This window comes from Conger conger, chromosome 15 (genome assembly GCF_963514075.1).
Source record: "Conger conger chromosome 15, fConCon1.1, whole genome shotgun sequence".
Lineage (NCBI taxonomy): Eukaryota > Metazoa > Chordata > Actinopteri > Anguilliformes > Congridae > Conger > Conger conger.
In genome coordinates this window covers 25,480,489-25,541,326 of record NC_083774.1, presented here as the reverse complement: position 1 = coordinate 25,541,326, position 60,838 = coordinate 25,480,489, and the positions used below count along the sequence as shown (strand labels likewise).

The window sequence follows — 60,838 nt, the reverse complement described above, 5'->3', positions numbered from 1 at the left end:
AGATAGCTGCTCAGGAGCGGGTCAGAGAATACCGACACTCAGCCCACGGAAAAGCACCCAGAACAGACAAGCACGACTGCGGCTCCCCTCACATAATCCGCTGTCGTGCTGTTTGCATTTTCTGAGAAGTACTCTTTGTTCTACGTGGGCGTCTTGTTATCAACATGCGCGCGCGCGCAGGCAGGCACGCACGCACCCGCCCTCCCCTGTACTGTGTTCAGACAGAGGCGAATACATAGACTCATGCGCAGAAATTCAGTTGTAATTAGGTCCTCCTACAGAGTGATACGAACCTCTATAGCTGACTTTTAATGAAACGTAGAAGCCATTTTGGAAATAGAAATATTAGCAATTATCATTTCAATTTCCCTAGTTATTCACCCTCCTCAAAAAAGAGTCAGCAATGCTTCCACCCACAAAAGTAAAGAAGCTCTAGAACTTCTCTAATTTTATTTATCATCTAATGTCTGGAAATGTATCATTAATCTATCATTGATGACTGATGATGGGTTGTATTTTGCTTCAGGAGGAAGCATTGAAAAAAAAGACTGTTTCTATGTGACTTCAGTCCTGTCCTTTTTCTACAGAAGTACAGCAAGTTCTTCACAGTAACACCCTTTGTATGGTCCAATATGTACTCTAATTTGTTTTTAGAAATATAACTGTTCTAGAAATGTAACTGTTCCCAGTGCAGTACTTTTACACCATATCCTGTGAGTTTGAATTACTATGGCAACAGGACACAGTTTATGTCTGTTCTACAAGGCGATATAGTCAGTGCTTTGAAGACACAGAGAGGATGTTCGAACCCAGAGCTATTTGTATGTGTGTGGTGGGGGTCACACAATATCCACAATATCAATAATGAATAGAATTCTTACAGATATGTAAATCACTCAGGTGCAATGAAATGGAGATACTAATAAGTTGGGATGACAGTACAAGTGTTAGTTAGCTTCCACAGTGAAATGACAATAAAATGTCTTAACCAGTTCGCATCGTTTGAAGTAAACGATGCCATTGTCATGAGAGAGACTATTTGAAAGAACTAAATGAACAGACAATACAGTGGGGTCTTTGTTTCAGTGAGTGATCTCGTTGTATAGTTGAAGGGGGAAAAGTTATCTAGGGGGAACGCTAGTAAACAAAAGGTAGTTATCCTTGTGCTTTATAGATATTATTATCAGTCTCCACACATTTTCACAGTAAGAGAGTGGTTCTGATGTATTCCCAAATGGGTCAACATTATTAAATGAAAGAATTTGAAAACCATTAAATATATGGTCGCCTACAGTAACAGCTTCATACCATTTTAACAGCTGTGTCCAAAAATAGTCCTGTGAAAAAGAACCAATACCTACAACCATGCCTGACATCCTTTGTCACTTTTGAAACCACCGACTCCGTAATGAAACAAAACGGTTATATCGCAGCTTTCGCATTTAACAGTGCATGAAGATAGTGAGAAAATATACTTAAAGGGAAAATTGACTGCCAGATGTGTGAAGTATTAATGAAATAGCTTTGTGACGTGCCCTGTAAAAGCACTCGGCTGGATTTAGAGAGAGGTACTGAATCCTCGAGTGGTGACTCACTGGTGTCTCACTGGTGTCTAACTGGTTTCAGCATCATCCAGGGATAGAGCCTTTCAGTTGGATGGACTGGAAGGATTGGCCATTGCCCTGTGCTGCTTAATTTTAAATGGAAAAATTTTTTGCTCATCGGTCTACGTGCAATAACCCATAATGACAAAGTGAAAACATGTTTTTATGAAATGTTCCAGATGTATTAAAAATCTAAAATTTAAATCTCTCATTTACATAAGCATTCAGACCCTTTGTTGTGGCACTCAAAATTGTGGTCAGGTGCATGCCGTTTGCTCTGCTTATCCTGGAGACGTGTCTTGAACTTCATTGGATTCCACCTGTGGCAAATTGAATTGAATTGATTGGACATAGTTTAGAAAGACACACACCTGAGTATATAAGGTCCCACAATTCACACTGCATGTCTGGACAAAAACCAAGCCATGAGGTCCTATCTGTAGACCTGTGGCAAGGTATAGATCAGGGCAAGGGTATGAAACCATTTCTAAAACTTGTGTTCCTAGGAGCACAGTAGCCTCAATAATTGTGAAGTGGAAGAAGTTTAGAACCAGCCGGACTCTTCCTAGAACAGCCAAAACGGAGTAACCAGGCAAGAAGGGACTTGGTCAGGGAGGTGACTAAAAACCCAATGGTCACTCCAACAGGAGACTGGTAAGATCAGTGAGAAGGATAAATGCAGCCCAATTCCTTGAAGAAAACCTGCTTCAGAGTGCATGCCACCTCAAACTGGGGGCAATGGTTCACCTTTCAGCATTTTAAATTAAACCTACAACACAATAAAGGGTGAAATGAGTGAAGGCAACAGACAAGATGGCAATAAGGTGGCCAATAAAATACTTTTTCCTATAAATACTACTACTATGACTACTACTACTACTACGACTACTACTACTACTAATAGTAATATTAATACAATATAATAATAAAAATATATTGTTGTTGTTATTATTATCATCATTTTACATGTCAGCCTGTGCCAGCAGGCAGACAGGAATCCTCTCAGGTGGTGAATAAGCCCTGGTGCTGCCCGCCCTGGCAGAGCCAGAGCTGATAGTGTGCCTGACATGGCCGCCTGGCGTGTGGGCGGTTTGGACTGGCACAGAGGAGAGGCTGTGGACTCATAACCAGCCTGAGCGCAGAGAACACCGGGCTCCACTCTATTTTTAGGGCCTTGTTCCTTCCTGTTCCACTCAGGAGCGAACGGCTCAAACTGAGGAAGGATGGGCCCGTCTGTAGGTGGTGAGGAGAGAGGCCCTTTCCATCTTTAGATAAGAGGGAGACTTAAACATGAGCGGGCCTTTTAAAAAGAGAAGCTGTTGTGTATACATTCTTATCCTGCTTATACAAATTAACCTTTTCTTTTTTTGTCAGGCAAAACACCCCCAGAATCCTGAAAGGTAATAAAGAATAGTTTCCTTTTAAATGTAAATGAAGAACTAACATCATTGCTCAAAGATCTTCCACTTACCGTATAATAATGGTATATAACATGTAAGGAACTATTCCCCAGAGGCAATGACATCATTAGTGATTGCTGCACACAGTGATGCTATCTGCAGCCGCCCAGTTTTTTTAAACCATAATAAGCACTGGGCGCTCCTAGTACTGCTCTTGTGCTCAGTTTTTGAATTGTGTTTTTGTACTTTAGAAATAACTGCTGATTTGTACACTGCAGAAAGTTAAAGCAGAAAGCTGCAATCAAACATTTTGAAGTTGTGTCACGCTGACATAGTACAAGCAAGGTTATCTGCATCTATCTGTACTTAAGCCCAACTGTAGGCAGGACGACAAGAGAAATACAGAGAAAGACAGGGAAAACAATTTGCACAGGGGAGAGATAAAGGACAAGAATGGTTCAAAAACATTCTGCAGCCCACATGCACGCACTGTCATTCCAAAAGTGACAATAACCTGAAAAGTGGATAGACTATCAATACAAGAAACCTGGATGCTGTTCAAATAGACTAGCTTTTACTTATTTATTAATGTATTTGTTACTAGGCCTTGAAAATGACTTTAACTGACAAAAATATTATGAAGTTCAGATTACAAATGACAAATAAGCACACTGCCAACTATAACATTTCAGGTCATCGCCAAGCAGGTGTGCATACTTCAGGTGTTCGGGTCAGATTAGAGAAGACACAAAGAAGATGAACTCAGGTGCATGCCCTGCTTGGACATGACCTGTGATTCTGAATTACACAGGAATTATTATACTTATGAGCTGCAATTATGCAAGATGGCTCCATCCCACATTTGGCTGATTGGGTCAAAAATTACACCATGAATATGAGGTGAAAGTGCAGACTTCAATTTGATGGTACATCCATATTAGGTAAACCATGTAGGAATTGCAGCCCTTTTTATACATACTCTGCCATTTTAGGTAACCAAAAGTAATTGGATAATTTTCATGCCTCCTTTACATGGTACAAGACATGTGCGTCACAAATGTAGTTAACATCATTGGAAAAAAACAACAAATGCCCCCCTTATTGTACCCTGTTTGCGTTATCAGTTCCGGTAAATATTTGAGCGGGCGAATGAGAAGAGAACAGTGTGTACTTTCTACAGGTGATCCTGCTGACAAGTGTTTTGTGCACACAGTTGGGCCCAAGTCTGCCACTCAGGTTCCCTTGAAGAAGCTCAGGTCTATGGCCTTGTTAACAGACACAGGATGGCTCAGATTATACAACTGTGGGGAGAACAGCCGGCACTAGCTGATGGGTAGAGAGTGGACAACCGTCCTTTATCCCAGGGCAATATCAGTGGCAGAAGTGGTAACACTGCCAGTAAATGTAACTGCCTGTATCGGTAGCAATAACAGTAGCAATAACTACGGCAGTAATGAATGTAGTAGCAGTAGAATTGTAGCAGTAAAGGTGGATAGCATGTACAGTATGCAGCATGTAGCTGCAGTAGCAGTAACTAGAAACAGCAGTAAGAGTGAGTAGCAGAATAGTATAATTAACACTAGCAGAACAGATCCAATAATATTAATAGTACAGTAATTAATAACATCACCACTATGAGTCACTTCAGTAGAAGCAGTAATATTGAGGTAAGAGTAGCACAAGTGTAACAGTAGCAGTATTAGTGGGACGCTGGATGCTGGGTTGCTCTCACGGTGGAACTTTAACCCATTATGTACGAAGGCACCCAATAGAAAACCCATAGAGAGGCCTAGGAAACACAATGCATTCCAACGGTCATGTGTCTTGAAAAACGGTCATATGATCAAATACTGGTGTCGCGTTAGTGCCTGTTAAGGGAGATGTAACACGAAGGTCACATTCGCCCATGAGGGGTTAAACCTGCTCACCAGATTCAGAAACACAGACAGAATGAACCAAGAGGCACAGTTTCAGAATCAAGATATGTAATCCTTTCCTCATATAGGCACTGTATAATATGATGCACTACCGCCCCTGTGGCAGCTGGCTCTGGAAAAAAAATAATAGACATTTTGTTTGCTCTGGGAACAGGCTGGTCCTTTCTGGCCATGTGTAAACTGGCCCTGCTAAGCACTGTGCATTGTGCAGCCGCCCAACAGGGTTCCTGTGAGGCCGCGAGTGTACGCAGAGTTCAAGCTGCGTTTGTTGTTTGGCGTAAAGGGCTGAGGGCCTGAGGGCCGCAGGCAGGTGGAGACGTTTGCCAAATACGGGGATGTGGGGGTGGGGGTGGAGGTGGAGAGGGAAGGGAGTGGAGGGTAGTGATGGAGGAGAAGCTTCAAGAAAGAGCAGGAGGCCGGGAGTGGGCCGCTGGCCAAACTTTCAGAATCACCAATACATGGTGTTCTTCAGAGGGGTCGCAACACAACATCCAACGCATCATTCCACAAAATGGCCGCTTCGGTGCTTTCGGGCTGAAATATGCTTTATTGCACAGCACAGCTTAAAGAGCAAACCAGCACAATGAAGACACATTCTGCCATGCCCCGTTCTTAATCACATAGTTTTTGTCCTTCCCCTACCATCGCAGAACAGCATGGCTTCCCTCTACCCCCAACACACCCCCTGTGGAGTTAAATATCTCCCATCATACCCTAGTTTTACACTAAAATGATGAACTACACCCACGTATGTGAATAATTGCCCCTTGCATTAAAGGCGTAACCTTTTAGGAAGTGGCGAAAGAATCAAACGAACGCAAAAAAGCACAAGGCGGAATGAAAAATTAGTTGCTTATTTATGAATTTATTTCCAAATGTAAACTTCACTAATTCATGCATACAAGTTAAGACAACGTTCAATATTTTACAATTTTGTTAATTTTTGTATTTGCATAGGACATAGTCACAATATATTGTCTAAACGAGTAAAAAATAATGTCATAAAAAGACACAGCAGAGCAACAATAGACCAGCGCATTAATATCTGCAGAATATATGGAACTGTACAACTGCAATACTTCCAACGTAGTGATTTGGTTGATTGAGAAAAATATGATACACTGCAGCTTTGATGTGTTTATGGAAAAATAATAAGGAACTGGCCAAAGTTCATCAAAGGTTATCAAACAGAGCAGGTAACAGAGGTGCTAACAGAGGGAAAGCAGCACCATCGAGTCACTGAAACAGGCATCGCATGGCCGTGTACAAAATAGAGAGATTTAGTAGGAAGGCAAGTTTTGTTCACAAGGAGGACAAATGTCTTTGTTTCATTAAAAGTCTATGATGAAGGTAGTATGGTTAAACCAGACGCACTCCCCTCCTAACCCCCCAGTGCTAGAGAGCCATACAAGGTAATCTCCAGTGCTTTCATATTAAACTGAGCAAAAGCCAATCAAACCAAAAAAAACCAGGTCAGGTGACATTACTGTCTAATCACTTGATTTGATTTCAAGTAAGTGTTGAGTAACAATGACAACCAGCTGACCGTGTGGTTCTCCAGGCCCGGGGCTGGGGGCCTCTGGTTTAAACGTAATGTACACGATTTGTGATCCCTAAATGATTGAGGACATACTGCCATCAAAAAGGTTTGCTACAAATGACTGCATAACATGTCCTATAGAAAGAGGACGGCATGTAAATGACAAAATGTAAATACGAAACCACTGAAAAAAATGAAAGAACAGAAGAAGGTGAAAACCTTACCCTTTCGCTAAACGGACGAAGACGCTGAGAGATCGGCATTGAGCTAACAGCAAGGTTTGACTTCAGCAACACCTGCTTCTACGCAATAGAGCATTTCGCATCTGTTTGGTACAGGGAACGGAGGCAGGTACTATACTTTCAGTAGGTCAAACCAAGAAGTGAGAATTTGTTCACCAGCGCGCATTAAGCCATGCAGAGAGTTAAATGACTGCACAAACTAGCGCCACAAGATCCCCAGCTATCTGCAACACAAGAACACAGCGCCGTCTGAATGAGGTGTGCAATGACTATGTACACTCAATTACACTTAGATGAACTCAATGAGGTAGAGGCCTACGCCTCCATGCATTTACTCTATTACTGGACAAAAACCCACAAGCCCTTCAGTAATCTGTGAACAAATACGTACGGATAATGAAAGCCACAAAATAGCTGAGGTCCAGGTTTGCGCAGAACCTGTTATTAAAAATCTTTGTTAAAAAGATGAAGTAATTATGGGCACCCCTTAGCCTGAAAGCACAGGAGCGAGTTTACATTTCTGCTGAAGTTTGGCCGACGGAGAAAACGTAACTGCAAAAACACAAGGCTATCCCTCCGTTGGAAGAAAAACCCGCATTGTCAAAAAAGTTGAGACAGCCCATCTCTATGGTGGGGGGGGGGGGAGATCGGGTAATCCAATTGCTGTGCAAAGTTTTGTGGCAATCATCTAGGGACAAACAGATATAAAGTGGTATTTGAACATTCATCCATTCCTGAAGCCTTTGGTTAACAACTCACACAGCCCGAGCACTGACGCACGGCATCTGTTTCAGTCACTTTCACACCTGCTGAACTGGCTTCACTCGTTAGGCCCTGCTCACAGGCAGCCGGTTCTCCCTGTCACCATTCCCCACTCAACCATACGCAACTGTGCTAACGCAAGTTCTGAAAGGAAAAAGGCTTTAAAAAGTTCCATTCCACAGACTGACATGTCAGGAAGCAGCTTTCCTGATTCCCTTTTTTGGCAGGATTTGAGGGGAGGGGGGGTTGTTTGAACATGACAGTATGTCATATTGTTTGTATGTTTGTATGTTTGCTTGTTTTTAGTCAAAGGACCAGCCTACGAATCATAAACAATGCTATTTCAGGGAAATGTACATACAAGGAAGAAGCTATCTAAGTGGAAAACAAATTAAAAAGAGCAAAAGCGGAACTTGTGAAGGACTAGTACCCAGTCTATTTCTTCTTTTCATTTTCAATTTTCATCTTAAAATAAATCACAGTCAAAAATACAGTACAAGTAAAAAATAAATAGATAATATTCAAATGAAGGTCCAATACATTGGTTTGATGTAAAGCAGCGAATATGTCAAAAGCAACCGCAATCCTTTGGAGCAAAGTGGCCATTTGCTTGCAATATAGAGCGCGTTTATATTTTATATGAAATCTTTGCTACACCTGACTGCATTACATATTATTCCTACACAAAATAATTTTTTTCAAGATGACAAAAATAAAACACTAATACAAAGCATTTGGAAATGCAAGGATGATAATTAAAACTATACTTTCTTTAGTTAGATAACAATAAATCAGTTAATTAGCTAATATCAAGCCAATAGCAGAGTATGAACGTAAAAATACTTGCATATTCAATACACAAAAACTTAATTTTCATTAAATCCTGTACATATACATAGAAATATTTTATATACGTGATTATATACACTATATAATCACACATACAAAACTATACATTTGTTTTGTAATGTCTTCAGATATATTGAATCTGTCTGTTCATTTGTCACTTTAATGGAATGATCACTCTATGCATTTTTTTGTCACACAAGTCAAAGCTCTATCACACAGCTCCACATGCTATGAACATGTTCACACACCATTCGCAGTTCATCCCCAACATAATCTTTTCAAACAGTCGTTAATAAGATTTCGTCAACATGGTTAATGACAAAAATCATAAAAACAAAAAAAGCATAATATCATAAAACAGATCAGTCCAGGGGATAGACAGACCCATTAAAAATGAATCAAAGCAAACTGTACATGCAAGTAAAATACACCACCCCCCCCCCCCCCCCCCTCACCAAAAGCGTTGCGAATCCAGTATGTCCCCCTTGTAGTTTACAAAATAAGTCAGTTATCTGAGCACCCTGAACAGTTACATTTCAAATTTATGTTTGATTTCCAACGGTCAAGGAAAAAGAGTGTCTGCTGGCCTGTTTTTTAAGTGTATTATGACGATACGGATATCAACATTTCAACCATGTAAATTTCTCTAAGCTGGCTTGGAGCAACACCTTGAATTTCAGAAAGATGTGAGCTATCTAGAGGGCAAAAACTGTCACAATGCTGTGGTCTCTATGGTCATGCAACTTTCAAAATGAAACAGAGAAAAGCGCAAAGCTTTTAAATTGTTAAATACACCTATTACAGAAAATGTGGGTCATTTCCCTTTTTGATTTATCCCCCTGTGTTCTGTCCCTGTTGCAGGTGCTTCAGGGTTCCATAGAAGAAGAGCTTACATTTAATCTCTGGAAACAAACAGCATTTCAGTGTCTTCAAGTGAATGAAGTACATTTATCTTAATCTCAGTATCTTTAGATATACTTTGCGTCTAATGCAAGAAAATCATCTGAGATTTCTAGCCAAACAATTGAAAGAGCAACACACAAAATTAAAATAGACAAAACAAATAAAATAACATATTAATAACAATAACTGAAATAATAACAATAATAATTTTATGTGACCTGAAAACAGCAAGAAGTATCTGAAAATCACCCCAAAGTAGCAATTTTTATCACGGATGAAAAAAAAAAAGAATATACCCACAATTCCACAAAAATACTCGTCAATGTTGATTTGTTAGCCAAGCATAGAATAAACACTGTGGTTTCACAACCAGACAGATCCCAGGCAGTTTACTATGGCCTCTTTCATATTTCAAAACTCAGGTAGATCTGTTACAGTTAGAAAAAATGAAACAAACCATAAAAGAAAAAGAAAAAAACACAGGTGCATGAATGATTCAAACAGTCAACAATTATGTGAAAACATGAAAGAAATCAATATGATTCCAGTAACTATTAGAAGATACTAATCACCCAAAAACACAGCTCTGTAAAGTGGAATATGTCCTCTGTCAATGCTTAACAGTGTATTTACACCTGTTTACTGAGAGGGAGAACTAGCTAGCATGTGCTAGCATGTAAAACTACTGAAGATCTGAATCTGAATTCAGGCATAAGCCAGTTAGTTACTGTACTCATGATGTGTCCATTTAAAACCACAGGTCAACAGGTTCTGCAGATTAAATAGCATCTATCCGGGAATGTGTGACCATAGGGGGTTACATAGAGGTGATTTCCGGTTGAGAGGAAAGAGACCAGGTATGGACACTGGCTCAGGGACTGAGGTGAAGCCACAGATATTCTATTTATCTCACCAGATATTTTGCTGTGAGGTTCGAAACATTGGGAATTCTGATTCACTGGTTCACTATACTCATGACCGGGGCATGAGTCAAAGAACATCCAAAGCTAACATAGTAATGCGGACAGCACTGGAACACGCTGTTACAAATTGGAATCTTCCGGAAACAAAATGGTGGGGGGGGGGGGGGGGGGTGCTGAATACCTGGAGTCAGTAAATAGAACATCTGTGGTGATGTGGAGGACAGCTCTCTGTGGGTCTGCTCCAACTGACCAGCAGTGAGGCAGACTGAGGGCACCACAGGGGAGCCGTCCGTGACAGACTTTGCACTGCATGTACAAGTTAACCCAGAGAACAATCTGAAAAATAAGAATAAAAACAGAGGTAGGGGCATGTCACTGTCTTGAGTATGCCCTACCAAAATCAGCCCTGAGGTAAATGTGTCTTATGGATTAAGATGAAGTAAGAAGCAGCCTGCACATTAAGCAGCTCCTATGGTTAAGGATTATGGAATGAGTAAGCTGTACTCAGAAGAGTACTCCAAAAAAAAAAAAGAACAAAACAACAAATTTCCAAAATAAAATGAGTGGTCCTGCTTAGGCTTTTGTTCTACACAACAGTTTCATCCATAAAGAAAGAGCTACAGTGCTTTCAAGTACACCGTGTGCTCTAATAACTCAAATACGCATATTCACCGGGTGCCGGGGGGCGTGAAGTAGTACGGCAAGAGGGGTTGGCGAGTGCGTGGGCATGGCCGCACTGTGGGGAGAGATGAAAGGGGGAGCGGGAGGAGGGGAGGGAGAACAGCGTGGCGGCTCCGTTTCAGAACTCAAAGCGTGGCGTCTTGGTCCAGTTGAACGTAACAGGAGTTATGTGGGAACTGCCTCATATGTGGTTTGCCGCAGAATCACCACTGCCACAGGGGCAGTATATTTTTATGAAGGGTGTTTTCTTTAAGGGGCGCTTGATTATGTGCCCTCTTTTTTCGGTGGCTGGGGAAGGGAGGCTCACGTTCGCGGGGGAAGAGGGTGGGGGTGGGGGGGTGAGACAAGGGCAGCCATTCACAGGCGTACACCTGCTTCCTTCTGCCCCCCCCCGCCCAATAACGGCCCCCCTCCCACTGCAGCTGGGCTCCACTCCCAGCTCTAGATGCTCCTCTGTAGGGGCCACGGCGTAGAGAGAGGCTCTGGGACCGGCCCCTCCAAGGCTCTGGGACCTGCCTGGGGACCCAAAAGCAGGAGAGCCCAGCACAGACTTCAGGAGCGATACTAGAGTCTGAGTATTTTTGTTGACATTGACAGCGTTGGTGTTGAAAGCCTCGTGTCTTGAAGCCAGTGCTTCCTTACTTCAGCTTTGTTCCTGAAGGGCCTTTACTTTGAGCCAGCCAGGCCCACCTGTGTGTAAAATAACCCAATTTTCCCACAAAACTTAGCCCGCTTTTCCCTTTTTAATTCAGCTGGACAAAGCTCATTTTGGAGCAAAAGCTTTTTTTGTTGCGGTGGTATAAACCCCCGTTTGTAGCGACGGAGAGGTCTGAAAGCGGGCGCTTATTGTATTCTGCGGCGTGATTAAACTTTTACGAGGGGCCTCCCCAATAAAAATGGGACAGACGGCCCCCCGTCCCTCCGCGCCCGCGACTCACGGAGACTAGCGCGGCGCTGCGCTAACCGCTATCAGCCGAGCACACGGGAAACGTCAATCACACCAAACAAGGCGGGACGCCTCCCCTCGCGTCGCCGGGGTAACCGTACGCGGGTGCTGCTGCGGTCACGTATCGGACCCAGACCACAGCGGTCGCGAAGCTTCGCTCGGTCGGTAACACACTACTCGACCGATGAGGAGCAGGGTTTTTGTTCCTCTCGTGGAGGAACAGCAGGGGCGAACACCAGCGTCCCGCGCATAGGGGACCCCAGCGCGCGAGGCTCCCTGTCTGCCACAACCACAACCCCAGCCCTGACCGGGAGGGGCGTACCCTTTCCTTTTGTCTGTTACAAACGAGGGGCGTGCCCCGCAGCATTTCCACGGGATCGTGTGACCCGCGATAAACCACAGCCCTTTATCTGGGCCCCTGTCTCAGGCCCGCAGCCCTGCCCCTCGCAGATAGCCGTATAATTTGGGGGCGACTGCAGTCTACGCCGAGTTGGGACAGTGACCGTTGTTCCAGCTCAGCTCTCCGGCTGTCCTTAGCAGAGCTTCACCCTCGCGAATAAGAAAACCTGAATAACCCTGTATGCTGTGCAGGACCTGGGCGGTATCCAGAAGGAGCTAGGTCTGGCATAGCCCTCTTCAGCGTTGCCGCCACACACGTCTGTTTAAGCTGTGACACGTAGACTACACTGGCAGACACAGCCATGGAAATGTACGCTTTCCGAAGGTGGGGCTCACCGTGTGCTTCGGACCTTACCCACGCCAGAATATGACCAGTCCACTCAAAAGGACGAGTTTCCACTTGGATCCATGCATGTGGGTTACCCACTGCACTGCTGTATCATTACTGAGATACCATTTTCATCCAGGAAACGGCCATTTTGAACCTTTACCTCCCTCGTCTTTGTGTTCAAGCTTTTCTTGCATGGAAGGCCGTGGCCCCGTTTCGCTAACCCTCACTAAGCAGGCTAAAGTTTAAAGGTTTACAAGCATGACCTGCCTACACTCACCCGGCCGCAATAGGACCCAATTCCCTTTGAAACACAAAAGCAGTTCTGAGTGTACGCTGTGCTTGCTGAAATGTGCTCACAAAAGTCGTCAGAGACTTATCCGATTTACGATTTTGTTGAAATGTAAAGAGAAAAAGACGACAGACGTATATGTTCCTGCGTGTTACTTCCAGTCAAATAAACATTCAAAGAGTGGTCTTGGTCTGACTTACATCCTCAAGCGGAGTAGGGGAAAATAAATTAGTCTAAAATAAAAGAAAATTTTAAAAAAATCAAACCATGGTCTTAAATGAATGTTAATCCAGTGCTAGTTTCCCTCCCCCAGGGTGAAAACTAACAAAACAAAGAGTGCAAATCCCGTTTGAATGTAAGGCTGTTTGTCTTCGTTGCGTTCATTCTTTCAAGCTAAGGAGGCCGTCCCTGAGCAGGGTGCAAAATCCAACTGCGTTGAATTTCAGAGTTAAAGTGATGTCTGTATTGTGCAGTCAAGTTAAGTAGTTAAAAAGACAACTGTACTGAGATCCTGAGGTGTAAATGTGAACCCCCCCATCCCCATTTCATCTTAAATAAAGGTGAAGAATCATATCACTTGCATACCTGCCAATTTCTTCTTCTGAACTGGGTTGTTTAAAATGACAGAAAAGTAAAAATTAAATAAAAACGTAATTGACAACCAGGTAGTCTGCCAGAAGCCATATAAAAAATTACAGACATATTGTACACTATGCGAATATTGCCGTTTGTGAAAGGCTTGTTTTTTTTTGTGTTCGGAGTCGCACGAGAGATTGCACTACAATAGGCAGATATGTACAGTTCAGTACAGTACAGCAAGCAGAGGGGCAGCCAGGAGGGGCGCGGTGGGAGCACTGTGCAACACGAGAGGCGGGAGGAGAGGCCGGGGGTGCGCGGGGGGCTTTAAGGCGAGCTGGCGGGGCTGAGGGCCGGGCTGGACGCGTCGGAGCGGCTGTAGTCGCTGAGGGAGCCGGTTCGGGCCCCGCCCGCCCCGTGGGGCCTCTTCAGCATGCCGGGCTGGAAGTCGGAGTGGCGGCGGGCGTGCTTGGTCAGGTGGTCGCTGCGCATGAAGCGCTTGTCGCAGAGGGGGCAGCCGAACTTCTTCTCCCCCGTGTGGGTGCGGTAGTGGCGCGCCAGCTCGTCGGAGCGGGCGAACTTCTTGTTGCAGTCGGGCCAGGTGCAGGGGAAGGGCCGCTCGCCTGCGACAGGGAGACAGGAGGTCAGACTCAGCGCTCACACCGCGAAACAGGAGACGTCCGCACTGACAGAGGACAGATTAACACTGTCGGTGTTGATCCCTCTGCTGTCAGTGTTCACATATAGCCTTTGCCAGAAGGACGGATCAACCCTGACATGAATCATCGCTGAACTAACATGTACCAACAGCACTCTTCTGAGGTCAAACTTCCAGTATTGTTCCCAGCCCTTCTCTCACTGAACAGAAACACATTTGAACTCTTTGAAGAGTAGGGTTTTTAAAAATGTTTTCTAGTGTTCGAAATCTCCATTTCATTCAGTTACCAGTAGATTGTAACATCAGCATTATAATGTTCAGTTAAGTTCCAATCACACATTTGTGATCTTACACCTTAAAGGGTTAAAAAAAACAAAGGCATAATTTTAGAGACTAATACCATAAAAACATGAAACTTTAGACAAAGGGCGAGACTGTGTGGTGCCGTTTCTATGGCAGCCAGCTCTTTGCTCATATACAAATACCCTTTGTGGCTGGGGTTTCGATTCAACCACTGGTAATTTCTCTACTGTGATTATATCTCTATCTGTAACTCTCTGCTTTCCCCCTGTCTGAATAAAGTCAAAAAAGGTGGACTGTTCGGTTTCCTTTAAAAATAAATAACTCCACACACAGGCTTTGTCAGTGCCAGGGCTCTACTCAATTTTTTTCCAAACAACACAGGCAGAAAATTCTAGGAGCACACTAATGCATCACAATTAGCGGATGTGCTCCTAAAATATTCTTTCCAGTTAGCACACATCAATTTTCAGGGGCAAACGCTGCAGAGCGCTGTAAAACCCGGGCCAGAGCTAGACCAGGCAGGCGGGAGAAACTGTTGAGTAGGGTGAAATGGCGGAGACAGGAGGTCAAACAGTCCCACGTCACCTCTGATCCCACCCCTCCGTCTCGCTGGCTGTCACTCACGCGAACGCGATGCGAAAGCACAGGATCCAGAGCTCTCGCTCTCACACTGCCACTCGTCCCATGCAGGCTTCACAGAGGAAGCGGCCACTTTCTGAATGAAACGCTGCTGCCCAATCACAGCCGGCCCTCCAGTAATTTCTCTCAACAAAACAAGTCGATGCGCCGCTCCGACAGCGGTTAGAGGTTTTCCTTTTGTTTTCTCTCTCCATTCACCGAGACACTTGCGCTCAACAATGCGTTTTGTCGAATTGGCAGGACGCGCTTTTGTTTTTTGCGAGCTGAAAGGTGTTGTTCAAACAGGGGGGATGGGGGGGGGGGGGGGGGGGTTTAAAAAGCTTTTAAATCTTTTCTGCGGGAAACGTCAGCTAACAGGATGGAAATGGCTGACCTCTGAGAGCCTCACACTAACGCTTCCTCAGCGGCATTGGCACACACGACCGCAGCCTGGGTTTAGGAGCTTCACATGCCGGCGTGCTGTGAACCCTGCATGACCTCCCTCGCCCCCCCTTAAAATAATGTACACGTGGACTTTCACAAGCAACTCATACCAGATACCCCTCTCTCCCTGCCTTTAACGATCACCGCGGCGACTGCAAAGCTGTGCAGGGGATTCCCTGCCCAGAATTCTTTATCAGGGAAGATGTGTGGCGCGGTCCGTAGAGCGGCCGATTCTTGAGCCGCGGACGAGTCTTCCCGTGCGGGCGAGGGTTTGCCCTGAAGGGTAATGCCTTCTCTACCCTCTCTGCTTTCTAACTGTCTGAATAAAGTAGGGAAAAAGGGCAGCAGGGTGGACTGTCTGGCTCTCGTAAAAAAAAAAAAGGAAAATAATTAATTATCACTTTCACAAGATGCTCCCTGACAATGACCGCTCAGAGGTGACCTTTGACCTCTGGCTGACACAACGGCAATGACCTCAGGCGCCAAGGCTCGAGTCAGCAGCTAAGCATAACAGGCACCGCCTCCACACAGGCATAAAAGATTTGCAAGTCCTCTACTTTTATGAGCCATTGGTGAGAGGGAGGTGACCTCCTCTCAGGCTCCAAGAGCCTTTACATGGACACTGGTGAAAAGCCCATGGTAGCTGGGGAAGATTTCTACTGCATATTGCCCATGACAGGAGGGCTTTTGTCTGTGATTGGTCAGAGCAGGAGGTAGTAGCCAATGGGGCGACAGGATAGAAGATGTCTCCTGCATATTGCCCACGACAGGAGGGCTTTTGTCTGTGATTGGTTAGAGCAGGAGGAAGCAGCCAGTAGGGTGACAAGCTAGAACAGCACCCTGACCCTGTTCTACCATATAACTATCTGCACAAGAAATGACAGCCTTCCCTCTCCATATGCCATAAAAGCGGTTTCGACGCAAATCCACCCACAACCAGATGTTACAATATATCTTGGTGTGGCTTTCTCATTGTGCGCTCTCTGTTCTGTGGAAACAGGGGTGGAAATACACGCCCAAAATCCCCTTCAGTGATACTCCGCCCGACAACAGGAGTAGGCACCATTACACACTGAACAACATCCCCACCCCCCGGTGTGTTTCTGTTGTGTAACACAAATGATTCACCTTCATGTTTTATAAATGCTTTTCACACAGGTCAGTGCCTGTCTGACATTTGATACATAAAATGGATAATTTAAAAAACTGGTTTGGATGTATTAGACTAATCTGGTGTTAAACTGCGGTTTAAGCAACAGGCTAGCGAGATGAATTTAGGAGCGTTGTGCGACTGCCCTCCACCTCTCCTTCCTGCCTTCCTGGAAGACCCCGGGAGGGAAAGAACCCTTCTGCTGTCTGGAGCTTACACACACACACACACACACACACACACACACACGAAGCCAAGCCACAGAGGAGGGAAAACATGCTCCTTTATGGCGGTCCTCCCCCCATCCCCCCCGCCATTGCTAGGATACAAAGCCAGTGTAATCAGCAGGCAAAGCAAGTCCAGACTCCCACAGTCTGTATGTGCAGAGAGCCAGCCTCACCTACTACAGCGCCACAGAGGAGAGAGCACTGCTCCTGGTGGAGCAACCAAACTGCACACGTTTGCACACAGATACACATGCCCACACACACACACACACACACGTACTGTACGTACACACTCACAAAAGCATGCAAACACACACACAAGCACACACAACGATACATTGACATACAAATGCACAGATACAGTACATAAAGAAGCACACACATACAGATAACTGAGATACACAGTATGTGTACACAAAATCACTCACAAAGAAACTACCCAAACCACACACAGCGCAGTACACACTGTACATATAGACACACAGAGATGCACACACATACACACACTCAAAAAAACATACGCACACAAAAGTCCAAACAAACAGAGGGTCACATGTGTTTGTTCCCATTTAAACATCCTGGATCAAATCTATAAATATACAGCGTGGAATGCGTCAGATTATTATTGTAAGGGAGGAAGGACTATATTCCCCATTGTCATTTTCTTCATCCCTGTTTAAAATGGATTTATTTTTCAGTGAGAACCCGATCCTGATCTCCGCTTCAGAGCCTGATTAATAAAAGAAGGACCCTCTGGTGACAGGAGACTGCGCCGTGAGAACCGAGTGTTTGAATGAAACGCAGCCTTTATTTAACCGCATGCAGGGAGGCCTGACAGCTGAGCCATCGGATCCAGCGCCATCAATATTTCACAGCGCACCAGAGGGGACTGGGGCAGCGCTGGCTACAGATACACCTTAACAGCAAGCCTCAAACAAACGCCCGAGGTATAAATCGGGTAGAGAAATCTATTTGAGGACAGACTGGAATAAGCACGTACGTAAAGCCCGTTGTCCTCCCGCATAATAATTTTAATCGCGCGCACGTTATCAGACTATGGTCGCTATTTCACAGACAAGGCACCAAGCTGCGAAACTCTTCCGATAACGCGCAGAGGAGGGGAATTAAGGCGTGTCCAACTGGGTTTCGGTAAGATACATTAGCGAAGCGAACACGCAACGCAACTGTAATATGTTTGTTTAAGACGAATAAATTACACTTGGGTGCGGTGGAGGTTTGGTTTTCGTTGTGGCCAATCAGATTAGTCGTTGTCTCTCTTCAATTCCACGGTATCAAGGCCATAGGCCAGCTGGCAGTTTCGTCGAGCTTGATATATTTGTCCGGGAGTTGCAGTCGTCACATGCGCATTTATAGAACCTCAGAATACCTCCTCAGAGAAAATGTTGTTGTAAAAATAGTCTACGAACGAGAAGGCCTTTTTCATCTTTACTGGACATGAGCCTGAAGTATCCATTTATTATTTGTCATTTTTATTATTATTAGACTTTGTAGTCGTACAGATTGTTTATATACTGTACTACTGTAGCACACTACTCTTCAGATGTACCAGGCAATTTAAGAGACACAGTTCATACTATCTGCTTCAGCATTGATGCGCTCCACAGCCAATGGGTCCACACTAGTCAACCGAACCCTAAGTAGTAATGCTGTTATCAATATAAAAAATATAAAACAAGACGAGCATGAACCCATACAAATTTGGAAAATGTTCATATTTCTAAACCTAGGTTATCATGATTATACAAAGGGGCCTATCCTATATCAAAGTATTTCTAGATAATACTATTTGTAAAAATATCTTTATGGATATTTAAATGAAGAATTGATTTGTAGTGAAAAATAAGATGCACTCAAAAATCTAGTTATACTGAAAGGCTGAAAACACATGATCACTGTCCACAAAAACAGTGCAGTCCATTAGCAGCAAGCGCTCAGCAATGTTGGAATCAACACACTCAAGTGTATGCAAAAGGGAACAAAACACAAATAATTTCCCAGGTGTTTATAAAAACAGAATTGAGTAATCACGTTAGACACCAAATTTGAACAGCACCCGCTGTTTTTATCGACACACCCTATTGCACTGCGCAACCCCTGCTGACGCAAACTCCAGACCACAAAACTACAAAATCAGGCAGATGCAAATAATTACATTTGCACATGAAATAAACAAGCAATTCTGCTAGCACCAAGTAGCGTTTGCGCTGCAGTTGTCACGAATATAGGGCCCGATGTTTCTGTCCACTGGTATTTAAATAAGCAAAAGCGGTCCATTTGAAAATGCTTGGGTAGGTCTGGTGTTCTTCAAAACAAGGTCAAATACAGCACGGGTGACAGATGAACAGGAGTACAGATATCTGAGGAGGGAGGGGAGGGGAGGGGAGGGGGGAATCTGGTCACATGGGCAGTCAGTCGCCAGGAACGTGCGCACGCACACACAGCAGTGCGTCAGCGCAGGGGAAGACGGGGAAGGGCATGAGGGCTTCAGAAGAGCAGCCCACTCCCCACACAAGCCACCCCGCTCCAGACTCCCACACAACCTGCCAGTTTCCCCCTCAAAATGGCTCCCAACAAAACGGGTGCGACAACATTCCGCATTCGCACTTCCTCACTTTGATTACGGGCCTCGAACGCTAATTACACCGAAAGAATTCGCCGAAAGGAGAGGCGGTGTCAATCGGGTTTTTTCGTTGGGTAACACGGAGGAGGCCGTCCGCCTGAGTTTGGACGGCACAAACGGGCCTCTCGCGGAAAGAGCTCCTCTTTGTTCCGGAAAGAGCGGAACAGAGGCGCCGCGGTGAAGCGGTGTAACCGCGGAGCGGACGCCTCGCTGCGGCAGATTTACAGCGGGAGCCGGCCGCCGTCTTCACACCCTGTTCCTCCGCACGTCTGCGTGCGTGCGGCGCGTGCCGGCGTGTCTGCGAGTGCTTGTGCAGAACCGCGCGGGTGCTGTGCGGCCGCAGCCTCCCCGGTGATGTCAGCCCCGAGCGCGGTTCTCTCAGGAGCGCGGCCGCGGCCCTTTCCTCGGACTGGGAGGAGTAATTGCGGAGGCTTTGGATTGCCTCGTTTCTTCCGGTGAACCCAGTGACCTACTTACCCCCCAGTTGCTGGGCAGGGCAGGCCTGTGTGGAGTAACGCACTCGCGGTCCAAACGCCGGCTCCTTCAGCAGCCGCGCGGTTATGTCACAGCTAGTTAGGTTATGTAAGCGCTCCGGTTTTGTGCCAGTGGGTCAGTAAGTAAAATCCCTCCCTAGCTCTCTCTCACACCCGCCCCTCTCTATCTCTCTCTCACTCCCTCCTTCTCGCCCCCCCCCTCTGTTACTGCCACTCTCTCCCTCTCTGTTTCGCTCACTCTCCCCCTCTCTCCCTCCCGCTCTGACTCTCCTCCCCATCTCTCCCTCCTCTTCTCTCCCCCACTCTCCCTCTCCTCCCCCATCTCCCTCTCCCTCCTTTTCTCTCTCCCCACCTCTGCCTCCTCTTCTCTGCCTCCTCTTCCCCTCACTCGCTCCCTCCCTCTCGCTCTCCCCTCCTCTCTCAGATCATGAATGTCAGCTCAGGGTGTTAGTCGGATTAAGATGGAGGTGAAATGTGCGGCAGGATGAAATCCGAGACAGTGTGAGACCGCAGAGGCACTCGGGCCGGCGAGATCCCGCGGAAGAGATGGCGGCCAAATCGCTCCTCCATCTGGCTGCGGCCGGGCGCCGTACCCCAGGGGGCGCGGCGTCACCACCTGTTAGGGGCAGAGCCACCAGCAGCCAACCCTGATGGACAGGAGCGTCAGCCAATCCCCCACGGGCTTCGCTGCATGGGGGTCTGTGGTGAGATGCTTATGTAAAACTGCAGGCACAAAGGGGCGGGGCAGGGAAAGAGAGAGGGCCACTCTCTGCGTGATAAGCCCTGAGAGATAACCCCACTGGTCAATCCCAGAGGGAGAAGGGCGGGGTCACGTGCAGCCCAATTCACCTGCCCAAGAAGGGGGAGGGCAGAGCGGATGACCGAGTCAAACGCATAACTGCTGGCATTCAATTCAAGTTCAGCTCTGGCCATCCCAGCAACAGTGAATGGACACTTAAGGCACACTTAAAGGCAGCATAAGTAGACTGTGTGTGTGTGCGTGCGCATGTGTACATATGTGTGTGTGTGTGTGTGTGTGTGTGTGTATATGAGGGGGATGGATGGGTGCGTGGGTCAGGGGGCTGACTCATCACTAGGCTGTAATTTACTTCCTGCCACTGAAGTTTACGATTCTGGCCGCGAGCCAATGGCAGGCCGGACGTGGGTTTCTACTGCGGGTAATGACACTGACGCGCTGCCTGGCCCAGCTTTTCATTACGCTAATCACTTAAACAGTGTTTACTCTCCGACTCCACTACACAGAGCGTGGAAACACGGCCCTTGCTTCTCAGAGACAACCAGGTTATAGGGGGGTAAAAATACAGAAATGAAGGAAGCGCCTAGATAGATCATTCTGGAGCTATATCTTATTTTGCCGCTAACTGACAAGCTGTACTCAAGCCCACACCGCACTGTCTGGAGGCTAACCGCGGGTTTGAGAGGGAACGCCATGTGGGAGAATCTGGAGAGCGGTCTGAAGAACGCGTTGGAGTGAAGAGGCGGCCAGAATGGCCTCTCTGTTCATTACCAAGCCTTCTGCCCCGGCACAAGGGCTGATGGGATATAAACGCTATAGACGGCTTGGTATTACCAGCTACCAGCTGTTTCAAAACTTAGCTTGAGCTGGTCAAACCATGTTGAGTATGGAGCTGGTCAACCAGCTCCCAGTTGTTTCAAAGCCTAGCTTGAACGGTTTCTTTTCAGCAGGGAAGCTGACACTGTAGCTTGTATTTCCATAAAAATGGAAAAGGGCTGTAACCTTTTCATGCTAAAGCAACAGAAAACGGATAATGGCCCCCGCCCACCATAGACGCAAATGGAGGAGAGTCGTCCCTGTGTTTGAGACGGGGAGAAGGGTGAGAAGCCAGCCGGGCTGAAAAGGGGCCAGTCAGGCTGCGATTAAAAGAGTGCATGTGTGGCAGTAAAACGCAAACGACCCCTCTGACCCGTGTGTGTGTGTGTGACGTCGTCCGTGCGCGCTGACGCAGCTGTGTGGGAGAGGCGGACCGCAGAGTTCAGTTAAAGCCCTCTGTGGTAGAGCACATCTGTGTGTGTGTGAGCACATGACTCTGCGTGTGTGCTCGTGTGAGCATGTGCGTGCATGTGCGCTGGCATGTGTGCGCCTGTATCTATGTGCGCTTTTGTGCTAGCATGTGTATACGAGTCTTCATGTATGGCGTATGTGTGTGTGTATATACGTGCGTGTGTGCGCATTAGCATGTCAGGGCGTGTCACACCACAGTCCCAGCGCAGGCTCCTGAACCGAACGGAGAGACAGACCCGCCACGCACCCCTCCACTCCACGCGCCACGCCCTCGACAGGGTCTGGAGCCCCACACCGCACTGCATCCCAATCAGTCCGCCGCGATGCCCGTAACACCCCCCCCCCCGCCCCCGGGGCCCACGCCTCGCATCAGACTTCAGATTCCTTATGGAAATAAATCTGCTTTTACTAGACAGCCTGCAGAGAGCCGAGCCGCGCACACTGCCTCAGCCGACAACGCTCAAAGCCCGGGCTCACTGCAGGGAGAATGCAGGCTTTTATTTATTTTTTTAAACTTCTTTCTGTTTTTTTAAAACTCTGGTTAACTAAGGACACGGAGACAGCTGAAGCCAGCCGAGCGTTGGAGAGCTCTTCACGCGCAGGCGCGAAACGGAGTAGCTACACGTGCGAATCGCCACATAACGCCCACCCTAATTCGGTTCATCTCTGTGGAAAAACTCAAACGAAAAAAACGCACGTACGAGACGTCGTGAACTTTCGACCCGCGCTTGAAACAACCCTGGCTTGTCGAGCAGCTCTGGAACGCAGATGTGTGACGATATGAAAATGATTTCGGTTGAAAATCGTGACACCCCCGTTCTGAGTTCTCCACGCACCATCGCCACGGTGACTGGCAGCACTGAGGGCGGAGTGCTTTCACCTCTGAATGAGAAATGGAAGCGTCCCCCCCTCCCCCACCTCCTCCTCCTCTCCTCTCCTCTCCTCCCCCCATCTGCTGAATGTGTCCTTTCTTCAGCTGTGCGCACGGCTATGAGGGGCTCCGTGACAAGACAGCACAGGCTGTCCGGTTCATTACGTAAGAGAGAAAAACACTCACACACGGACATACACACATGCACACACACACACACACACACACACACACACACACACACACGCGCTCTGTCTCTGTGGGTGAGAGGGAGAGAGCTGAGGAGCTCCTTCATTCACAAAGTGCTCCTGCAGCAGGGTTCAGCCTTCAGCATGCTAATCCTGCACGGGCAGCTGAGAAAACGACCTCCATCCCCAGCCCAGGGCACTCCCTGTTTGTCCCAGTAATGCACTGCTCAAAGCGCACGCACGCACGCACAGACATACACACAACCAGTGTTTTTGTTTTTTGACTCAGAGGAAGACGTTTGATGTCGAAATGTCAGCCTCACCTGTACATTAAACAGAGTGCATTTCTCTGAGCCCAGTGTGCTCCACTGTCTCTTATTTCCGGCTAGTCCCTGTGAAGCTTTCCTTTAAATACACTCACACACACACACAAACATACTGTACACAGAGGAGGCGCAATTCAAGACAGACAGGCATTCATATGTAAACACTAAAAGCACTGACAATACGTATATAGATATAATACACACACCCACAGACACACACACAGAGACACACACACACACAGAGACACTCCCCTTCCCCACTGCAGCCTCGCTGAGCACTGGTGCATGCGCTCTGCTGCTGTGCGTGAGAGGCTCAGGGGTGGTGTTGGAGGCGCAGGGGGGTTAACACACCACCTCCAGATCCCCCTCTTCCTGCCCGCGGTAACCGACACCCTCCCAACCGCCGGAGCCGCGAGGCCTTCCAAAGCCAAGAGCCGCCAACTGCCCCGCCATTATTTTAGAGTGACCCACAGTGGGGCGAAGAGCTGGGGGGGACGGGTGGAGACAGAGCTGCTTTCATTACGCTGAAGCACAGCCCGAGTGCGTGACCGCTATTGTGAACGGGCAGTCACATGTGCTCCTGTACCATAACTCTACCTCTGGTGTAACAGCCCTCTCTGAGAGGTACAGCAAAGGCACTTTCATTCTTTCACACAAAACTATCAGAATTAAATTCATTTAATAACTATGGGTTTCACACTATATATTTCTATATACGGTACAAATATACACAAACATGGATATATACATGTTATAGAAGAGGAAAAGTGTGCCTCTTTATGTATTAGATTTTTTTTTTTACAGGATACATCTGTCATTCCAGGAAAGAAACTGTCTGCACCCAAAAAGATCCCCCCCCCACCACCTCGTCGGCGGAATTCTGACTGCAAGCCGAAAATTAGGAGGGAATTCCGTGGAAACGACCCCCAAAGGGGAACAAACGGAAAAAGCATTCAACACCGATGACTGGTCAGGAACTCACAGAGAGGAACCATTCAGCCACACCGGACATACAGACCAGTATGATGACGAATGACGATGACAGTCATTTTATTTACAAAATACGAACAAAACACTTCACTTAACTTCCAATTGTTATTTATTTTTTTTAAATATAGAGTAATCACATGTATAATAGTTGGACATGTATCGTCTTCTTAGTGAGCTGGCTACATATGCAACTACAAGCTTGTGTGCTATTTAAGTTCTGACAATCCATCAGCTCTAAACCAAAGCTAGAATGTTCTGTGCTATTATTTACAGCTAGCTGACACAGCTAACTAGCTCCCGCAATGGGCTTGCGTTTGTGGTATGGATAATAAGATAAATATACCGTTTCAACATAATTTGGCTAATTAGTTACACTAAACCCAGTGCAAATGAACTGCAAATGACAAACCTAACAGCCAGAAATATTTTTAGTAGCAGAAAAAAAAAGAATTGGAATTAAAAAAGGGGAAATATTTTCTGGAGGGAAAAATTTACATTTCCTCACCAGCTACTTTATGATGTTTCACTCTCCCCACACTTCCATACTTTTCCAAGACCACCACCGCCTGCATGGTTTGGCCGGAACGAGCGCGAGGGAGGTAAACGTACCAAGAAAGGAATGCCTTTTAGGGTATATTGAGGTGAATCTATGTACAGTAGAAACATTTATAGAGGCAGATTGCCAAAGGTTAAGCTGTACAAGGATTACAAGAACCTGGTCGCGGTGGAAAGAGCACCAGCCGACCTTGGGGCCTTTGAGGCCTGTACTGTACTCGGTCCAGCATTAACTGGACCAAGGGGACAGCTATGGACTCCATCTCTGGCAATGGGGAGAGAACATGCGCCAAGGCCCAGAAATAACAAGTTGGAAGGAAAACCCAAACCTCTGAACAGAAACCTTCGGTGATAGAATGGAGTCTGCCCCTCTCAATTTTAAAATAAATGAAAACCTTTTTCTGGAATGGCGTATTTGTTCCATACCTTAAGGCTTTTCCCTTTGAATTTGTGCTTCCTTGCTGCGATTATAAAGTTGGATACACTGCAATAGACGTAGTGACATCCCTTTGACACGGTTGGGGCTAATGTGCATGAGGGGACAGTAGGGGGTACTTACGGTACAATTCCAAAGGACCCCGTTGAAAGACAAAGACTATGACGACAAAGACAATACATGTAACAGACTGTAAAATATGTCATTACAGCCTTTGTCTACTGTACGTGTGGAAAAGTAGCGGCCCCCTGTCATGATTAGAGGCAAAGTTTTGTCCCCCCTTTAGGTTGTGGGGGGGAGGGCAGACTTTCTCTTTGTGTTAGTCAGAGATGTGGGAGACTGTGAGGGCGAGTGGGGCTCGCTGTGAAAAGGATGTGACTTAATGAGCTCGTCAAAGGGCCACTCGTGTAGTCTGAGCTGCCAGCTTACATTACCAGTGCCATGGTATGAGTGGACCCACACATCACCCAAGCGCAGCCTTGTACGGCGGATTTAAGCCTCATTAGGAGGGGAAAAAAACCCTGTTACGGGACAAAGGCGTTCGAGTAAAAACACCTCACGCAACAGTAGTTCTGCAGCTCACTGATTTTTTCACTAAAATTACACCAACAGCAAGTGCCTTCTGGTGAGGTACACTTTCCACCCAAGCCAGCCTCTAGAGAGTGGTCCCATTTTTACTTGGAAAAAAATTGATCTGAGGAAGAAAAATCAGAAGAGCACTTCTAAACAGCATCTTAGAAGTTTGCCTTCTCCTTGTCTTTGGACCCTTCGGTTTACACAGCGGGTCCCATTTTTGAGACGTGCTTCCCAGCCCCGGCTGACGACAAACTGAGAAAAGCGTCAGCTTGCGGCTTTATGTCCCCCCGCTTTCCATCAGCTTAGCACAAGAGCTTTGAGTCCGGGGGGAACCCCACCTCCCTTTTCTGGAGATCAGACAAAGCTGTCTGGTAACCTTAGACCCGAACCTGCCGCAAGCGGCCAGAGCCGAAACAGAACACGGCATAATGAGCAATTTGTATTCAGTAGGAGTCGAGATCTCCTGTCTGCCGTGTGTGACTCCTCCCCCGCCCGAACCCTTCCTGCTTCAGTGTCACAATAAAAGCATAAAAGAAGGCCCCAAGAGTTTACCCACCCTCGTTTTTACGACACATGTGTCGGCTATTGGCTGCGGCGTCATCTGCTCTGGAGCCTCGCAGTTCCCAAAGACTGGGGAAAAGGAAGGACAAAAAACTGCCGTCGAGCCGGTCGACTCCCTTGGAGAAAAAAATGAAAAACCGCAACACAAACACCGTTGCAGTCCACCATTATGTAAGCAACAAGGCAGAGGGGTTGCGTAAACAAAATCGGTCAAGGTGCTCTGAAATCTAAACAGGCCGCATTGTATTTGTGTGATGACGAGGCTTTGCGTGAGTTTATGTAACTGCCAGCCTCCATCTTTGAATAGAAGCAGAAATCGAGACAGAGGGAAGACGCGTTGCCTAGGGGCTCAGATTACTGAACAACGGATCGCATTTGGGCGATGAAGACCATTAGATAATAGAGGTCTTCATCTCGCCACTACCCACAGGGCCAGCAACACCGTAAAAAAAGATCTGGCAATATAAATGTCACAGGAAACACAATACTCTTTTTTTGGGCCAGCCTGATGAGCTGGCTCAGAGCATTATGGATAATATCCTTGGTAACTTAATGTCTGTAATAGGCATTACAGTAATCCCTTACAGATACACTGAGGGTTAAATTGAGGTCAGGACATGAGGAAGATCTTCACAAATATATTGGATAAAGTGTTGAAACTTCAACAAAACTTCCACCACTGCTCTATAGACACTGGTGCTAAATTTCAGACTCTACCACAAGAGTTTGTTATTAAATGTTAGCTGCCAGTAGGTTAACTGCACTGTAAATTGGGGGTTTGGGTTTTGGGTTGGGGTTGGGGGGGTCACTTTCTGCTTGGTATACCATTTTTATATTATTATAACATTTATCCCAAGCTTTGATCAAGATGCAAGCATGAGCTGGTCACAAATTTCTCAAAAAGCGCACTTTTGTAGTAATAATTGAACTGTACAGCAGAAGTAGGATTTTAAAGTGCATTACAAACAGCAGTGCTATTTCTAATTAAATTGCACCACTTCTGGAAGCAGATAGATCTTATTTTGAGTCTCAATGCCAACAAGAAACGTAACCACCACCATTATTCGATTAGGCCTGGAGGGAGTGTGTGTGGATCTTATGCTAATCGCTTCAGTGGAATCACCCAGGATGGTTACAGGAGCAGGGCGGGCTGAGCACGCCTCTGTTTCTCCAGCCTCGCAGCAGCTGAAGCCAAAGCTTTCTTTCCCTCGTTTTTTCCGGTTCCCTGCGGCTCCAAAGAGGACTGAATACTGTAAAGTCCGGAGAACCCCATTAACAGCTTAGGAAAAGCCAGTTTGGCCTGAGTACCGCTTTGAATAATTCCCACATAAAGCCCTGTTACTTCCGAGCCCGCTGCTCCTCGCCGTGCCCCTGTGCTGTCCCTGGTGCTCTGTGTGCAGCGATTGCTGCCACCCAGGGGCCTCTTTACCGGGGGCCCCTACACTAAAGACACATCCCTGCCCCCTGTCTCTACTGGGGGCCCCTACACTAAAGACACATCCCTGTCTCTACCGGGGGCCCCTACACTAAAGACACATCCCTGTCTCTACTGGGGGCCCCTACACTACAGACACATCCCTGCCCCCTGTCTCTACTGGGGGCCCCTACACTAAAGACACATCCCTGCCCCCTGTCTCTACTGGGGGCCCCTACACTAAAGACACATCCCTGCCCCCTGTCACTACTGGGGGCCCCTACACTAAAGACAAATCCCTGCCCCCTGTCTCTACTGGGGGCCCCTACACTAAAGACACATCCCTGCCCCCTGTCTCTACTGGGGGCCCCTACACTAAAGACACATCCCTGTCTCTACCGGGGGCCCCTACACTAAAGACACATCCCTGCCCCCTGTCTCTACTGGGGGCCCCTACACTAAAGACACATCCCTGCCCCCTGTCTCTACTGGGGGCCCCTACACTAAAGACACATCCCTGTCTCTACCGGGGGCCCCTACACTAAAGACACATCCCTGCCGCCTGTCTCTATGGGGGCCCCTACACTAAAGATACATCCCTGCCGCCTGTCTCCATGGGGGCCCCTACACTAAAGACACATCCCGGTCTCTACCAGGGGCCCCTACACTAAAGACACATCCCTGCCGCCTGTCTCTATGGGGGCCCCTACACTAAAGATACATCCCTGCCGCCTGTCTCCATGGGGCCCCCTACACTAAAGACACATCCCTGTCTCTACCAGGGGCCCCTACACTAAAGACACATCCTTCAGCTGGCCACGAGGTTGAGAGCTCCCTGTGATGTAACTCAGTCTAAGCCCAGCCTAGACTATGACTATTTAAACAAAGAGGAGAGGATCTTCTAAAGCCAAACAAAACGGTTCGGGAGTTTCATAAGCACAGGAAGAGGTTTGATACTGGATTTCAAATGAATTCTCTCTCTTATTTACAGTGAGGTGTCGTTCTTCTCCCACCTTCCCAAAGTTTTTTCGATTTGTTCAGTTGGGCGTGAGAGATATCCGCACTGCCAACGACAGTTCTAAAGCTGCTGAGTAGGCAGTTCTGACTTTCAACACCGGAACAAAGTCAGTCTCTTCTTTCTACGCATTTCCCTTTTGATCCTGAGAAAGCACTGGCCGACTCCCACGACCAACCCCCGCCCAGCCCTCCCCCCTACCACCCTACGCCTCTGGGCTGTTTTGACTACATATGACAGACATATTCACAGTTATTCGGGCAGACTGTAATTATTACTTTCTAGCAATTACCGAGCCAGGACGGAGCCGTTGCCCTCTCATGGAAAATTCCATTTTGCCAGCTCTTGTGTCACGTTTACGGCTCGCCTATCCAGTTTACATCGCTGGCCCAACCTACCCAGCTGCCCCCCCCTAAACCCCCCCGCCCCCCCCTCCAAAATGGCAGGACATGCAGAGCAAGGAGACAGATTCAGATCAGCACAAAGGCAAGTGTTCTGTTCACATGGAGTTTCCATGCTACCTTCAACTATAGGGGTAAATTGCATTTGCCTAAAGTGAAGGAAATTGCCTGTGTAGAACATCTGCCTTGTTGTACTACCCCATTACAATGCCATGTTGTCTTCGCTCCAGTTAGGGGACTTTAATTGACTATGGGAAATGAAATATGTTTATATTCACCGAGTATGATGCTTACCACATGGCGTTTCGCTTGAGTCATCATTTCACACCTAATGTTGATCATCAACATTGTTTCATGTTGATGATGTTGTCTCTTTAAATTCCATCCATCTTATTTGGATAAGCAATTCTTGCACTCATTATCATAAATTCTGAGAAAATATCACTGCTATTCCACCCACATCAGTTTTAACAATCTAGATGGATATAGCCCATTAGCACAAATATACAACGAAGGAATCTATACAGTTGAGCCAGTGAGTGCAATAACCTCCACAGGAAAAGATGTAGCAGTCAGACTGGTAAAATAACCATCATCTGCAAAGAACCAACCACAGAAAGTACAGGACGTGCACCCACATTTATGAGGTCATTCTCAAAGAACAAAACAGTGCAAAAGTCTGTTCCTGTGAAGGTTGACTCATTTAATTTCTTTCAGGATTGGATTTACAGTCGTGCTGAAAGCCTGCCGGGAGTCTGCGTGCAAGCTATCGGATATGGCATTATTGTGTAAGCAGTACAGGGGGGCGGGGACGCAATTACAGTCAGTTCAATGTAATACTACTCAGATCCTTTAGCCAAAACAGGTGATTATCCATGGCTTGGCATTCCATTCATTTTTCTGGGTCAAGGCCTGGCTGCCCCAGTCTGAAGTAGTATAGACACACCACAGCTTTCTGCAGTGCTCTGCTGACAGATCCAATGCAGTTCCCTTGGTTTCCACTGCATTGAGACAAAATGATATACAGCAGGGAGTCAAGTAAGGACTCCAGTTCTCCTGGCTCTGGAGCCTGTTTTTGAAAAGCACTGCGCTCCCTCCTTGGGTCGGACAGTGGCGTTTAACCGGGGATGGTGATCGGTTCTCTCTTTGCTCGGCTAGTAGAGGCTGGAGGAAAATGTGCTGAGTGCTGAGGAAGCAAGCCGAGGACAGAGCGCAGTTTGGCGGAGCCGTCGCTGAACTCAAATGACCCACATTCTCTGATTACCCAAACAAATGAGACGGAAAACTCATTATTCAACCGTTTGGGGAGGGGGCGAGGGGTGCGGCCCAATCGACTGCCAGGCTTGGGCAAAAAAAAAGAAAAAGAAAAAGAAAACAGTCAGACGACGCCACAAGACGGGAGTCTTTGGCTTGCTTTTCACAGAGTCCCGTGTCCTCAGGTGAGATGCCAATGCGACAGCTGTTTAAAAGGCTACGCCCGCAGGAAACGAGAGCCTTCCGACGTAAGAAGGGTGGAGCAAAAAGCGGTTTCATTTCATCAAAATAACTATAGCTGAGCCTATTCTCCAAAATATATATATTTCAAATGTAGCTTAAATGTAACATTGCACACCCCTTTTACAAATTATGATGTCCGTCAAATTCAGTAGGATGCCCATCAAATGCACATCAGAGCATTAAGACGTAGACATACACAGGCACGTTTTACATGCAGTGTGCAAAGCATGAATCTAACCTGTAAATACTTGACTTGTCCCTTTCGGCCGCAAAAAGCATTCTACAACTACACACATCCTCCGAACTGAATGTTTAAGTCGACAAAAGAAAAACATTCAGACATGTCCAGATCTATAATTAAAAACGGCATTTCTCAGAGTAAAAATGAGAACAGACGTGGGTTCCCAAAGCTAAGAATAATAGCCAAGCCATTTTCTGAATTAAAAAATACATGCTTTGTTGTTCTTGGGTATAATTGTATGTACAATTGTGTGTACAGTATGTACTCTCCACGTTATGCTAGATGTTCATTAAAAAGTAATCACAAGTTTTCAAATTGTGCATTTATTTCTCCACTGTACTGCTCATTGTGGATGGTGATGAAATATACAGCACAGTAAACAATATTAGGCCTACAAGCCGTTGCTGGGTGGTAACCTCCATTTAAACAACCCTGAATTTCTTCCAAGCAGTGACTTCAATGCCATCTATAGTAGCAGCCAAATAATTACATACAATGCTGACAAAATGGAAGTTAAAAACAGGACCGTGAAACAAGAGTATTTCCCCCACATAAGTAAAGAATTTCCATGGTTTGAGTGGGATTCAGTGCATCACCAACTGCTGCAGAAGATGCTTGTTGTTGGATAGGGGTGGAGCTTGGAGACTAAAGCCGTTTTCACAAAGCAGCACTGCGGCATTAATTTAATTCAGACCCACACAATACTGTCTTTGGAAACGTATGATCTAAAGATGGTCTTTCGTTTATTTTTTCATCCCATCGGTATCATACTGGACCGCCTGCACGTACACCCTCTTCCTCCTTTCTGAGCTCAGCTAGCTGCGTCTGTTGCTAGCCAGATCAGCTGGCAGTCTGCTCTGGTGGGGGTGTGGCACGTCACAACAAAGAGCAAAAGAGTCAGAGATGGGCAACTGCAGAAGTCTTACCAACCCCCACTTTTCCTATATATTGAAGAGCTATTTCTACAGTTCCAGAGGATTATAAAACTATTGCCATTCTACCGAAATCTCAACAGATTCAATATATTGAGGCTTTTCCCAGCAAGGTGACGCCGCGCATCGCAAGTTTTTGGTTTTCGGGCTTTACGTTTTGTGTAGTTGTATTCACTGTAGCCTTAATGGTTGAAACTTATTGCCGTTTGCACAGTGGTTTATTTTACCTGCGCTCTAGCTCACATGTCTGAAACCGCGATATAGTCGAGCACTTTCGACTTGTTTGAGAGCAAGTCACGTGCAAACGTTACACGCGCAACATCGCTTGTTTTTCACCGCATTTTCGCAGAAGCCGGGCGTCAGGCGCTCTGATACAAGCCAATGAGGTTCGGAAGTCGAAGTAGAATGGACAAGTACAACTGGGAGTGTATCGACCAAAAAATGATTATTTTAATGTATTTTGTATTCCTGTGTTACTATACTATAGACCAGTAACGATAAAAGCGTTTTATAAACCTGCCAGTCAGTGATATTTAATTCGCATGTAAGCAGTAGCTTAAGACACAAATGCTTCGCTATATTGTTCACTATGTGTGTATTTTTACGCGTATATTTGCACGCAGATAACCAGTAGTGTCTTTGTTCCAACTACTACTAGAATTCACAAGTGGGTGGAGTTCTGTGTTCTGCAAATTGTAGCCTACATTGGTGTTAACTTCGTGTTTTTTTTCTTCATCACACAGTAAAAATCCACAGACATATGAAAATTATGTAGCTATATTTCGTCGCCCGTGTAGGCTACTTTTCTGGGATTAGCAAACGCTTTGCATAAAATTGAACTGACCTGTGTGTGTCCTTAGATGGGCTTTGAGATGGGACGATTTGCCATAAACTTTTTCACAACCTGAATAGTGGCATTTGTGCTTTTTCTGGGGAGATTCATGTTCAATTCGACCCCTCACACGTTTGCCTCTTTGTTTGGGACCCGCTTCGACGTTGACGGTGGTAGGTGTGGCAGAGTTTCCGTCCTCTCGTGAAAGGGTCGGCGGTTTATTCTCCTCTGCCTGGTTGGCAAAACTGGTGGGGTTTTGCTGGTTGAAATCGGCTAAAATCCTGGCCACGACGAAAATAGAGGAATTGTCTTTCACCAGAGGATCTTTAGTCTCCTCTCCGTTTCGCGGGGCAGACGCAGTTTCTGGTTTAATCTCTCGGTTCCCTTTGGGATCGTGGACAATGGCACGACTGGACATTGACACAAGGCACTCTGCAGCAAAGTGATCCATTTCGTTAAATAGATTGCCCCTGCGTTTCTTCGTGACATTCAAAAAAAGACTGCTTGGTTAAAAAAATCCCGATCCCCGGTGGCTCTCCCTTTTGTATGATGCTGATATGGAGGTAGCTGGATGTCACATTAGAGAAAACTCACTTTATGAGCTTACCGGCTTTTCAGCGAAAATAACATCCTGGTCGCAAAACGATTAGAATCGAAACGTAAATACATTAGGCGACACGTTCCCTCGTACTACAGGAGATTTGTTGATGGTAAAAAGCCAATAAAGTTAACAATGATTAAAAATAAAACTCCCATCGTTGCTTCTATCCTCTCCCCTGCATGGTGACAGTATACTGTTCTCTTATTAGTGCTGTTTCTATCCACGCTGGGGGCGTGTCTGCCTGGAACATTGGGCGGTGTAGTCACTGGAGCCGCTTGTTCATTGGATACCCCTGTGTCCCAAAGTGCCTCTTTTCTGCTCCTTTCAAAACTTTCTGATACAAAGTTGAGTAACGCATTTCAGAACTGGGTCCGCACAGCTTTGCACCTCCGAAAGTAAAAAATAATTTCGCAAATAACGGCATGTTCTCTTGCAAATGTGAGCGAGGACGTGGTGTGATGTTCAGAGTATGGCTATCCAGGCTGGTGTTACAAAGCACGCCTAATTAATGCGTAATTTGCAATAATCTGACCATCCAAAATCAGCAAACGCCACACAAGCGTCAAGAGGGGGAGGGGAAGAACGATGATAACAGCAGTTCATTCTAAATCACGTTACATTACATCTGGACTGCTACCACGTGACGTTTGGATCTTGGTTAAAATGTATAATGGATGCAACCTAAATATCCGTATAATATAGTATTTTGCTTTCGAGTGTTAGCCTACCCTTGACACGTAGATAGAGTCTTGAACAGACAAAAGGCCTACACCTTTAAATGCTCCCCAAGGGTTTCAAGGTTGAAGCCAACTGGCTGTGTGCCAGCCAGCCATGTGCGCGTTGAGCAGTCCGCAACTTTGTCCACATGCGGAGCTTAGTGACACTTTGGGAAATGTCCACACTATCAGATATGAAATGACAAAGATGTCCTTGTCAAATCTGCTCCTTGCTCACGGGAATCAACTGTTCCTTGTTTTTGGTGTAATTTTGTACAGCTGTCGTATTTACAGCTAATAGAACAAGACAGCATTTACCTCGGCCTAAAGCCTCAAATGATATAAAGGTTACCAATTTCATATCTTCACGTGTGGCTACTGCAGTGCTTTTTGGAACCCAAAAACATAGCTTTGTTGTTCAACTTCTGCAGTTTGCTAGAAAAAGAATACGGCTACAGAAAAAGGGTTTTGTTAAATATAAAATAAGAAATGCAGCAAGTACAGTCTCAGTGAGTCTCCATTTAGATAGGATTTTATTTAGCATCAAATGACAGTTGCTAAGTAAAGGTTAATTTGATGTATTATGTAATCAAAAGCAAATTATACAAATAACAATACACAAGAATAATATGTGTTCTCATAGTGGGACAAAAGCATTTAATTCTGCACGAACAACCAGACAACAGCACAAGCTATTTATGCATGTGGGTGTACCCTACACACTCAAGGCATGTAAACACAATGTGGGAAGAGGCTCATAAAGAATGGAACATTATGCAGAAAGATATGAATAATTTGACGATACCCCTGCTGTTATCTAATTTGGATGCATATATATTTGCATATTAAATCGGTCATCAGACGAAGTAACTCTCCCAGGAATTTGGAATGACTGATTGCCATCAGATTCCTCTGGCACATATTTCTAAGACAGAAGCATATGCCTGCGTCCTGTGCAGGGAGTTATCCTTATAAGACCATAATGAATAATCATAACGCAATAGTACGGAGTCAGAACTAAGATGGAGACGTTTAGCATTCAAAGCTATATAGTTTGCGGGAATCTAAGCGTGCCTGCAATGCTGAATAATCAGCAGCTAAATAAAAAGTCGATCAGAATGTCTTTAATACTTTTTGCATACAGTAGGCTACTATACAACAAAAACAAAAGTTTTTGTTGCTACGCCACAAGGCTGTTGATTCAACGAACTGAACAGTATGTTGAGTTTGTTGACGTGGTCCAGTGGGGATGGTATATTTAGCGAATGTACGTACAGTAGGACAGATTTTAACACGTTTAAAAACGTTTTAAATGTAGTGCATCGATTATGCAGCACAATCTTTTCATACGCTTAGAGAGACGGTAAGTAATTCCACGTGTGTATTTAGCCGTGCGAGGAAGGGTCCATATATCATGTGCTCCAACCCGTCCCCGTCGCACAGTATGGCACTGCAGTCAAAAGGTTTTTTTTAGCGGTGAAAGGTATTTGCGTCCTTGCTCCACAACATGTTTGCGAAGGGAGAGTTCCTTGTTCAAGTACACCACAATCTTGACAGGTCGGTCCAGCTGGCACAACGGCAGGCGCTCAAGGCCAGGTGACGGAAAGGACGTGGAGTGGGAGAGAGAGCTCGTCTTCCGTCGCAGGGTTTCTTGGGCTCGTAACCGGTCACATTGACTCGGGGACATGTTATTGCCCCAGCGACGTAGCTGCCTATGGATCTGTGAGAGCAGGTGCGGGGAATGTAGCATAAGCTGCACGATTCGATAGCTTTAAAATGTGCATTTATTTAAAAATACCGCTAGATTTATTCAAGTTACTACCACATTTTTACCATGCGATGTATATGGCATGACACAACGAGGACGTTTTAAACCTGATAATCCTCTTGAATGTTAACCGCTGTTATTGTAGGTGCAGTAGGCTACAGTCACTGTATAATGGGCTGTGGCTGCGTGTCAGTGCTTCGGGTAGAGGCGGAGCCTTGCAGTGTTCTGCAATAGCATTTAGCAATCGGTTTGTAAACAACAGGGAGCCGGTTCCTGGAAAGCGAGTGTTAGTAGATAGGGGGTGGGGTGGGGTCAGACATCTGCACGATTTTAGCTGCTGTCCTTCAAATCCCAAGTCTACAAAGTTCCCCCTCCTGGTGGAAGAAGAAAGTCACCTAAGTAGCTATACGTTGGCCAAATCGGCTGAAAACTGAATGTTCCTCGTAAACGTTGCAAAAGCAGGACAGGGAAATACAAAACAAAGAAAAGGTGATACAGACGGAAGCCGCTCAGCGGAGTGCATAAACACAGGGGATTTGCTTTTGTTAGTGTAGTTTGGATTTCCAGCTTAATAAGAAAAAACCTTGGTGCTTTTTAATAAGCAATGACTCAATCAGCAGAAAACAAAAACAAAAACAAAAAAACCCCCATAAAAACAGTTGCAACAATGAGACCAGGCCATTTAGCCCGTCTTAGTTCATTATCTTGCCTGTAACCGAAAGAATGAAGCTAAGCCTGGGAAAGGAGGTAAAACTATTGGTATAGTAGTTTTAATGCATTAAAAACACGAAAAACTATTACTATGGCAATACAACAAAGAAGGAACCAATATTTTAGACAGCCATAGATAAACAAAACAAATTAGATTAAGTTGACAACATATCCGTCTGAGTGAATCCATATTTCCATCCAGCTTCGTCTGGAAAGATCTCAGGGCTTCTAACTCAAGTGTTACATGCATTAATAAAAGCCGCATGAAGAAATCAGTTCCAGGGCCAGTCAGTTGGCTATTTATCTTTCCGTCTGGTGCCCCTTGGTTCTGTTTCTGTAACAATTTGACATCGAACCCATGGTCTACATTCTAAAAGACTGTGGGCTCGCGGTGCGTTCTATTGAGGCAGATACTGGTAATACAGTGCTGGCTGTAGTTGGCTATAATACTGACCGGCAATATAGGGTTTTATTTTTGGCTAGGAGAATATGCCCCATTTGCGTTACGAAATGTGGAGTGACAACTACACAATTCAGCAGGTGGAATGCAAAGTGAAAATACAGGGAAGATGGCTGCACACAATTGTTTGTACCGGTTTCAGAAATTCAGTTTAAAAGTTCCTTAGTCTTCCGCAGGTTCAGAGTAATAAAGTAGTTCACAGAATAAAAAAGACAAGCGATGGTTCGTCAGTCGGTAATCTTGTTTAATGGAACGGTTTTGTATTGCTGTCGACGTTTTTTGTTCATTTAATCCACAACTTTCTTTCGACCGGCACATATTTTGATCATGCCTGACACGGTCTCTTCTGTACGGTCTCGTTCCGGCGGCTGCAGTCCTAATTGCCACGCGGTACAATCATCTTGCTCTTCGTGAGAGCAAGAGAAGGCAGAATAAATAAAAAAAACGATCAAATGGAAACCAAGCTGTTTTTCACTGATTGTGGTTTGGCTTTGTTCTTTTGAATAAGCAATTGTTTCATTTCCCATCATAGGTGGCGAGAAAAATCTTCTGTTTGTCAGCAACCTTCTGCTTCGTATCAGGCGGCGGGTGAAGCGCATCATAACCGAACTGCATCATTACTTAACCAACACATCCTGCACACAGACTTCCTCAATGGCAGCGGGGGCATTCAGCATAAGAAAACATTTAATGAAAATGCAGCTGTGACATTTTTTAACAATATTTATGGGCAACAACATGGTGGCTAAGGAGCATGACTGGGACCCGGAAAGTTGGTGGTTAAAGCCCCGGTGTAGCCACGATAAGATCCGCACAGCTTTTGGGCCCTTGAGGGACTGAAGGCCCTTAACCCTGCATTGCTCCAGCGGGTGGTTGACCCCTGCTCGGTTCATTCAACTGTAAATCGCTTTGGATAAAGGCATCAGTTAAGTAACAAATGACTAGATTTACCATTTTAAATGGATGTTTCTTTTTCTTTCCTTTTTTCTCTTTCTCTTTGTTTCTTTCCTTCTTTCTCATGAAACTGAAAGGCATGGGAACAGATCTGTCAGAAAGTGACGCATTTCGAGAGCTCAAGCTGAGGAAATGGCTGCACGCTACAGCGAGGAGGTGCGCGGTACCTGCGGCGCTCACTTCCAGTCGGCCAGTCGTTGCCTGCGCCCTGGGGAATCCGCCTCTCCAGGTGCCCGTTCCGTGGGTGAAGACACCACCGGGGTTTCCCAGAGGGATTCGCGCAGCTGTGTGCGGTTATGATTAAAATATGACTCGAACTTCAGTCTTACAACGGGAAGCAAGAAGCCACATGGCGTACAGGAGGCGTCCAAACACCTGCACAAAGTGGGACAGCGAGGGGAAAGGTCAAATGAGCACAGTAGATGCTGTTATGTAGGGCCAAAAGAAATACACTCGCCAACTGTACCGTTTAACAGTACAGAGAGGAAGCACGGCAAGCGCTGGCCCTTTGTTCCAGGAAGATATTAAAACTTCAGGTTGTGTTGCTTTTTTTCCTTTTTCTTTTTTATAGATAACCACAGGGCACAGCCTGACACAGTGCCCCTGACAGAATGGATACGCAGGCAGGTCAGCCATCACAACAAGATATCCCAAAGCACTGGAGCGTGTTTGTTTCCTCTCCTTTTCTTATCAGGGTCCAAACTGTCACACCGCTGTGTTCAAGGTAATCCTCTTACCTTTAATTATCGGCAAGTCTAGAGGTGTTTTTCAAAGTTCAAACTGCATGTTTTCCCATAAGTGTTTGATGTGATTCACATACTTATCACCATCTTATGTGACCCTGCCACAGTAGTCAGTTATGAAACACTCAGACAAGGAAAACACTTTTTGCTTAAAAGTCTGTAGGAATACTATAGTCTACCAAATTGCAATGATCCTATTCATAACACAAACACACGCTTGATAGCCACCCACTCCTTTGCTTTTGTCAAAGCATAAAGAGGCTCATATGGTCAATGGGCTGGCAGTGTGGTAAAGTGCAGATACTGAGCTCCACTTTTTACCCAGGTGGTTTTCTATGTAGGCACAGCTATTGTATGCCAGAACCAGGGACTTCACTTGCACTGCTTTGAGACATACAGCCACTTTATTAATGCGTATATAAAAGGCAACAGTGTAATCTGCCCAGGGTTGTGATGTTGAAAAAAAGGTAAGAAAAAATAAAAAAAGAAGTTTAATAGTGTATTAAAACCTTCCACAGTGGTTCTTATTGCCTGAGGTAGAGAAAGGTGTACCATAGAGGAAATGAGCTGAAAACATCTATGAACAAAAAGCAGTGAGTGATTCAGACTCGCGGGGCTATTTTGGGTGGTGCCTGCACCTAAGTGCGGTTACTGCAGGCTTTGTCTCTGCCTCCGAAGCTCAAAGCCCATGCCACATGCTGGCTTTGTCCCAGCCGAACAATGCAGCTAAAAAAAGAAAAAGAAAAGGCAAATAAAGCAAAATGCCGGTTAGCTGTTTTCACGCGCTCAGCCTGTGGCGGGGGGCCTCTCTATTCAGCCAGCGGCGGTGGTGGTCGCAGCCCCCCGGGGGCGGGGCAGGGGAGGGGGTGCCTGTTGAGGAGAGCGGCCTCTGACAGGCTCCATTGAGCGGCGCAGTGTGACCCAGCGCCCCGCGCTAACCTGGGAGGGCCCTCTCCCCGCGGCCCCCCTCACATGTCCCAAGCACTTACGCAGCTAGCGCGCTAATGAACCGCCGCGCGGCCGCCATAGCGCCCGCCGCCCGCGCCTCTCGCCCCCTCGCCTCCGCAGCCTCTCAGCACGCCCCGCCCCCCTCCCGCGCGGTCTCCATGGCGCTGTTTTTAATAAGGAGCCCCCGTGACCCCGCTTGCAGCCTATTTGTCAGGTCGTCGCTAATCACGGTCGCCGAGGGGGCGCTTGCCTCGGGCTGTCGATCGGACACCGGCCGCTTCCAGCGGCTGACGGAGGTCCCGCCCGAGCGAGGGAAGCCCACGGACCGGCCTCTCAGATTACCCAGCATTCCGAGCGCCAGAGCCGGGAGAGGGAGCTGCCGCAGGGCGAGAGCTACAAGTGTTAACGCACATACACGCCGTTTAGCCTCTGTTACCGCTGTTCGTCAGTTAACAGTTAACATTTTGCCAATCCCTGTCAACAGCTAAAAGATAGATTATTAATGCTCAGAATTAGCCTGCCACGTAATCATTCCTTGATTTATTTAGCCAAAAATTTTATTTAATTGGTGTGGTGAGCATTCTGACCCAAAATGGCTGCTGTTGCATTACCTTAGGTGGGTGCTGCAGATTGGTGGTGGTTGAAGCGAGTTTCCCCCTCATCACTATAAAGCAATTTGAGTTGCCGGCTGGTGAAAAAAGTACTATATATGTGCAAGGAATTATTCATTATTATGAATATATTGTTGTTATTATTTGCCTGATTTTCATTCATTAACCTTATTTCAGACTCAGAGTCCAGCTAAAAGACAAGACATAACATACAATGAATTACATACAGGAGATCATTATTGTATTATTGTCAGATATATATTGTCACAAGAGCCAGAATAATGTCACAGGTACATAGCAATAACTAAGGCAGCAGTGCAACAGTCTGTTACACTGTGGACAGACGGTGGGGGTGGGGAGCCTCACCATCGTGGCTCAGTGCTCTCCGGGTTGGACTGCCCCAGGCGGGGGATGCTGGCCGTTACGCCAAACCCACAACATCACATGCCCCGATGGGCATCTGTCAGAGCTGTGAGCGCGCTCAGTGGGGCCTGGAGCCGCCTGGATGTGGTGCCACCAGAATCACAGAGGGACTGCAAAAACCCATTAGTCACAAAGAGGCTCTTCGATCGCCTCTTCGTGACAACTCAATCTCACCGCCCTGCCATTTCAAACACCGGCTTATCGCACACAATCAGGGAAATCTCAAAAACAAATCGTATTCAAGGAAATAAAGGTGAGAAGTTTTTGAGACTTATCTGTGACTGAAACTGCACTGCTGCCAGACCGAGTGAGCGTATTTTCCTGTTTCTCGGTTTCTGCAGCGCTGTATCGATCTCAAGAGCATACACACAGTCAGGACCCCACCCTGTTTGGTTTGGAAAATATAACGGTCTCAAACACAGCTGTTCAGCTCATGTCATAAAATGCGTTGCTGCCATCTATGATGCTTCCCATTACCTGAGGTTCTTAGAAAATTCAAAAACTGCATTACCAGCTGGCAACATAAAAACATCTGTGGGTATCTGTAACTTCAAGGGTATTTTACCATCTGATATTAATGTGTCATAAGGTGACTATGATATATGGCTATGATCAAATACTTCAGGAAAAAACGCGCAAACTTGCAAAATTTTATTCTATTGTGAATTATATCCGTGTCTCCTGGTCCAGTTGCATTTCCAGAACTGAGGTAGAAGCCCAGAGCCACAGATAGTGAAGCCAAACACAATGTGTATCTCCACTCAAATCTGCTCAACTCAGTGAGTTCTTCTCTTCCAGTGTTCACTGAGGCATGGCTCTACACTCCCTGAGATCTGAATTAGTCAAAAACACAGATAAAATCAAAACATATCGAGGCTAAAATGACTAAAATTACTGCTCAGAGAAACTCTGCAGTCGTAACCACCTCCAATATGTTGACGAAAATAAACGCAATAAAAACACAAAGGTTCTAATGGCCCTCTCAATGCTGGAGTCCACTTTCTTCTGACAAATTTTATTGTGATTTAAGTAACAATAAAACTAGTGCTTATTGATGCAAGTACTTTTAGCCTTCCGAATGAGAGCAAAAAGAAATCAATAACAAGCGCACACATACACATTTCTCTCCCTCCCTCCCTCTCTCTCTCTCTCTCTCTCTCTCTCACACACACACACACTCACACACACACACACACACACACACACACACCCTTAAACCCCCTGCCACTGTGTTTTAGTCTAATGTTTATGGAAATTACTGCCTACAGTTGAATGCTACAGTATTACTGCTCAGTAGGATGGGAAATAATATGTTTCCAATTATTTATTTAGTCATTTATTTATACACACGACCCCCAGATTGACTTAAAGGCTGCCATGCCTAGTATGTACATGTATATAAACGCACACACAGGAACAGATATCTAGGAATAGAGCAACAAATTACACATCAGTGAGAACAGTGCTAAGGTTAAGTGTTCAATTTGAAGCCATTAAAAACACAAACTTTCCTTAATTTATTAAATGTAATTTAAATTCAAGATACACGTTTTAGTGAGGGAGCAGAATCTTGTTTTGTAGCATTCTCTGCATCAACATTGATAGCTGATTGGGAAACCTGCCAGTTGGAAACATTAAGGCATCTCCAGCTGTGATTTAGGACTTCCCAGGGATGTTGAGCTCTGCACTTTTTTATTTTTTGGAGCTGTTGTGTCCAAACCCAACCAATCTTTGGGCTTTTCTCTCCAAAAACCTTAGAATAGCAACTAAGCCCTCTGACTGAAAGCATCTAGCTGGATGATGAAGACCTGAAAGTGTGGGATAATTTATCTTGCGCTTAAGTGGTGCCTTTTTTTTTATTGTTGTTTGCTTCTGGAGTTTTTAGCAGCATGAATATACTGAGCAATGGAATATTGGGCTAGTGCAGAGAGAGAGAGAGAGAGAGAGAGAGAGAGAGAGAGAGAGAGAGAGAGAGAGAGAGAGAGAGAGAGAGAGAGAGAGAGAGAGAGAGAGAGAGAGAGAGAGAGAGAGAGAGAGAGAGAGAGAGAGAGAGAGAGAGAGAGAGAGAGAGAGAGAGAGAGAGAGAGAGTCAGCCGACATATCAAAAGTTAATAGACATCAAAAATCAAAAATATGCATTTGCCCAAATTCTATTTGCAATTGTGCAATTTCTCCACATTTGATCAGCTCAACATATTTAAAACCTTGACCTACTTCTCCGAGGACAGGGTAGAAGCTAAAGCTAAATGCAAAGCTAAAAAAAAATGCTACAAACAGATCATTTTCTACAGTAACACTTGTTGTTGTTTAGGAGGCTTGCCCCTGGGCTTTTTACACCCTCTTTTGTGTGGTTGTTTTGATCCGCGCGTACGGAGTGCACTCAGTTCGAAGGTGGGCGTGGCCACTCGACTGCAGTAAGCTCAGCAAGAGCATTTACCGACACAGGCGTGAGTGTGAAAATCAACCCGTATGTACTTATACAAAACTTGAACTTGAAGCGTCCGTTGCTTAAGCTGTAACAAAGGCAAAGAAATAAGAGAATGTCCGCATTGACCAAAGCACTGTGAAGGAAGACCGCGTATTGTTTCTCCTCAAATGACCCCGCTACCGAACACAGAACATCCAGTCCCTGTGATATTAATAGCGCTGCCTGCGTCACCAAATTGTGCCAGACTGCTTTTCTACACACGCGATGGTACTACAACACTGAGCCAGGCATCGCACACTTAGTCAACGGTAAACACGGTTGCACAACAGTGTCAGCTGTCACCTAAAGAAACCGCTGCGATCTGACTCATTTCGTTTCACGCGAACACCCTCTACAATGAGGCAGGTTTCTTGTATCATTGCGGACAGACGCGATGAAAAGGCAACGTGCTTGATAGTTCAATCAAGGCTTTTTTTACTACTTTTAACTTTGTACAGTATATTTACATATGGATAACATTAACAGCTCAATGTTACATCACAGTTTCCTGGAATACAATTCAGATTAAGAGGACAAAGGGCAGCTGTTTCTTTCCCTTTTCTTTATGTAAGGACTGTTTTTGGCAAACCTTGCTCACCTCAGCAATTTAGCCTATTCTTTTTTTAGCTGTAAAGTCATTTTAGGATAGTGTGGGGTTCCCTCCCCAGCACCATGGGTAAAATAAGAGAAAGTTTGCCTCTGAATAGTGCCTCACTCTCAATCACATTCAAACCAGAATAACTTCATAATCACAATCCTCTAAAGTTTAAACTCATCCAGTTCAGCCACCAGACTAAGTTATGGTTCTATTTAAAACCCTGGCTCCTGTATTTATCAGGCAGTTTTTTTCTGCTCTTGCCTTTCTGTGCACATACATGGCCTCGTGTTAACTTTGTTCCTTCCTGCAGTTTTCCCCCAGCTTGGAGCGGAGCAGCCGATTGGAGGAGCCAGCAGGGAGCCGGGGGTTGCTGTGAGGACTTGGCCCAGTCATAAAGGGGAGGGGCAGGGGGGAGGGGGGGCTCGATTGTGATTGCTGGGTTCAGTGGCAGGACTAAAGGGTGGGGACGTGTGGTTTCTCTCTGAGCCCTCGTACACACAACACAATCGGGCCAAGCGGGACGTTAAGTGAATTCATTGCCCTGGACTGGTGCAGAAGCAGGCGCTTTCATGCTTCACGGAGTGTGTGCCACCTGGATGAATGCCGCGTTGCCCACAGAAAGCGGAAGTTGTGAGAGTGGTGCGAACACGAGAATCAGTTTCACCAGTGGCGAGCGGATGTGCGCCAAGACAACGCAAACTCGAAAAACAGATTTGCTTGAGACTGGTATGCGGATACTTAAGACAGTAGACGTGCAGATGACCATGGCTTAACAGCTTGTAGAGACGGCAGAAATAAACAGTTTAAAAAAAGCTTTGAGCAGCACTTTCTGGAGTGCTGCCTCAACACATTATTGTGCAAAAATCCCAAGATAAGACAGACTTTGTGGTCAGAATACCAACAGAGAGCCTAGAGTGAGCGAGACAGGGAGACAGAAACCGATTTGGATCAGCCTCACTGTGACTAGGCTTGCATGGACACAGCACACATTAGAAAGCCTCTTTTTCTTGGAAAAGTGCTGATGTGACACAGGAATGCACCAGAGCAACGACCCGCTTTGGCAGACAGCTCTGGGCATGACAAGGTTAAGACTCAGGTCAACACGCATCTCGTTGTGTTAACAGTTTCTCTTCAGAGCCTTTCTCTGTTGAAATCGCATGCGAGCTGTCGTCAGATAAAAGGAACAAAGAACGAGCGTGCGCACATGACAAAACCACAGTCTAGGCAGCCCGGCTATCAAACACCAGGCACGTACTTGGTCTGTTATGAAATGATATTTCAGTAAACATTTCCCACCCTCTCCGCTAGAACTATGACGTTGGCCTTTTGGAGACGGAAAGTAAATGTAAACCCAAGGTAAAGCTAACAGCAGAAGCGGGGGCATTAGGCGTATTGTACGTGGCCGACATCGTTTTAGTGAATCAAACGGAGGGGAAAACTCAAACTTCCACAATAAGCTCGTTGATGCATGGCTCACGTTTTCATGAATTAGCGAGTGGGCCGCGGAGTAGGACGTGGGAAAGACCTCTGCTTGAGTCACACGAAGGCGGCGAGCGTAGGAGCGTGGGCTGGCTTTTATAAGAAGATGCGGCCGCTGAACAATACGGCTGCCGGGGGGGAGAAGGGCCTGTTGTTCCAGCATGTGACTCACGCCGCTGAAGAACAGCTTGAACTGCCAGTTCCCATAATGCCCTGGCCTCTCCAAGCCACGCCCATCCAGGCCATATCCTGTCATATCACTGCTGCTCATCTGCTCAGCAGATTGAATTCATATAACAGGATGTTGCTCACAACCGAGAAAATTTGAACAAAGTACCTTGGATTAAGGGGACAATGGCAAACACAAACTGGTAACTATTTGGTTACTACTTAAATCCCCACACCACAAGTGAACACCTGCACCACTTGTTATGTTAAATATACTTACTACAGTCTTTTCCAGGCTAACCGACTTAGCAAATATGTTCAACTGGATAATTATTAGAGCAATTTGGGGTGGCCCAGTATAGTGGCGGTTCAAGCGTGCCCCCCCCCCCATTTCAAACCTAGTACCACTGTGCTATAGCACATACAGCCCACTATCAGGAGCCATCTCTCCCCACAGCACAGTCTCTCCTGCTCCAGCAGAGCCGGTTCCACAGGCCACGTCCAGACGACGGGCACCATGCAAATTACAGTCCGGGCCAGACACACACACCCACAATTACCACGCAGGAATTATCCCCCTAACAGGGCATGGAGTACGCCAACGGCTGCAAACTTATCTGTCCTCACTGCAAACATGTGAACCAATTAGGAGTGACTGTTGCATTACTCATAAAGACAAGATGGTGAGGGGGACCACTGTGTTCACCTCTGGTTTTTTTTCCTCTTATCTTTGGTTGTTTTCAGTCCAGAAACCAGAGAGGAGGTGAGTCATTTCTCTGTCACGAAATCAAACTGCCAAGAGAAGTTCTGTACAATGCCCGACACCACTACCACTACCACGCATGCTATAGGCGGAGCTCGTATGGAAATGTGGACCAACTGAAGTCATGTGATCGAGATGTAATCTGCCGCACACAAAGGGGTTGTGGGCGTGTGCAATAAACTGCCAAAATAGTCTTTTTAAAAAAAGGAGTCACTGAGTCACTAGGAAAATTCCAGAGGGATTGCAGATGGGGATTTGGGTCACATGTTAGCTCATGAATAACATGGGCCACACAAAGCTCTGACTCTCCTCCCATCCACCAGTGAGAGAGAAAGAGCACTGTTAGCATAGGGACAGCAGACGCTCCCCACAACGCCTTCCATGCTAAATAGACATATTTAACAGAATTATAATTTTCATCATCCATTACCCACAAAGCCAGGATTAAAGGTTAGGTGATACCTGTTTTCAGACAGCAGCCTACAGGATACGAGATGCAATAAAACAAATTTACTCACCTTTTCTTTTCAACTTTTATTCAGGAAACATGGCATATTTAACAAAATATACACATGGTAAAAGTATTCAAAGATAATCCTGGCTAACAAAAGTGCAATTCGACAGCAACATCAGGGGCCTACGTTTTCTGACCGATTGGGGGAAGGGGACATAAACAAGGGGAGGGTGAAGTAAACCCGGTCTTATTAGGTCTATAAATTGACCCAACAAGCCACAGGTTGTTCCCAGACAGAGATAATGATGGGTCTGAGCAGTCTCTTCAAAACGGGAGCGCTCTAGAAGCACCACCACACGCCCCTTCTCCGTGGTGCGTCTCCATATGTCTGTCGGTCTGCGTCAGGGGTCCCATCGCACTGGCCTCAGCGTAGCACCACCCAGCAGAGGACTACGTGTCTGCATCTGCTGAACCAAGAGGGTGGAATTTACAGTAAATATCTTGCGGTCGCCAGCGGCAACGATGCAAAAATGCAACGAAACGGGTTACCCTGCACACATGTTCCTTTCAGAGATTAGAGAACCACGGGGACCAGACTCTGTATGCTAAAGGGCAAAAGAGGATTAAGAATAGCCAGCGGCCTCGTCCTGTTTTGTACTGTAAGACCCACACGCTAACAACTCCAAATGGCCTCTCCGTTCCTTCCCAGCCAGAATGGGGAAATACCCAGTGCTCTTGAAGAAGTTTGATTCTATATAACACAATATAGTATTGCTGCTAACTGCTGCACACCACAGCACACAACACCGCTAGGAAAACAAAATCACAGAGCAAGGGGAACAGTCAACGGTGTACTCCTCCCAAGCGGACGAAACATCAGCAAAAAAGAAAACTAACACCCTCATGTTGTTGACCTCAACTGGCCTGAGCTGCTACAGCATGTTTTTACCCTGAGCCAATTACCCCCTCCTCTCTCTCTCTGTTCAGCAGGGGCTACACTAGGGCCCGGTTCCCACTCACCATCTGCGCTTTTGGATTAGCCCAAACTTGCTCGCTAATTAAAATGGCCACAGATAAGGCCTCGTTGGTAGCTATCATCAGCAGGATTATGCAGATTTTAAACGACTGTTCTCTTCTGACAGGGAGCAGGGGCTTTTAACAGAGTCTCTTCTCGTCAACCGCAAAGGTGACAGGGCCTCACTCAAGGAATTTGGCCCTGCCTCCTCATGCGGGGACCTAACCAAGCGGGTATCACCGCCAAGATGGGGTCTTCACTCCCCCCCCTTTGTTTCCCTCCGAATTTGGGAGAGCTCCCGTGGAGTGCGATGAGCTCTCGTGATTGGACGCCCCTGCTGAGGAATTAAGACCACGGGGTCTCAGGTTTCGGCGTGACAGACGGTCTGTCAGCGGTGGGGCTGGAGATTACGTTCAGAATCTGCACTCATCTGCATTTATCGACCCCTCTCCCGCGTCTGTCTGAGGAACCCAGGCTTTTCCACACAGACGAAAAGGCGGGGAGAGGATGTTCTCTCTGAAACGTGGCACACGGATCCCACGTGTTTAAATCACAGAGCTGCGACGGACTCCAACGACCAAAATAATTGAAACTGTGTTTTAACACGTCCAAGACAAGGCGGAAACCATTTTAGTTTATCGTCATTTATATTGCTTACGCGGGGTAAAGGTTGACTGGAATTTTCACAGCTGGTGTGACTGCATTGTAAGGAGGATTGTGAAAATCCTTCACCTGGTAAAATGTGACCTTTGGCATCGTTCCAGTAGACAGTGCACTATGAAATTCAATATGGATTTTGAGACTGACACTGAACTGTACTGGTGTGAATGAAACAAACACGTCTCAGGTGGCTGAGACACACAGCTACAGTTTCACCACCGGCCTGTGTTGAGGTGAAAATGATTCAAGGCGTGTAAATAATTTTTTTTTTGCCAAGGGCGGTGGTGCGTGAATCACCAGCTCAACTTAAGGAACTGAATCTCGGACAGATATGGCAGTGCCATGGAGAAACACATGAATCTGAATTTTTTTAAATTTTTTATAAACATTTATATCTTTACAGCTTAACAATACCGTTGAAAACTCGATGAGTCAGGGGCAGGGCTCATGTGATAAACAGCAATTGGCACCGCACCCTGGGTTTTGGGTCCATTGCTGTTGTCTGTATGGTGTAGCAGCCAGGCCGCAGAGCAGGACCTCAGACAGAACCTGCACAGTAACCCAGCTCTGCAGACCTAATTATACGTTTCATAAGCGTGTTTTACAATGTCTACCTATCCAGCAATCCGCCAAACAATGCAGGCTTTCATTATTTCAAAACTGTGTTTATACTGCGTATATACCATCACAGTTGACAATTAGCACACCCTCAACATGTCTGGAAAATATTAGTGAGGCGAAGGAAAAAAAGACTCCAGAATTGGTCACAGATATTTCAGGCAATGAATGGAACTTGGGACAGGATTCTCTAAGACTTGCTATTTTAAAGTACACCTAAGGCAGTTAGCTGTAAAAATATGAGCAATTTAACATATAATTACTATTTGTCACAAATGTTAAACTGGGGCCTAAGATGGATTTAAAGCACAGTAGGTGCCTTTTAGCACCAGTCTACATTTAAAAACATGGTCTACACCGACTCAGGCAGGGACAGCACATTCACAAGGCTGCTATTTATAAATTTGCCATACTTTAGGAAAAAAGTAGCTGTACAATGTACAGTGAAAGCGCCCCATTACTGTTTGTGATTGTCTCCAAATTTGGAATGTCTGTTCATGTCTGTGTATAAGTGCTGTCACATAAGTGTGTCTCATCACTGCAACAACATATTTTCATTCAGTAGTTAAGCAGCTGAGCTGTTGTTCTCACATTTGAGGAGTGTACTTCCTACATAGGTGATCAAGACAGACTATATATGCCAAACTAAACGGGATGGGGATGATCCCAATTTTGTACATTATTGGCATTTGGCAGACGCTCTTATCCAGAGCGACGTACAACAAAGTGCATACCCATAACCAGGGATAAGTTCGCTGAAAGACCCTAGAGGTAAGTACAATTTCAACTGCTACCTGTACAACAAAGATAAGGACATGGGCCTTTTTTTTTTTTTTTGTTCTTTTTTTTTTTTTTTACAAACAAACAAACAAACAAACAAACAGAGCAAAAGTCACCAAAGTTAACTATCCAAACACTGCTTACCTAGCCAACTAAAAATACCGATACACAAAGCAAGTCACAGAGACAACAATTAAGGTTCACAGGGAGGTAGGGACTTATACCTTCCTCTGTGGGCAATGTTACCATTGATTCCACACCATCCCACAGGACTCTGCTTGGCCATGGAGCCCATGCCAGTTTGTGTGGTATGCCAATCCCATTTTTTTGTAGGATGTGCCACACAGTAGCCAGGAATGCCATTATGTTCACACTGCGTACTGGATTACACTGTTAGAGTTTGTATTAAATGCTTAAAAAACTGTTTGGGTGTAATGTAAGGGATTCTTAACATGCTGACACAGAGTCTTCTGCACATTTTTAACAAATGAATGGAAACAAGGCTTCTCTTCATTGAGTTTTAAGGACCAAATATTCAATTATGTGAATGGATGTTTGGCTTATTGTTCTCCTTCTGTTGTTCTGAACTTTGGCTGGGATTCACATAACATTTTTTTTGTTCCATTTCTGAATTCAGTGACCACTGATTACATCACCAAATTTGTGAAGTTTGCGAGTTTGTGAAGATAGTGTAATGCTCGTTTTAAGGATAAATGTTGATTGAATACAGGTCTCTGACTTGCCACTTATTATTTATTTATTGACTATATATTGGATATTTATAAGGCTTGCCCTATATAGCCTCTGATTCACCTGGCTATGTATTCAGATGAAATCCACTAGCTCAGCCAAAGCATCAGTGCTTTATACCATTAACAAATTTGACTTAGTGAAATATATGTTTACAAGACTGTTGGGGTTCACAGTGGGAGAGCCAACTGTAGGTCTGGTGCTTATATAAATGTACATATAACAGCAATAACAAGACCAGCATAAGACTAACATCTCTTTTGTCAAACTCACTTCTTTTTCCTTCGGTTGTTAAAGTCAAAGGCATTTTAATAAGCTTTGTTCCATACCGAAATTAAGGGATTTTGGTCTGGTTTTTTGAGCCAATCACAGTCTTTTCCTTTGTTTCATTTCATATGCTCCCTCTATGGAAAGTCTTTCAAACAATCCTTTGATTTCCAAAACCTACATAATGTAACAGAAACACTTAAAAAGCTTCTGTTAGGAGAATGTACAACTTGAACAGCATCCTTTGGCTTAGAGGAATACACTGGAATATTGACTGCTCAGATAATCCTGCATGACATCGCGTTCTGTCGAGCACAGCAGTTTAATGGGGGTCAGGGGGGTCCGGACCATTGATTTTGTGTAACGATTGCATCATATGTAGAAATTAATTGTGAGATATCGAACTGGGGGGTTGGGGGGTGGGGTCGACTGGGGGAGACAGCAGGCAGGGGGCAGGACCCGGGAGCATCACGGATGCAGAAAGGAAAGGATGCAGAGGTGCGGTATTCCGGGCCAGGGATAATTTCTGTTGCGTTGTCTAGCTGTTCCTAGCACAGGTCTGCGGGAATGAGACGTTCCATTTTGACACTGCTATGAAGAGGGCAAGGGCCGATACCGTCTCCTGGTCTCTTCATCACCGACTGCGCCAGGGAGCCAAAATTTCTGCACAAACAAAAATAAATAAATATGGTAAACGCTACATAATATTGTAAACACTACTACCAAAGACAACACGGCCGAGATTTAAAGCTGGCTATTAATTCCAGGAAATCCAGTCAGTATCACTGCAAACAAACAGAGGGGCCTTTGCAAACCTCAGGCCTGGCAAGCACTGTTTTCAGAAAAGATGAGAAAAAAGAAAATATAGAGAAAAACACAGTGGAAACTCAAGCCTTTGTTTTCAGCCACGTCAGGCCCCACATCTGTTTTTCCTGAAAAGACGCTTTAGTTTTGATGATAGTTTTGCTCAGTTTACACAGCTGACGCAGAGAAGCAGGCAACTCTAAACCCCCTTCAACCCAAGAGTCAAACAGGCCCAGATGCATTGTGGGAGTGTCTCCCCTTCCCCCCACCTTGTGTACTTTCTCCCGTGAAGAAAGCAGATGAGTGTGAACTTCGCATCATGCCAAAACTTCAGGAAGTTAATATGACGGGGAATTGAGCAGCATTCCGGCTTTTCACACTAGAGAAGTCACTCACCCTCGAGTCATCTTTTTCCAAAGCAATAATTTCAAGGCCAAGTAGTTGACCTGAACAGTAAATTACCTTGCTTTACAGATTCTGCTATTAGCTCTGTGATTGTCTTTGCACATTGACTTGTGGCTAAATCAGCTAAACTCATAGCCAATGTCCACAACTTCCCCATAAGTACCGCATTAGAAAACACAATGAATGACAACTCAACCTTGGCTTTCTTTTCTTTGCAAGTCTGTATGTGCATTTTCTGAAAACGGAGGGGGAGGGGGGAGGGGAACCCAAGCGCCATGACAACCCCAAAAATTCAGCTGGAGGACGTCCAGAGTAGAGATTCGAGGAATGGCTGCACCCAGGGGGACGGTTTTCTAAGAACCGGTCCGTCCCCTCTGGCAGCGAGCCCTGTAGTGGGCTGGGTTTCACTTGGGCGGTTAGCAACGAACCCCCCCCCCCCCCCCCAAAGCTAGCCCCACCCCAAGTGGGGCTATGCAGTCTGCTGAGCGCGCTCAAAGTGCCTCTTCAGCCCCACCCCCCAGAGACTCAGAGGAAAGAGTAAAAACTTAAAATGTTTCCTGAGATTTTCTGATACATTTTCAAGCCCTGAGATTCTCCTACTAACAGTTTCGCACACATACATATACGTGTGTGAGTGTGTCTTTTTTATTTTATTTTTAGACCCAATACGTCTCCATAAACGCTGCCTTTATTATAAAGCAGCATTGTGCGGTTAGATAAAGGAAATAGCCTAAAACTGAGCAAAGAAACCATCTGATAGCAGGGATTCTCAAGGGTATGCTCAGTGTAATTATGCCCCCTGGTCAACACGTACCCCTCGAGAGAGAACGAGATAATGACTCGGGCATTCTCTGCAAGTTTCATTTAAACCACACTATTACGGAACCCCTGCCTTAACAGTCAATTTTATCGCCAAGCCCAGACTTGCGACGTCGCAGACGGTGTCTCGCTTGAGACATTTGCTGTTTCTTAATTCTTTGGCAGATAGAAAAGCCACCCAGCTCAAGGAGAGTCAGACATACTTTAAAAAAATCAATTTCCCAAGTCAGTAACCAGCCTCACACAAAAAGGCAATACAGGCATATTTGATTTACCGACTATGGAAAACAAACATATATAAATATTTGCAAGAGCCTGTGGAAACAAATGCAGTATTTTCTCCCACATATTCCTGCTGAACAGTAAATGTGTAAATGTATTCCTCCACGTAAAGATTTAATTATGATAAAAATGAAAAGAATATTTACTGTAGGTATAGAATAAATTCAGAATAATCCCTCAGTTTAACAGCGATCTTTATCCAGAACAAAGGCGGCCCTTGTAAAGCAGTGCCATCTGTCTGCAGTAGGTCACTGCCCTCAAATTGTACTCAAATTTGTGGGGTGTTTATATGAAACTTGAGAAGCATGTCTTAAGCAAGCCTTACTTGAACTCATTTTATCTGACTTGGTGGAACAAGCCAGGCCAGTACAGTAGCCTCACCTGGTTCAAGCACACGCGACATACTTAACAAGCCTGCAGCCCACAGCACAACCACAGGAGATTCTCTCCATCGCCCTAAAACACCTAACACCCACACGTGTACACAGGTGCAAACACGCGTACACAAACACGTTTGCACTCACATATGCCCACTATTAAACTGGCTTTAGAATAAAACTGCACTACACAGTATATTGTGGAGGCTTTGACTGGGTACGTAGGTGTGTTGCATCGAACATGCACCCTGGTTCGAGTATTATGTCGTCTTGCAATAACATGTTGTCTCTATTGCTGCCGTCTATCCGCTTGACAGCCCTGTCTGTTTCTCTTCAAGAGCTTCCCCGGAATCTCTCTTCTGTAATCATTTTTATCACTCCATCGCTGAACTCGCTGAACTTGAGGCACCAGTTCAAGGGTTTCTCTTCTTTTGCGCCCTCTCTCCCTCCATATGAGCTAGACAGGAAAATCCTAGCATGCACTGCACTCCTACATGTCCCAACATGCCCCCTATCAGACCATCTGTGAACAGAGCTGCTTCAACATCCTCTCTCACCAGGATTCCTGACACATTTCACTGAGGTCTATTCTACACCACAGACAGTACATACTGTACACCCTCTGTGTACTATGCACAGTACACAGTACAAGCTGTAGACATAATACACACAGAAGATACAGTCTGTACGTGTGTGTGTACAGTGTTTATGTACACAAACACACACTATTTAATGACAGATTATTTAGGGTACCAATAAAAAACAAAAAAAGCCTGATTCCCTTAATTCAGTCATCAATGGGGTGGTTATACCTGTTGATCTGAACAGCCTGCCACATCAATATAGCAGCAACCCAGCTAGCTACTGTATACATTACAATATATTAATGCAATTTTCATAATGTAGCTTTGAACACCACGGGTGTTCCTGCAGTACACTAGTGGTTCACAGACCAGAGCTTGAGAATCTGCGAAGAAAATAGATCATGTATGTTCTTGCTTTGATGCCCTATATTACAGCTTTAAGGGTGTAATATTAGGATTTAATGTAAACAGATACATTTGTTTTAGCATTCAGGACCAGAACGGTGTTTTGATGCAGTGCGTTCAGTTTGGAGCATCACTTGCCCATTGTGCTGCTGTTGGTGGACTCATTGTACTGGCACACAATCCTTCTCCCAGGTGTAATTTTAATCGGTCCCCATGACAACCTAGAAGTAAAACATTTTGGCATTGTTTTTTTGGCATTGCTGTTCCCTCCACAAAGGATGGTGGCATTCAGCTCTCATCTCCTCAAAACATATCTGTTAAGAGACGTGGGGTCAGATTCGCAAACACAGATTAAGCTTAAAATTGAGTTTTATCTGCAGAATCTCCATTCAAAAATGTATTTTATTTGAGGACTAAGCTTAATATGTATCTTCAAAACTGGCCCTTTGTGTTTAAAGGTAGACCTCAAACAAGTGTTCTCTTGTCAAGCAGCATCGTCGATCCACAAGACTCTCTGAGAATTAGGTTTCGATTAAAAGTGAGTCTCGCAGCCGATTTTCAAAAGGCTCCATTTAAGTTTGAACAAAGGAGGACTTTAATGTCTGAAATCCCTGGCATGAATGAAAGTCTTGGACAGGAATCCCAGTTCCCCTTATTTATATTCCACGCTCCCCAGGAAAACATATGCAGCTCATTTCATTTCAGACCACTTGCCAACTGGGTTCTCACCTGCTTTTTCTAAAGGTTCAGATCAAGAAACTTCACAAAGAAAAGCATTTGCAAATCACCTATATACACAGCATGCTCAAGAACCTTGATGTAATATTAATACTAAGACGAAGTTGGCAGGGTATTGGCTGGGTTGACTGGGTATTCCCCATGTCACTGCACGTCAAGCCCTCTCTCTCCACACCACGGGCAGTCCCTAGGCGCAGAATCTGCACAGCTCAGCTGGAGCACTGCGGGTGAATGCAGATGCACAAGCAGCGGTCATTATAGAGATTGGACAGCCCTACAGTTCTACTAGCCAGTCTAGTCTGGGGAATAACAGAAAAACAGGGATGGAAAAATGTTTTTCATGCAGCACCTTTCAAAGCTCGAAAATTAATTTTACAGCGAAAAAACACAGGCAGAATAGATATGAGCATGAATGTGTGATGCTGCTGACTGTTTGCCTTCAATCGCCTTCATTATCAGTATGTCCACATCCCTCACAGCTAGCAGGTCAGTGCAAGTTCACGCCTGAATGTATTGACAAAATTAATATTTCACTTGTGCAGTGGCTGGTCAGCACTATGTATCTTCAGCATTCGATATATACGGTTGTGGAGCGTGTTGTTTTCCTTCTGTGTTGTTTGCCACAGTGGTTTTTGGACATTTATGTTTGCCTCGTGAATGAGTGTCAACGGGAGCGCCGCTCGGCTCTCAGCGAGGGGTCTGAGGGGTAGACGCAGTGCGGGGTCCCAACCTCAACCTCTTCCTTATCTTCTTTAATGACGGCGGTAATCTTGTGGAGACAGAGGCGTGCCCCCCGCTGCCAGCGGGGCGGGTGGGCGGCACGAGGGTGGGGGTTTGGGGGGGGGGGGGGTGATACAGGGAGACCAACAAAAAGGGTCTGCCCTCAGATAGCACGGCCAGGCTAAGGGCCTTTCTCAGGCCTATTTCACTGCAGTAACAGTGCAGAGGCTGTGGCTGGGTTCCTACGGCACAGGCAGCCTAGACACTGTACAGTAGAGACCAGACCTGCGACCAGGAAGGTTAAAATAGCTGTCCCTGACATTGTGCTGGGCGAGGTTCTCAATCTGAACGGCATTCAGGAATAAACCTATAAAATGACATGTCAAGTCATTCACCCTGAATTAAAAGGGACTTTGTTGTGCAAACGACAATATATGGTCTGTTGTGAAAACACTAATGCTATCCAGGGAACAGTGACATCAACTTTGTGTCAAATATGATGATCTGCATCATTGAATATCATTGTATTTTTAGACTAAAGAGCAACATAGTGTTACCATATGATCTCCTCCCTTCTTTGTTGGTTGCTGTTTTGTGCTGAAAATGGACTGGGTTTGGTCCCAAATGGGCTCGGTTCATGTTTCATGAAGCAATCGAACTTCCAGCTGCCAAGCAGAAATGCCCAGGACAAAAATCAGCATGTGACCATCAGACAGAGGATTCTGTTTATTACTTGATTGTCCCCCTCAGAGAGGTAATCATTCACTGACTTTTATTCAAGTTTATATGTACCCATCTAACACTGAAAATCAGATTCAGCTCGTCTAAAACCTGGTTTTGAATGAGTGTGGTGAGCACACTCTCTTTATGCCCACGATGCTGTGTGGGTTATGAATGGATTCGCGCACGGCCTGTTCCAAGCAATCGCCCACTTCTGCAGCCAAAGCTTTATGTGGGCGCCCCCTAGTGCCCAACCCCGCAAACTGACAGAAGGAAATGCGATGATTTAACACTGAATTTATTGAAGCTTGTCTCATTGCATAATGATTACAGAATAAGTGAACAGTAAAATCATCTTAACTACCCCTCATACTCACAGTACCAGTGATGAAAAATGATGCAATTAAGAGGGAAAAAAATGGGCAGACATTGATATTGAGCCTATAAATTGCGCTTGCTCCTTCTTTTCAGCCCCACAAATACAACAAAATGTGTTCCTCTTCACATCAATGTAGAATTGTTCTAGTATTAATTTCTGAAATGACATATATACCTGTACATTAACAATATACACTTTATTAGGACGCATTAGATTATTGTTCTTCTGCTGCTGTAGCCCATCCACTTCAAGGTAATGGGTGTTCAAAGATGCTCTTCCGCATACCACTATTGTAACATTTGGTTATTTGAGTTACTATTGACTTTCTATCAGTTTGGACCAGTCTAGGACTCTCATTAGTGGGGGTTTTTTTTGCACACAGAATTGTTGCACACTGCATGTCTTTCACATGTTTACATCACACCCCCATTTTAAGTCAGTCATTACTTTCAAAAATGTTGCAATAATGCTTATATAATGAACATTCTAATCTGAAATTTTAACACTACTGTTTCAATTTAAGATGACAGTAACACAGAAAAAAGAAGGCATACTTTCACAGATTAAAATAAGCCCTTCCTGTGGTGTATCGAGGCCCCTATAACCACACAAGCATTCGCAGAGCAGGAAGATCGGCGGTCAGCCTCATCACAAGTATTCTGGACGAAAGAGCATCCTGTCTTCTTGGTGCACCCCACCCAGTGAAACACACATTCACTTAGGGCTACAGCTAGCAGCCTGGCACAGCCCTGGTCATCAGTCTCTGTGAGAACCCGTCAAAGCTGTGCTGCTTACCAGCAGGAATTAGGCATTACGCATTCTTAGGGACAGACAACGCACAGCCACTCCCCTGTGGGACAGCAGGACGCAGGGCGATCACAGAGAGCGGTCCCCCCAGGACAGCCCGCGCACGGACAAGTGGCCCCATCCTCAGACGCCTCCCCCCTCCCGAGCTCCAGGTAAAGCTTTCATCTCACCTCTCTCACACCCAAACTGAAGGATCTTATTTTCCTTCAGTGTTGATTAAATCAGCGGATCTGGAGGCATCCCTGTAGCGTTCTCCCTTGGCGCTGTCTGTGAATACTTGTGTACTTATGTTTCAGCAAACGAGTTGCAACACTTAATTAAAAAAACAGCTAAGTGTTAGAATGAAATGCAAACTTGATGCTTACAAACCTAAAGGCACATTTCCGTGAACACTTGTTAGAAACTGTTTAATCCATTGTTTTACATGATTATATTTGGTGTTCGCTCATAAAATAAGTATATACAGTATATTGTTCTTTAGTGCATTACTACTTAATGATTCTCAAGAGAAAAGCTGTCCTGTTCAGCTGTACTCACTTAAAATCATTGTTTTAAAATGGGCCTAAATGCCGGGACAGGCCAACTGAATGAGAAGAAATACATATGATTGGCAGGTCGAGAATATTTTCTCACTGCATGAAAAGAGACATGACCAGATTCTCAAGACACACAGGCGATATTTGTGTCTGTGTGTATATATGTGCACAAATACAAGGTGATGCTGGTACCTGTGGACATCTGCAATATAGTTATGTGTAATTCAGACAGTGGGCTGTCTGTAGCGGGCCTAGTTTACTTTATGTAAAAGTTTTATCAAACTTAAATTCAAGGGCCATAAGTTACACCCAGCTGAAAGAAACAGCTCAAGCTGGTAGCTGATTGACCAGTTAGACCAGCTCCATACTTAACATGGTGTGACCAGCTCAAGCCACGTACTGAAACAGCTGGTAGCTGGTATTTCAAGCTGGTCATAGCTGGATTTTTCACCAGGGCAAGTTCAAGAGAGTGAAGAAAATGTTGTCTATGTTATTGTCAGTGGAAAGAATGATAAAATTTTTCAAAGATGACATAGCTGATGTGGCAATGACTCAGGCTATCACTGTTAAGTGACACTGCGGTTAGATGGAAGTGAGTCTGCGACCTCGAACCCGAGACTCTGTGTGCTCATGTCTGTTTTCCCAGTGTAGCTCTGGGGTGCCAGTCCACCACAGCCTACTCTGTATGGAGCCCTTTCTCACAACGCAGAATCAACTGGTTTCTCATGTGAGCCAGATTGTGAGAGAGCTGTAAGAGGGGTTTACTTTGCTGGATGACTGCACTTCTTTGTGTGGAGGGGATTAGCTTTAATTTCATCCTCTTATCTCTAGGTCAAGAGGGACTGTGCTTGCCTTTGTTAAAGTGATTGCCTCGATCCATGCGTCCGCTGGATCCATATTTCGATTTGTGCCTTGGGCATCGTACACAACGTTTGAGATGCAAGTTTGGCGAAATGCAAGGATATCCACGTACTTTAGAGACGTAGAACCGTTCAACTCGTTTACATAACCTGGTTTAACACAGCCAGATTCATTATTATAATTAATACTCGAGGTTATAGTATATAATCTAATATACTGTATAATAAAAATAATATAAACCTAGTGAAGAGACATCTAATGAATCATGTCATGATTATATGTCCTGAATAGGATCTCAGCCTCACCTATTTCAGTCTGCCCTCATGTGAGACATTTTGCACATTCACTGAAGCATTATAAATTCCTGTCACTACCAATAACTAATTTTTGTGTGTAGCCCTTTTCTCTCAGTTGAACACAGTATAGCAAACACATTTCCTGTTGGACTAAAAGCCTTTTCACCTGCAGAACTATGACACAGGAAATTGTATTTCTCCACAATTTCTATATTTATCAGTAAACATTATGACCATAGCCTGACCGTCACCAGAAGCATATTCAGAGTTTTAAACATAATTATATCACATAACAACCAGTAGAGGGGGCAGCTAGATCTTCGGTTTTACACCGATCATGAGATTATACCGTTACATGAGCAAAGTGTTTCAAAAATAGAAAAATGTATTTATCAAATTATCCACGTGGGGGAGGTGGGCGCAATTACATTTGGTGTAGAAAAGATAATACATATTACAATTGGTTCTGTACCACATAAAAGTGCTCCCTCTCATTTCCTTTCATTTTATCCTGAAAAGAAAATAGTATAATCTGTTTTAATTGCTTCTCATTATGCAAGATAAACAAACAAAAAACCTCTGCACATCTTCCTTTTAGACAGGTCTTCCGTTTAATAGGTCTTTAAATCAGAATATACTTATGTTGTGGGGGAAAAGGTGTAAAGGCTGACCTTGACAGACACATTGCAGATTGGCTACATGAGTTACTTTTGCACTATAAGAACAACCTCCCTAACTGAAACCCTCCCTCTCTGGGTGAAGCAAAGGCTAATTTTGTGCTGCCCTGTGTTGGCTCTAGTCAGCTCTGCCGTGGTCAGGATGCATGACTGACATATCCAATTTTAACAAACTTACTTCAACTGCAGCAATGTTTGATGAGAATGTCTTATATGAGAAACCCACTTCACAGCCTTTTCGGTTACTGGTGGGTGGTCGGCCTATTGAAATCAGTCCAAGAAGGACAAATATAACACTATTTAATTTAGCTGACACACCACAGCGAAATGCGTTCCAGCTACATCCTCTGAAGACACAACAGGAAAGAGACAGTGTGCTGTGTCAGACTGGAGGGGTTGATGGACCTCACACCGGAGCATCTGCCGACCGGCACGGCAGTTCAGCTCCAGGGCACCTTCTCCCCTCAGACACCACATCGACCCCGAGGAGCCACCCGAAACACGGCCAGATCACGTATCCCAAACGTCCTCAGAGGAACGTCGGGCACCCTGCAAACGGACATGACCCAGGGGCTAGGTGTATGTAGCAGGGCCGTGCTAGCCTACCGTCACCTCGGCACTGTGTCTGTCCCGTTGCTAACATCATGTCACCAGCCACATCTGAAACATCTCCGGTCT

General features: G+C 45.5%; 1 protein-coding gene across 1 annotated transcript; it reads right to left on the bottom strand.

Annotated features, from left to right (window-relative positions):
* Positions 1-9,252: 9,252 nt before the first annotated feature.
* Positions 9,253-33,586, bottom strand: klf13 (Kruppel like factor 13). Its single transcript, XM_061221208.1, has 2 exons — positions 32,809-33,586; positions 9,253-14,005 (listed from the first exon to the last, which is right to left on the bottom strand). The coding sequence occupies exons 1-2, from the start codon at positions 33,245-33,247 to the stop codon at positions 13,710-13,712; spliced, it is 735 nt and encodes a 244-aa protein (XP_061077192.1). The 5' UTR covers positions 33,248-33,586; the 3' UTR covers positions 9,253-13,709.
* Positions 33,587-60,838: the final 27,252 nt, after the last annotated feature.

Coding starts and splice junctions, on each gene's coding strand:
- klf13 (XM_061221208.1), bottom strand. CDS start 33,247: ATGGATCACTTTGCTGCAGAGTGCCTTGTGTCAATGTCCAGTCGTGCC. Junction 14,006..32,808: donor CCATCTAAGGACACACACAG/GTCAGTTCAATT, acceptor TCCCTGTCGCAG/GCGAGCGGCCCTTCCCCTGC.